The sequence below is a fragment of the Oncorhynchus clarkii genome, unplaced genomic scaffold (genome assembly GCF_045791955.1).
Source record: "Oncorhynchus clarkii lewisi isolate Uvic-CL-2024 unplaced genomic scaffold, UVic_Ocla_1.0 unplaced_contig_12719_pilon_pilon, whole genome shotgun sequence".
NCBI lineage: Eukaryota > Metazoa > Chordata > Actinopteri > Salmoniformes > Salmonidae > Oncorhynchus > Oncorhynchus clarkii.
In genome coordinates this window covers 221,035-293,123 of record NW_027261034.1, presented here as the reverse complement: position 1 = coordinate 293,123, position 72,089 = coordinate 221,035, and the positions used below count along the sequence as shown (strand labels likewise).

Below are 72,089 nucleotides of genomic sequence, written 5' to 3'. Positions count from 1 at the left end.
ACGTATTATATACGTAGTATATACATATTATATACATATTATATACGTAGTATATACATATTATATACATATTATATACGTAGTATATACATATTATATACATATTACATACTGTACATATTTTTACCGATGGTAGATGTGGTCAAAAAAGTGATTTTTTACACCTGAATACCAAAACATATTTTATTTTGAAGTTAATTTTTTGCATATGTTGTAGCTTTGACTCTATTTTACATCATCTGATGTGTTTGTGTTGTGTCCTCCATCAGATGAGATAATCTGATGTGTTTGTGTTGTGTCCTCCATCAATCGAGATAATCTGAGGTGTTTGTATTGTGTCCTCCATCAGATGAGATAATCTGATGTGTTTGTGTTGTGTCCTCCATCAATCGAGATAATCTGAGGTGTTTGTATTGTGTCCTCCATCAATTGAGATAATCTGAGGTGTTTGTGTTGTGTCCTCCATCAATTGAGATAATCTGAGGTGTTTGTGTTGTGTCCTCCATCAATTGAGATAATCTGAGGTGTTTGTGTTGTGTCCTCCATCAGATGAGATAATCTGAGGTGTTTGTGTTGTGTCCTCCATCAATTGAGATAATCAGAGGTGTTTTTGTTGTGTCCTCCATCAATTGAGATAATCTGAGGTGTTTGTGTTGTGTCCTCCATCAGATGAGATAATCTGAGGTGTTTGTGTTGTGTCCTCCATCAGATGAGATAATCTGAGGTGTTTGTGTTGTGTCCTCCATCAGATGAGATAATCTGAGGTGTTTGTGTTGTGTCCTCCATCAGATGAGACCCAGAATGCTCTAGAATACAGGCCAGGTGTCATGTCAGTCATAGAAATATAATTCATAATTCATTTTTTTTCTTCCTTAAGAGCCCTTCCCAGTTAAAGAGTTAAAGAAATTACAATAAAAATAAAAACAGTAACAAAACAGGAAAAGAATAGTCAAGAATGGAGCTACAGTATATACAGGAAGTACCAGTACCAGATCAATGTGGAGCTATATACAGGAAGTACCAGTACCAGATCAATGTGGAGCTATATACAGGGAGTACCAGTACCAGATCAATGTGGAGTTATATATAGGAAGTACCAGTACCAGATCAATGTGGAGCTATATACAGGAAGTACCAGTACCAGATCAATGTGGATCTATATACAGGGAGTACCAGTACCAGATCAATGTGGAGCTATATACAGGGAGTACCAATACCAGATCAATGTGGAGCTATATACAGGAAGTACTGGAGCTATATATAGGAAGTACCGGTACCAGATCAATGTGGAGCTATATACAGGAAGTACCAGTACCAGATCAATGTGGAGCTATATACAGGAAGTACCAGTACCAGATCAATGTGGAGCTATATACAGGGAGTACCAGTACCAGATCAATGTGGAGCTATATACAGGAAGTACTGGAGCTATAAATAGGAAGTACCGGTACCAGATCAATGTGGAGCTATATACAGGAAGTACCAGTACCAGATCAATGTGGAGCTGTATACAGGAAGTACCAGTACCAGATCAATGTGGAGCTATATACAGGGAGTACCAGTACCAGATCAATGTGGAGCTATATACAGGGAGTACCAGTACCAGATCAATGTGAAACTATATACAGGGAGTACCAGTACCAGATCAATGTGGAGCTATATACAGAAAGTACCAGTACCAGATCAATGTGGAGCCATTTACAGGAAGTACCAGTACCAGATCAATGTGGAGCCATTTACAGGAAGTACCAGTACCAGATCAATGTGCAGCCATTCACAGGAAGTACCAGTACCAGATCAATGTGGAGCAATTTACAGGAAGTACCAGCACCAGATCAATGTGGAGCTATATACAGGAAGTACCAGTACCAGATCAATGTGAAGCTATATACAGGGAGTACCAGTACCAGATCAATGTGGAGCTATATACAGGGAGTACCAGTACCAGATCAATGTGGAGCTATATACAGGAAGTACTGGAGCTATATATAGGAAGTACCGGTACCAGATCAATGTGGAGCTATATACAGGAAGTACCAGTACCAGATCAATGTGGAGCTATATACAGGAAGTACCAGTACCAGATCAATGTGGAGCTATATACAGGGAGTACCAGTACCAGATCAATGTGGAGCTATATACAGGAAGTACTGGAGCTATATATAGGAAGTACCGGTACCAGATCAATGTGGAGCTATATACAGGGAGTACCAGTACCAGATCAATGTGGAGCTATATACAGGGAGTACCAGTACCATATCAATGTGGAGCTATATACAGGAAGTACTGGAGCTATATATATAGGAAGTACCGGTACCAGATCAATGTGGAGCTATATACAGGAAGTACCAGTATCAGATCAATGTGGAGTTATATACTGGAAGTACTGGAGTATTATATAGGAAGTACCGGTACCAGATCAATGTGGAGCTATATACAGGAAGTACCAGTACCAGATCAATGTGGAGTTATATACAGGGAGTACCATTACCAGATCAATGTGAAACTATATACAGGGAGTACCAGTACCAGATCAATGTGGAGCTATATACAGAAAGTACCAGTACCAGATCAATGTGGAGCCATTTACAGGAAGTACCAGTACCAGATCAATGTGGAGCCATTTACAGGAAGTACCAGTACCAGATCAATGTGGAGCCATTTACAGGAAGTACCAGTACCAGATCAATGTGGAGCCATTTACAGGAAGTACCAGTACTAGATCAATGTGGAGCTATATACAGGGAGTACCAGTACCAGATCAATGTGGAGCCATTTACAGGAAGTACCAGTACCAGATCAATGTGGAGCCATTTACAGGAAGTACCAGTACCAGATCAATGTGGAGCTATATACAGGAAGTACCAGTACCAGATCAATGTGGAGCAATATACAGGAAGTACTGGAGCTATATATAGGAAGTACCGGTACCAGATCAATGTGGAGCTATATACAGGGAGTACCAGTACCAGATCAATGTGGAGCAATATACAGGAAGTACTGGAGCTATATATAGGAAGTACCGGTACCAGATCAATGTGGAGCTATACAGGAAGTACCAGTACCAGATCAATGTGGAGCTATATACAGGAAGTACCAGTACCAGATCAATGTGGAGCTATATACAGGGAGTACCAGTACCAGATCCATGTGGAGCTATATACAGGAAGTACTGGAGCTATATATAGGAAGTACCGGTACCAGATCAATGTGGAGCTATATACAGGGAGTACCAGTACCAGATCAATGTGGAGCTATATACAGGGAGTACCAGTACCAGATCAATGTGGAGCTATATACAGGGAGTACCAGTACCAGATCAATGTGGAGCTATATACAGGAAGTACTGGAGCTATATATAGGAAGTACCGGTACCAGATCAATGTGGAGCTATATACAGGAAGTACCAGTACCAGATCAATGTGGAGCTATATACAGGGAGTACCAGTACCAGATCAATGTGGAGCTATATACAGGAAGTACTGGAGCAATATATAGGAAGTACCGGTACCAGATCAATGTGGAGCTATATACAGGGAGTACCAGTACCAGATCAATGTGGAGCTATATACAGGGAGTACCAGTACCAGATCAATGTGGAGCTATATACACGGAGTACCAGTACCAGATCAATGTGGAGCTATATACAGGAAGTACTGGAGCTATATATAGGAAGTACCGGTACCAGATCAATGTGGAGCTATATACAGGAAGTACCAGTACCAGATCAATGTGGAGCTGTATACAGGAAGTACCAGTACCAGATCAATGTGGAGCTATATACAGGGAGTACCAGTACCAGATCAATGTGGAGCTATATACAGGGAGTACCAGTACCAGATCAATGTGAAACTATATACAGGGAGTACCAGTACCAGATCAATGTGGAGCTATATACAGAAAGTACCAGTACCAGATCAATGTGGAGCCATTTACAGGAAGTACCAGTACCAGATCAATGTGGAGCCATTTACAGGAAGTACCAGTACCAGATCAATGTGCAGCCATTCACAGGAAGTACCAGTACCAGATCAATGTGGAGCAATTTACAGGAAGTACCAGCACCAGATCAATGTGGAGCTATATACAGGAAGTACCAGTACCAGATCAATGTGAAGCTATATACAGGGAGTACCAGTACCAGATCAATGTGGAGCTATATACAGGGAGTACCAGTACCAGATCAATGTGGAGCTATATACAGGAAGTACTGGAGCTATATATAGGAAGTACCGGTACCAGATCAATGTGGAGCTATATACAGGAAGTACCAGTACCAGATCAATGTGGAGCTATATACAGGAAGTACCAGTACCAGATCAATGTGGAGCTATATACAGGGAGTACCAGTACCAGATCAATGTGGAGCTATATACAGGAAGTACTGGAGCTATATATAGGAAGTACCGGTACCAGATCAATGTGGAGCTATATACAGGGAGTACCAGTACCAGATCAATGTGGAGCTATATACAGGGAGTACCAGTACCAGATCAATGTGGAGCTATATACAGGGAGTACCAGTACCATATCAATGTGGAGCTATATACAGGAAGTACTGGAGCTATATATAGGAAGTACCGGTACCAGATCAATGTGGAGCTATATACAGGAAGTACCAGTATCAGATCAATGTGGAGTTATATACTGGAAGTACTGGAGTATTATATAGGAAGTACCGGTACCAGATCAATGTGGAGCTATATACAGGAAGTACCAGTACCAGATCAATGTGGAGTTATATACAGGGAGTACCATTACCAGATCAATGTGAAACTATATACAGGGAGTACCAGTACCAGATCAATGTGGAGCTATATACAGAAAGTACCAGTACCAGATCAATGTGGAGCCATTTACAGGAAGTACCAGTACCAGATCAATGTGGAGCCATTTACAGGAAGTACCAGTACCAGATCAATGTGCAGCCATTCACAGGAAGTACCAGTACCAGATCAATGTGGAGCAATTTACAGGAAGTACCAGCACCAGATCAATGTGGAGCTATATACAGGAAGTACCAGTACCAGATCAATGTGAAGCTATATACAGGGAGTACCAGTACCAGATCAATGTGGAGCTATATACAGGGAGTACCAGTACCAGATCAATGTGGAGCTATATACAGGAAGTACTGGAGCTATATATAGGAAGTACCGGTACCAGATCAATGTGGAGCTATATACAGGAAGTACCAGTACCAGATCAATGTGGAGCTATATACAGGAAGTACCAGTACCAGATCAATGTGGAGCTATATACAGGGAGTACCAGTACCAGATCAATGTGGAGCTATATACAGGAAGTACTGGAGCTATATATAGGAAGTACCGGTACCAGATCAATGTGGAGCTATATACAGGGAGTACCAGTACCAGATCAATGTGGAGCTATATACAGGGAGTACCAGTACCAGATCAATGTGGAGCTATATACAGGGAGTACCAGTACCATATCAATGTGGAGCTATATACAGGAAGTACTGGAGCTATATATAGGAAGTACCGGTACCAGATCAATGTGGAGCTATATACAGGAAGTACCAGTATCAGATCAATGTGGAGTTATATACTGGAAGTACTGGAGTATTATATAGGAAGTACCGGTACCAGATCAATGTGGAGCTATATACAGGAAGTACCAGTACCAGATCAATGTGGAGTTATATACAGGGAGTACCATTACCAGATCAATGTGAAACTATATACAGGGAGTACCAGTACCAGATCAATGTGGAGCTATATACAGAAAGTACCAGTACCAGATCAATGTGGAGCCATTTACAGGAAGTACCAGTACCAGATCAATGTGGAGCCATTTACAGGAAGTACCAGTACCAGATCAATGTGGAGCCATTTACAGGAAGTACCAGTACCAGATCAATGTGGAGCCATTTACAGGAAGTACCAGTACCAGATCAATGTGGAGCTATATACAGGGAGTACCAGTACCAGATCAATGTGGAGCCATTTACAGGAAGTACCAGTACCAGATCAATGTGGAGCCATTTACAGGAAGTACCAGTACCAGATCAATGTGGAGCTATATACAGGAAGTACCAGTACCAGATCAATGTGAAGCTATATACAGGGAGTACCAGTACCAGATCAATGTGGAGCTATATACAGGGAGTACCAGTACCAGATCAATGTGGAGCAATATACAGGAAGTACTGGAGCTATATATAGGAAGTACCGGTACCAGATCAATGTGGAGCTATACAGGAAGTACCAGTACCAGATCAATGTGGAGCTATATACAGGAAGTACCAGTACCAGATCAATGTGGAGCTATATACAGGGAGTACCAGTACCAGATCCATGTGGAGCTATATACAGGAAGTACTGGAGCTATATATAGGAAGTACCTGTACCAGATCAATGTGGAGCTATATACAGGGAGTACCAGTACCAGATCAATGTGGAGCTATATACAGGGAGTACAAGTACCAGATCAATGTGGAGCTATATACAGGGAGTACCAGTACCAGATCAATGTGGAGCTATATACAGGAAGTACTGGAGCTATATATAGGAAGTACCGGTACCAGATCAATGTGGAGCTATATACAGGAAGTACCAGTACCAGATCAATGTGGAGCTATATACAGGGAGTACCAGTACCAGATCAATGTGGAGCTATATACAGGAAGTACTGGAGCAATATATAGGAAGTACCGGTACCAGATCAATGTGGAGCTATATACAGGGAGTACCAGTACCAGATCAATGTGGAGCTATATACAGGGAGTACCAGTACCAGATCAATGTGGAGCTATATACACGGAGTACCAGTACCAGATCAATGTGGAGCTATATACAGGAAGTACTGGAGCTATATATAGGAAGTACCGGTACCAGATCAATGTGGAGCTATATACAGGAAGTACCAGTATCAGATCAATGTGGAGTTATATACAGGAAGTACTGGAGTATTATATAGGAAGTACCGGTACCAGATCAATGTGGAGCTATATACAGGAAGTACCAGTACCAGATCAATGTGGAGCCATATACAGGGGGTACCAGTACCAGATCAATGTGGAGCTATATACAGGGAGTACCAGTTCCAGATCAATGTGAAACTATATACAGGGAGTACCAGTACCAGATCAATGTGGAGCTATTTACAGAAAGTACCAGTACCAGATCAATGTGGAGCCATTTACAGGAAGTACCAGTACCAGATCAATGTGGAGCCATTTACAGGAAGTACCAGTACCAGATCAATGTGGAGCCATTTACAGGAAGTACCAGTACCAGATCAATGTGGAGCCATTTAGAGGGAGTACCAGTACCAGATCAATGTGGAGCTATATACAGGGAGTACCAGTACCAGATCAATGTGGAGCCATTTACAGGAAGTACCAGTACCAGATCAATGTGGAGCCATTTACAGGAAGTACCAGTACCAGATCAATGTGGAGCTGTATACAGGAAGTACCAGTACCAGATCAATGTGGAGCTATATACAGGGAGTACCAGTACCAGATCAATGTGGAGCCATTTACAGGAAGTACCAGTACCAGATCAATGTGGAGCTATATACAGGGAGTACCAGTACCAGATCAATGTGGAGCCATTTACAGGAAGTACCAGTACCAGATCAATGTGGAGCCATTTACAGGAAGTACCAGTACCAGATCAATGTGGAGCTGTATACAGGAAGTACCAGTACCAGATCAATGTGGAGCTATATACAGGGAGTACCAGTACCAGATCAATGTGGAGCTATATACAGGGAGTACCAGTACCAGATCAATGTGAAACTATATACAGGGAGTACCAGTACCAGATCAATGTGGAGCTATATACAGAAAGTACCAGTACCAGATCAATGTGGAGCCATTTACAGGAAGTACCAGTACCAGATCAATGTGGAGCCATTTACAGGAAGTACCAGTACCAGATCAATGTGGAGCCATTTACAGGAAGTACCAGTACCAGATCAATGTGGAGCCATTTACAGGAAGTACCAGTACCAGATCAATGTGGAGCTATATACAGGGAGTACCAATACCAGATCAATGTGGAGCCATTTACAGGAAGTACCAGTACCAGATCAATGTGGAGCCATTTACAGGAAGTACCAGCACCAGATCAATGTGGAGCTATATACAGGGAGTTCCAGTACCAGATCAATGTGGAGCCATTTACAGGAAGTACCAGTACCAGATCAATGTGGAGCCATTTACAGGAAGTACCAGTACCAGATCAATGTGGAGCCATTTACAGGAAGTACCAGTACCAGATCAATGTGGAGCTATATACAGGGAGTACCAGTACCAGATCAATGTGGAGCCATTTACAGGAAGTACCAGTACCAGATCAATGTGTAGCCATTTACAGGAAGTACCAGTACCAGATCAATGTGGAGCTGTATACAGGAAGTACCAGTACCAGATCAATGTGGAGCTATATACAGGGAGTACCAGTACCAGATCAATGTGGAGCTATATACAGGGAGTACCAGTACCAGATCAATGTGAAACTATATACAGGGAGTACCAGTACCAGATCAATGTGGAGCTATATACAGAAAGTACCAGTACCAGATCAATGTGGAGCCATTTACAGGAAGTACCAGTACCAGATCAATGTGGAGCCATTTACAGGAAGTACCAGTACCAGATCAATGTGGAGCCATTTACAGGGAGTACCAGTACCAGATCAATGTGAAACTATATACAGGGAGTACCAGTACCAGATCAATGTGGAGCTATATACAGGGAGTACCAGTACCAGATCAATGTGGAGCCATTTACAGGAAGTACCAGTACCAGATCAATGTGGAGCCATTTACAGGAAGTACCAGTACCAGATCAATGTGGAGCTATATACAGGGAGTTCCAGTACCAGATCAATGTGGAGCCATTTACAGGAAGTACCAGTACCAGATCAATGTGGAGCTATATACAGGGAGTACCAGTACCAGATCAATGTGGAGCTATATACAGGGAGTACCAGTACCAGATCAATGTGGAGCTATATACAGAAAGTACCAGTACCAGATCAATGTGGAGCCATTTACAGGAAGTACCAGTACCAGATCAATGTGGAGCCATTTACAGGAAGTACCAGTACCAGATCAATGTGGAGCCATTTACAGGAAGTACCAGTACCAGATCAATGTGGAGCTATATACAGGGAGTTCCAGTACCAGATCAATGTGGAGCCATTTACAGGAAGTTCCAGTACCAGATCAATGTGGAGCCATTTACAGGAAGTACCAGTACCAGATCAATGTGGAGCTATATACAGGGAGTTCCAGTACCAGATCAATGTGGAGCCATTTACAGGAAGTTCCAGTACCAGATCAATGTGGAGCCATTTACAGGAAGTACCAGTACCAGATCAATGTGGAGCCATTTACAGGAAGTACCAGTACCAGATCAATGTGGAGCTATATACAGGGAGTTCCAGTACAAGATCAATGTGGAGCCATTTACAGGAAGTACCAGTACCAGATCAATGTGGAGCCATTTACAGGAAGTACCAGTACCAGATCAATGTAGAGCCATTTACAGGAAGTACCAGTACCAGATCAATGTGGAGCCATTTACAGGAAGTACCAGTACCAGATCAATGTGGAGCTATATACAGGGAGTTCCAGTACCAGATCAATGTGGAGCCATTTACAGGAAGTTCCAGTACCAGATCAATGTGGAGCCATATACTGGAAATACAGTGCATTCGGAAAGTATTCAGACCTCTTGACTTTTTCCACATTTTGTTACGTTACAGCCTTATTCTAAAATGTATTAAATGTTTTTCCCCCTCATCAGTCTACACAGAATACCCCATAATGACAAAGCAAAAACAGGTTTTTAGAAATGGAAATATCACATTTACATAAGTATTCAGACCCTTCACTCAGTACTTTGTTGTAGCACCTTTGGCAGCGATTACAGCCTTGTGTCTTCTTCAGTATGATGCTACAAGCTTAGCACACCTGTAAATGGGGAGTTTCTCCCATTCTCCTTTGGAGATCCTCTCAAGCTCTGTCAGGTTGGATGGGGAGCCTTCCTGCACAGCCATTTTCAGGTCTCTCCAGAGATGTTCGATCGGGTTCAAGTCCGGGCTCTGGCTGGGTCACTCAAGGACGTTCAGAGACTTGTCCCAAAGCCACTCCTGGGTTGCAGTGGTTGTGTGCTTAGGGTCATTGTCCTGTTGGAAGGTAAGCTCTTCTTGCCATAAAATGGACTTGGTCTTTTACCAAATCGGGCTTTCTTCTGTATACCACCCCTACCTTGTCACAACACAATTGATTGGCTCAAGGAAAGAAGGAAAAGAAGGAAGGAAAGAAATTCCACAAATGAACTTTTAAGAAGACACGCCTGTTAATTGAAATGCTTTCCAGGTGACTACCTTATGAAGCTGGTCGAGAGAATGCCAAGAGTGTGTAAAGCTGTCATCAAGGCAAAGGGTGGCTACTTTGAAGAATCTCAAATATAAAATGTAATCACTTTTTTGGTTAGTACATGATTCCATATGTGTTATTTCATAGTTTTGATGTCTTCAATATTATTCTACAATGTAGAAAATAATACAAATAAAGAAAAACCCTAGAATGAGTAGATGTGTCCAAACTTTTGACTGTTGGAAGGTGAGTTGTTCTTGCCATAATATGGACTTGGTCTTTTACCAAATTGGGCTCCTACCTTGTCACAACACAACTGATTGGCTCAAACGCATTAAGAAGCAAAGAAATTCCACAAATGAACTTTTAGATGTGTAGACGTGTCCAAACTTTTGACTGGTACTGTACATGAAGGCAGGGTAAAGTGACTAGGCATCAGGATAGATAATAATAAGGTATTTGAGGTAGATATGTACATGAAGGCAGGGTAAATTGACTAGACATCAGGATAGATAATAATAAGGTATTTGAGGTAGATATGTACATGAAGGCGGGGTAAAGTGACTAGACATCAGGATAGATAATAATAATAAGGTATTTGAGGTAGATATGTACATGAAGGCAGGGTAAAGTGACTAGGCATCAGGATAGATAATAATAAGGTATTTGAGGTAGATATGTACATGAAGGCGGGGTAAAGCGACTTGGCATCAGGATAGATAATAATAATAAGGTATTTGAGGTAAATATGTACATGAAGGCAGGGTAAAGTGACTAGACATCAGGATAGATAATAATAAGGTATTTGAGGTAGATATGTACATGAAGGCGGGGTAAAGCGACTTGGCATCAGGATAGATAATAATAATAAGGTATTTGAGGTAAATATGTACATGAAGGCAGGGTAAAGCGACTTGGCATCAGGATAGATAATAATAATAAGGTATTTGAGGTAGATATGTACATGAAGGCAGGGTAAAGTGACTAGGCATCAGGATAGATAATAATAATAAGGTATTTGAGGTAGATATGTACATGAAGGCAGGGTAAAGTGACTAGGCATCAGGATAGATAATAATAATAAGGTATTTGAGGTAGATATGTACATGAAGGCAGGGTAAAGTGACTAGGCATCAGGATAGATAATAATAATAAGGTATTTGAGGTAGATATGTACATGAAGGCAGGGTAAAGTGACTTGGCATCAGGATAGATAATAATAATAAGGTATTTGAGGTAGATATGTACATGAAGGCAGGGTAAAGTGACTAGGCATCAGGATAGATAATAATAAGGTATTTGAGGTAGATATGTACATGAAGGCAGGGTAAAGTGACTAGGCATCAGGATAGATAATAATAAGGTATTTGAGGTAGATATGTACATGAAGGCAGGGTAAAGTGACTAGACATCAGGATAGATAATAATAAGGTATTTGAGGTAGATATGTACATGAAGGCAGGGTAAAGTGACCAGGCATCAGGATAGATAATAATAAGGTATTTGAGGTAGATATGTACATGAAGGCAGGGTAAAGTGACTAGGCATCAGGATAGATAATAATAAGGTATTTGAGGTAGATATGTACATGAAGGCAGGGTAAAGTGACTAGGCATCAGGATAGATAATAATAAGGTATTTGAGGTAGATATGTACATGAAGGCAGGGTAAAGTGACTAGGCATCAGGATAGATAATAATAAGGTATTTGAGGTAGATATGTACATGAAGGCAGGGTAAAGTGACTAGGCATCAGGATAGATAATAATAAGGTATTTGAGGTAGATATGTACATGAAGGCAGGGTAAAGTGACTAGGCATCAGGATAGATAATAATAAGGTATTTGAGGTAGATATGTACATGAAGGCAGGGTAAAGTGACCAGGCATCAGGATAGATAATAATAAGGTATTTGAGGTAGATATGTACATGAAGGCAGGGTAAAGTGACTAGGCATCAGGATAGATAATAATAAGGTATTTGAGGTAGATATGTACATGAAGGCAGGGTAAAGTGACCAGGCATCAGGATAGATAATAATAAGAGAAAACTAAAGAACAGAGTAGCAGCAGCATATGATGAGTGTAAAGGTGTGTGTGTGTGTTTGTTGTGTCGTGTGAGTGTGTGTGTGTGTAAGTGTAGTGTGTGTGAGTGGGTGATTGTGTATGTATAGTGTCGACACTGATTTTACAAAACATGCTCTTTCCATGACATAGACTGACCAGGTGAATCCAGGTGAAAGATATGATCCTTTATGGATGTAACTTGTTAAATCCACTTCAATGAGTGTAGATGAAGGGGAGGAGACGGGTTAAAGAAGGATTTTTAGGCCTTGAGACAATTGGGACATGGATTGTGTATGTGTGCCATGCAGAGGGTGACTGGGAAAGACAAAATATTGAAGTGCCTTTGAACAGTGTAGGGCAGTTGGTGCCAGGCGCACCGTTTTAAAGGTGTCATGAACTGCAACGCTGCTGGGTTTTTCACACTCAACAGTTTCCCTTGTGTTCCACTACCCAAAGGACATCCAGCCAACGTGACACAACTGTGGGAAGCATTGGAGTCAACATGGGCCAGCATCCCTGTGGAATCCCATTTGACCCCTAATAGAGTCCAAGTCTCGACGAATTGAGGCTGTTCTGAGGGGAAAGGGGGGTGCAACTCAATATTAGGAAGGTGTTCCTAATGTTTTGTACACTCAGTGTATAGTCTTATGTGTGTTCATAGAGTCAGTGCAAGATGGGGTAGCTGCAGATAGTCCGTAATCGTTTAAGGAACAATTTAGCAGTCTTATGGCTATTTCGCAGTCTTATGGCTTGGGGCTTGAAGCTGTCTGGGAGCCTGTTGGTCTGGGAGCCGATGCTCCAAGACCTGTTAGTCGGATGGTAGCAGAGTGAACAGTCTTATGGCTTGGAGCTTGAAGCTGTCTCACAGCCTGTTGGTCTGGGAGCCGATGCTCCAGGACCTGTTAGTCGGATGGTAGCAGAGTGAACAGTCTATGGCTTGGGGCTTGAAGCTGTCTCGGAGCCTGTTGGTCTGGGAGCCGATGCTCCAGGATCTGTTAGTCGGATGGTAGCAGAGTGAACAGTCTATGGCTTGGGTGGCTGGAGTCGTTGGCAATTTTTCAGGCCTTCCTCTGACCCCGCCCGTTATAGAGGTCCTGGATGGCAGGGAGCTTGCCCCCAGTGATGTACTCGGCTGTCCGCACCACCATCTGTAGAGCTTTGCGGTCGAGGGCGGTGAATTTGCCATACCAAGCGGTGATGCAGCCAGACAAAATGCTCTCGAAGGTGCAGCTGTAGAGCTTTTTGAAAATCTGATGACCCATGACAAATCTTTTCAGCCCCTGAAGGGGAAAGAGGCGCTTTCGTGTCTTTCTTCACAACTGTGTGTGTGTGTGTGTGTGTGTGTGTGTGTGTGTGTGTGTGTGTGTGTGTGTGTGTGTGTGTGTGTGTGTGTGTGTGTGTGTGTGTGTGTGTGTGTGTGGGGGTGTGGGTGGACCATGTCCTTAGTGATGTGGACGCCAAGGAGCTTGATGCTCCCTTCAGACCACTTCAATTTAGCTGGTACATCATTGACATTTAAATTGAATTGACATTTTTACTTTCAATTACTACTACAAAGATGGCCGCCGGTCCACCCATCATCAAATGTCAACTTAAATAGGAATGTCTATTCTATTATCTACAGTTCCGATTTCAATAGGTTTCCAGTGGAAGATTGACAGTCTAATGTAAAACCAATATTAGAAAGGTATTGATATTGATATTCTTAGTCAAGTCAACATTCTCTGATGTGTGGACCTCCAACCATCTTCGTCCCACCATTTGAAAGTTGACATTTCAATTATACAGCTGTTTTAGTACATTTATCAGCCAAAACATGACACCCAGCCTGTATTCAAGAGTATGCTGTGTTTCAACTGATGGTGGGCACAACACAAACACCTCAAATGATGTCAAATAGGGTCAAAGCTACAACATATGTGGAGGAAAAAATGTAGTTTGCGTTTTAAAAAAAACTTTTTTTGTTAAAGGTAAAAAAAATTTTTTAAATACAATTTCCATTAAACTTTAAAATAAATATTGTTTGACAAACCTGTTTGTAAGGTTTTAAATGATATCAACCTCAACCGTTTATATTTTCTAGTGATGAAGACATGGATGTTTCATGGTGGGGTGCAGTATGCAAAATGGTCAACATTGAGCACCTCTATCTCCTAAATGTTTTGTCATTTATGTCCAAAAATATACTTTCTGATCACTTCTACCGCGGGCAAATACATATTGAACATTTGGTGGAAATCTAAAGGAGTGCAGTCAAAAAGTGATTGAAATCAATGGAATGACCCTGTAATAGTTGTGATTTCCGTGCAGCACTGTCTGTCTCTACACTGTAATTCCACTGCCGTTGTACCTGCCAGGTAAATACTAAAGTATTACGGACATTTGTTAGTTAAAGTGGGACTCCTCTATGTTTTAATAGTGAACAGCTAAGAGTTTCATCAGATCATGTTTCCCATCACTCCAAGCTGAGTAATGACTGTGAAGAGTACTGTCCATCAACCAGTACTCTGAACTCTATCTTTATTCATTGACTTCTGACTTAAAATGAAGGTAGCTTGAAATGTTGTCATTTAGTGGTGTTAAAAGGCCACTTCAATGAGAAATGAGTCATCATTGTTTACAATTATTCACCCAGAAGCTTTCATTAAAAAAATCCTGGAAGCGTGTAACAGCCAAACTGTGAAGCGTTCAACATCCAAACTGTGAAGCGTGCAACAGCCAAACTGTGAAGTGTTCAACAGCCAAACTGTGAAGTGTGCAACAGCCAAACTGAGAAGTGTTCAACAGCCAAACTGTGAAGTGTTCAACAGCCAAACTGTGAAGCGTTCAACAGCCAAACTGTGAAGCGTTCAACAGCCAAACTGTGAAGTGTGCAACAGCCAAACTGTGAAGTGTGCAACAGCCAAACTGTGAAGTGTGCAACAGCCAAACTGTGAAGTGTGCAACAGCCAAACTGTGAAGGGTGCAACAGCCAAACTGTGAAGTGTTCAACAGCCAAACTGTGAAGTGTGCAACAGCCAAACTGTGAAGTGTGCAACAGCCAAACTGTGAAGTGTGCAACAGCCAAACTGTGAAATGTTCAACAGCCAAACTGTGAAGTGTTCAACAGCCAAACTGTGAAGTGTGCAACAGCCAAACTGTGAAGTGTGCAACAGCCAAACTGTGAAGCGTTCAACAGCCAAACTGTGAAGCGTTCAACAGCCAAACTGTGAAGTGTTCAACAGCCAAACTGTGAAGTGTTCAACAGCCAAACTGTGAAAAGTGTGTCTGGACTGCTGCATATTTTTGGAGTGAGACAGTTTTTTTTGTCAGGTTCATAATTTGAACTTAAAGATGGAATTCGAGGAAACAGCAGCATGTTCGCCCCGGCGCCTTTGTTCGAGTTTTGGTTTTGATGATGTAACGGAGGAGAAACGGAGGAGAGGAACGTGATAAGCATGGTTACATATTCTGCTGTTCTATCGAGGGTGCAGTGATGTCTGAGGGGGAAACCGTTTGTTGTCCTGGTAACTTATTTGTTGTTGTAATATCCCAAACGGACGTGCGGCGGTTCCACCAAATAAGGATTGTAGCTGTAAGCAGCCAAAACAGCTATTATATGTAGTCAAATATGAACATGTTTTTGAAGTGGCCAGATCTATCTGCAGTAAGCTATTTATTTTACAGTAAGCAAACCCAGCAACAGCAGTTATAATTTATCTTCATGTGTCAAACAGAGGTTTTCTAACAAAGTCTTTAACACAGTCGACACAGCCCCTGACACTAGCCCTGACATTAGCCCACTAGCCCTGACATTAGCCCACTAGCCCTGACACTAGCCCTGACATTAGCCCACTAGCCCCGATACTAGCCCTGACATTAGCCCACTAGCCCTGACACTAGCCCACTATCCCTGACACTAGCCCTGGCACTAGTCCTGACATTAGCCCACTAGCCCTGACACTAGTCCTGACATTAGCCCACTAGCCCTGACACTAGCCCTGACATTAGCCCACTAGCCCTGACACTAGCCCACTATCCCTGACACTAGCTCTGACACTAGCCCTGGCACTAGCCCTGACATTAGCCCACTATCCCTGACACTAGCCCACTAGCCCTGACATTAGCCCACTAGCCCTGACATTAGCCCACTAGCCCTGACATTAGCCCTGACATTAGCCCACTAGCCCTGACACTAGCACTGACATTAGCCTACTAGCACTGACACTAGCCCTGACATTAGCCCACTATCCCTGACACTAGCCCACTAGCCCTGCCACTAACCCTGGCATTAGCCCACTAGCCCTGCCACTAGCTCTGACACTAGCCCTGGCACTAGCCCTGAAATTAGCCCACTAGCCCTGACATTAGTCCACTAGCCCTGGCACTAGCCCTGACATTAGCCCACTAGCCCTGACATTAGTCCACTAGCCCTGACATTAGTCCACTAGCCCCGGCACTAGCCCTGACATTAGTCCACTAGCCCTGGCACTAGCACTGACATTAGCCCACTTTCCCTGACATTAGCCCACTTTCCCTGACACTAGCTCTGACACTAGCCCTGGCACTTTCCCTGACATTAGCCCACTTTCCCTGACACTAGCTCTGACACTAGCCCTGGCACTAGCCCTGACATTAGCCCACTAGCCCTGACATTAGTCCACTAGCCCTGGCACTAGCCCTGACATTAGTCCACTAGCCCTGACATTAGTCCACTAGCCCTGGCACTAGCCCTGACATTAGCCCACTAGCCCTGACATTAGTCCACTAGCCCTGGCACTAGCCCTGACATTAGCTCACTAGCCTTGACTCTCCAAACCGTTTGCATGAATTTAGTTGAATTCATTTTCTACTTCTATTTAGCCAGGGAGTCTTACCCATCAGCTAACTGAATAATATGAGCTCCACCTTTCCAGCTTGCAAATTTACTTCATTAACATAAGAGCCAAGCGAGTGGCATCCGTCCATTTTGGGCATTAGTGGCATCAGTCCATATAACAAGATAATGGTATGGGTGGAGATGTGAGGTATGAAGCCAAATATATGATCTCTCTGCAAATAGGCAGCAATGAATGGATGATAGTCTAGGTATTGAAACTACAGCTTTATAACACAAGTTGCATTGTTCCCTGGAGTATTTGTGAACAGTTGTGTTCCTCTGCAAGAATCTATTGGAATCAATAAGACCAGATTCAAGGTCAAATGCTTAAAACTGTATCTAAAAATACAGTCATGGAGAGAAAGCCAACTGTGTGAACGGTGTTGGTTATTAACACCAACTGTTTCAGTGTGCTGTTTGTGCTACACCAACTATAAGACTTCACATCCCTCTAGTGCTTCAGTGCCGGCCTTCTTGTTGATTTCCTGATTTTGTGCTGATCCGCGTATTGATTGGCTGGTCCCGGGAGCAGCAGAGGCAGGCAGGTTGGTGGGCGCGTGGGCGTTTTATGATCTGTCCTCATCCTCTTTCCATCCTGTAAAGTGCTTAACAACAATCAATCTTTACTCCGCTCTTCAGAGATAGTGTTGGCTGTGAGGGCTGGTATTGATCAGCAAAGTCTCCAGGTAATCTTTACTCAAAATACAAACTTCACCTTTTTCCTGACTGAGGAGAAAGCAATGTAAAAAGAGCTGTATAACAGTCCGGTGTAATGATATATACAAGACCTCCATATTCTACCACCATCTCTGGTTAGGTCCTCTTAGTGGAGTATCAGACCTCAACCACCTGTAAGAGTCAAGGCCTGAATCATCACTCTACCAGCAATAAGAAACGCTATCAACTGAGGTAGGCCTTCTAGGTGAAACGCTGATTTCAGTTCAGTAGTGAGATGACCTTTCTTTGTTCCCTACTTTTGTTTTCCTCTCCTCTGTGTTGAATAAAGGTCAAAGTTCAGTTCAGTAGTGAGATGACCTTTCTTTGTTCCCTACTTTTGTTTTCCACTCCTCTGCGTTGAAGGGAAGTCAAAGTTCAGTTCAGTAGTGAGATGACCTTTCTTTGTTCCCTGCCTTTGTTTTCCTCTCCTCTGTGTTGAATAAAGGTCAAAGTTCAGTTCAGTAGTGAGATGACCTTTCTTTGTTCCCTCCCTTTGTTTTCCTCTCCTCTGTGTTGAATAAAGGTCAAAGTTCAGTTCAGTAGTGCGATGACCTTTCTTTGTTCCCTACCTTTGTTTTCCACTCCTCTGTGTTGAAGGGAGGTCAAAGTTCAGTTCAGTAGTGAGATGACCTTTCTTTGTTCCCTCCCTTTGTTTTCCTCTCCTCTGTGTTGAATAAAGGTCAAAGTTCAGTTCAGTAGTGAGATGACCTTTCTTTGTTCCCTCCCTTTGTTTTCCTCTCCTCTGTGTTGAATAAAGGTCAAAGTTCAGTTCAGTAGTGAGATGACCTTTCTTTGTTCCCTCCCTTTGTTTTCCACTCCTCTGCGTTGAAGGGAAGTCAAAGTTCAGTTCAGTAGTGAGATGACCTTTCTTTGTTCCCTGCCTTTGTTTTCCTCTCCTCTGTGTTGAATAAAGGTCAAAGTTCAGTTCAGTAGTGCGATGACCTTTCTTTGTTCCCTACCTTTGTTTTCCACTCCTCTGTGTTGAAGGGAGGTCAAAGAACAGAGATCGTTGCTAGATGAAACCTGAGAGACAGAACGAGTCCATTCCGTGTTCAGGAAGGCCTTGGGGTGACCGTCACTGACAGACGTCGGGATAAGTGTCAGGTCTAACGGAGACCTGCTTTTCTTCTGTTTGACATCTTCCACCAAACTGACAGGAACGCTGAGGTCATCCTATAACTTGTCATCCTCCACCAAACTGACAGGAACGCTGAGGTCATCCTATAACCTGTCATCCTCCACCAAACTGACAGGAACGCTGAGGTCATCCTATAACTTGTCATCCTCCACCAAACTGACAGGAACGCTGAGGTCATCCTATAACTTCCCTCCTCTGTCATCCCGGCCCTAAAGCATGATCACTCATCTTCACCACTCTCTTGTTTGATTTTGCGTGCAGTAAGTTCAAGTAGGATGGCAATGGAATGAAACTGGAGGAACTTAGCCAGAGGTGGGCGAAACATGCCAACCCAAATCACAGAAGTAGTACAACTCATAGTGTACAACAGGGAGAGCCTCTCTTCTTCTTCTCTCTCTTCATGTTTATGCTAATGAGCCTCATTACCATGCTTTGTAGAAATCTGGGGCTGTAGTGGAAGTCATGTGATCGGCACTCAGTACAGTTTTTGGAGGTCATTCAAATCCAATGGGGATCCAGTGCAATTAATCAAAATAATGTATTCGGGAAAAACAACGCAGTAGGACAGCAAAGTTCACCGTCGATGGGAGGTGGAGTGTATTTGACGGCGCGCCAGGTATCCATATTGGCATGGAGACCGAGGGAGTTTTGGATAATTCTTCATGTTCATTGTTTGACTTCTCCTTGCCTATCCCAGAGAGGCCAAGAGAAGAGTAAAATAATTCAGATGCTGGAATACTTCATTTTAAAGAGTATTTTCATGTTGTCTGGATATTGCCTGTGTGTTGAAGAGTGAAGTGATTGAGTGGAAAATATGTAGAAAGCACAGGATGTTGGGTCATTGAATGAGGGCCTGGTGTGTCTTTGTGAGTTACAGCGGCTGTCATGTAGTCTGGCTGACACAAGCTCTCAAAGTCTTCTTGCTGTGTGGTCACGTGGGGAGGGCGTCAGTCAGGCTAGATGTCATGAAGCTTAGTGCAAATAATGATAAGGATTCTGTTTAAGAATGACAAGTAAATGATGATAAGGATTCGGTTTAGGTATAACAAGCAAATGAGGAGAAGGATTCTGTGTAGGAATAACAAGTAAATGATGATAAGGATTCTGTTTAGGAATAACAAGCAAATGAGGATAAAGATTCTGTGTAGGAATAACAAGTAAATGAGGAGAAAGATTCTGTGTAGGAATAACAAGCAAATGAGGAGAAGGATTCTGTTTATGAATAACAAGCAAATGATGATAAGGATTCTGTTGACAAATAACAAGCAAATGATGATAAGGATTCTGTTTATGAATGACAAACAAATTGTAAGGATTCTGTTTAAGAATGACAAGTAAATGATGATAAGGATTCTGTTGAGGAATAACAAGTAAATGATGATAAGGATTCTGTTGAGGAATAACAAGTAAATGATAATAAGGATTCTGTTGAGGAATAACAAGCAAATGAGAAAATTGATTTACTCATATGCTCAAGAAAGATGCAAGCTCAAGGATGACACATGCTCAATGATGACAAGGTGCTTTCCATACAATGTGTGAGTTTTGTATAGGACAAGGGCCTCACACCCTGAAGTATCGGTGTGTTCAGTGGAATAGGAAAAAAGGAGAGTAAATAAGTGTCTACCCATCAAGTCAGTTCAATTCCTACTTAATTACCAATAAGTAATGTTTGATTTAAAAATATACATATATCCTCTAGTAAGGCCACAGCTGAAATGGTAAAGTAAATGAAAGGGTAAATATGCTATTATGTTTCTACCTTTATACTAAGGCTGTAAAACGACTAAAACATATTGAATTAATTGCATGATTTGCTCTGATTATCGGGACTAATCTCAAATTCAGAATTTGCTCGAATTGAGCTGTAATTTTAAGATTTTTTTTTTATACAGAAAAAGCATTATAAGAATATTGATGACTTGATTTTGTCCAAAACTCAAGAAACGGTTTGCAAAATCTGGTAAATTAATAAAGCCCCCCTTTCTTTAACTTCAATGTCAACTTGTGGCATTGTTTTCATAATGTTGTTTTTACCTGTAATGAGTATGTACTGTATTTTGGATGTTTTGATAATGTTGTTTTTACTGTAATGAGTATGTACTGTATTTTGGATGTTTTGATAATGTTGTTTTTACTGTAATGAGTATGTACTGTATTTTGGATGTTTTGATAATGTTGTTTTTACCTGTAATGAGTATGTACTGTATTTTGGATGTTTTCAGTGTATTCTGAATGCTTTCAGACAATGTGACGAATCACGATAAAGAAAAAAATGGTGCACTAAAATGACAAAAAGTGAATTTGAATTGACTGATGATGTCAGGGCTGTTGAAGGAGGAGGACCAAGGTGCAGTGGTGGTGAGGGTACATATTCTTTATTTAAGATGACGCCGACAAAAACAACAAACACTACAAAAACAAACCGTGAAGCTAAAGGCTGTGTGCCCTAAACAAAGCCAACTTCCCACAAAGAAAGGAGAGAAAAAGGGCTACCTAAGTATGGTTCCCAATCAGAGACAACGATAGACAGCTGTCCCTGATTGAGAACCATACCCGGCCAAAACATAGAAATACAAAATCATAGATAACAAAACATAGAATGCCCACCCCAAATCACACCTTGACCAAACCAAATAGAGACATTTAAAGGCTCTCTAAGGTCAGAGCGTGACAGATGAACTCTTGACAGCTCTACGTTATACACTACTGGTCAGTGGATTCAACTGCTTTGTCCTGTAGACTCATAGACTACACTTAAGAGTTTTTTCTGTTATCTTTCTGGGTTTTGCATCCTTTCAAACCACTAAATAGTTTAAAACCACCACAAACTCAGACAGAAATAGGCATCGCCCTACTTCGGGGACATGGAGGCGCAGACACTCTCCACATTACCTGGGACATGGTAATAGCGCCGCATCGCTCCTCCCTCCTAAGAGAATTTAGCCCAGATGTGACAGGCATACTCTGCAGTTGCGTTGAAAGGCTTGGGTTCGTCTTCTGCTGGGACTCAGGGAGAGGAGTTGATGCCGACTCAGCCTTTAGTCTCTGCATGGGCCTCATCTTATGGATCTCTTATGTTGGGGGTGGCCACTTAATATTCAATCAAGGCTGGGAGAACAAGTGCATTGGGGGTAGCCATCTTAATAATTGAAGGACAGCCTTGGTACAGTAGCTATGGAAAATCCTTGGAAGTTTTTTTTTTCTGGCTCTTGAAGTTTGTCCCAGAAAGCTGTGAGACTTGTTTTTTCAAGACAGCTGATCCCAAACTCCCTATAGGCAGATATAGAAAGAGATGAATGAGGAAGAAACAGACAATGCATTGGCCAACATCAAATGCAGTGTGACAGTGCAGGGGCTGTGGGCCAAACTGAAGGAGATTAACCAATGGAAGGCCTTGTTCCTCAGGGATTTGTTAACACTGTAACTGGTCGCTTTCCTCCGTGTCCTTCAATTTATTTGGCAGTTTACTGCTTCAGGTATTTAAAGGTTCTGAAAATTACATTTGGCTACCTTCCAGGAAGTTGGAAAAGACAGGCTGAGTGGGTGGGGAGCTTATATTCATGAGTTCGCCTTGACTGACAGCTCTTTTGAAACGCCTATTTCAAGCAACTTGGATGCAGTGAGCAGTGTTACAGTTAAATCATCTCAAGCTAATTTGGTGAAACACAAAGCAACTCAAACAACATTGAAATTGCATCAATGATATCCATTTTTTGTTTTATTAATCTCCCGTTTGGCATGTCTCTTGTGATGCGGTTCACAGCACCACTGACTGATGTGTTGACTTGACAACTGCGTCTGTGTTTTGAATGACCCATCGCTTCCTTTTGTTTCATGCTGGCTGAAGACCTAGCTAGCCAGCAACATGCTAACACCAGACGCAGAGGAAAGGGGTGACATATAAATATATTTGCCATAGATTAATAGGGTAAACTTTGAATTATATTTGCTGACACTCTACAGTAAAATTTGGGAACCAGTAGAGTTGCTATCTATCCATATATACCACGCTCCTCTGCAGGCATGCCTTCTCCGATATTGGTTACAAGGCAGTACTTATTTAAATTAGGTAAGAGAATCGCGTTACCATTGGTGTATTAAAATGAGCGTTAAGGTGATGTCACCTTGTCCCCTTAATAACGAATCCAAGTGTTTGACATGGGGGAGGGGACCAGTAACTTTATGATCAAACTTTATCAATGTAGAAGCAACAGTCATTTTTCATACTTTAGTCATCATACTTCGATCTGTTTTCATCAAAATATCATCAATTTCCTGAAAAACCTGATTTTGACTGTTCATGACCTTTTAACATGGTCATGATGCAACAGGCTTGTCATTAGCGTCGCATGAACCACAGTTAAGGATGAACTGACGAAGCAATTCCCCCAAATAAAAAGGTTAGGTGCTTGATGCCACGATGTGACCTAGAACACATTCCCATTCGGGTCCCAAACTAACGAAAAACGTATTACATCTTTATAGAGCGTTCATAAAGTCTTCATAAGCACTACACAGATTATTTATAAATACTTTAGAAGCAGTCACTGCCACTTGATAAAGTACATAGAAGATCCATTAAAGTGGGTTCTTTGGCACCCTAGCATGGATTTTGCCAAGACCCGTAAAGCCTCATTAATTAAAACCTTATTAAAAGTTTTTTTGGTTTAAAGTAGGAGCCAAATAGTTAATGTTGGCTGTCATGTCAGGTGGAATTTCTATGACGTTTAATGACCAAGTAACTAAATCAATGGAAGTATTCGGAGCAAAACAGTTGACATGGAAGTAGCTTGTAGTTTGTATTACAGTGTTCTACTACAGTACTTAGATGTATTCAGAAGAATACTTGCTGCCGCTAATCACTTTTACAACGTCACATTTCATCCATCCCTCCCTTCAACCATCCCACTGATATAGTTTTAGATTTATTTTCGGCTCTCAAAGACATCTCTCCGAATTTAAATTCATGTTTCATCAAAGCCTGCATAAAATGCTGATTACAGAAAATATATCAAAATGAATCCGCCGTGTCTGAAGATGAAAGTGTTCTAATCTTTCATGGTTATGTGACCATTACGTCATTAATGTGACTTCCTTTATTAAAAAAAATACGTTTTACATTAAAGGAAAGTATATACAATTATTACCACCTTAACATTGTTCTAAACACTTCTCTCCCGGCACGTGTTGATAAATCCAATTTACAGTATATTTATGACGCGTAGTGTAATCTAATGTAACACAATACTTGGTGAAATTAAATAGTGTTGGTTGGTGTGCTAGTTTTCAGCTTTTCCTTGTACGCCACAACTGAATCTAACCATTTAAACCGGTTGTGTGGACTCTTTGAAAAATGACATTGATCAGTAAGGCTAAGAAGAAAACATAACAATACACTGGGTGCTTTAAGACTTTCCCTCTGTGTTGCTGTTACTCCCATAACTAGGCCTTCTGTAAGATTGCCAGCCCTTTCCTGTATTTCCATCTAACCACGCTGAGATCACGATCTCTTTCGCAGATGAGCCCTGCATCAACACATCAATAAACAATTAGTACACTATACATACCTATGTAGACATAAATTACACAAAACACTAAAAGCAAAGCACAAGCATATATAACATCAGGCTTCTAGGCTCAGTCCCTGTCCACAGTCTTGCGGTGCTCAAAATTCAGATTCCGTCGCTGTCCTTTTCAGTCGGTGCTGAATCGCCTGAACGCGTGTGCGTGTGCCCGCGCCTGCGCCTGTTTCTCTATGTGTTTATGTCAGGTTACGATGATACATTTTCACTGCAACGATGAGCACCAAATGGTTTCTAGTAACAATGTAGAGCTGTTTTATATGTTGAATTGCATGTGGCCTAGACCAGAGCAATACATGTGTTGTAAGTATGGCTCTGGCCTCTACTCGATCCATTCAACTCTACACAATACATTCAGCCAAACAGCCTACAGTCATTGCCGTCTCATTTCTATGAAGCTTCTCACAAAGTGCCACTTGTCTGAGGTCACACCGGAATCGGACGTCCTGTTACATGCTCAGACATCCTTGTAAGTCACTGAAAATTCAACTACCTATAATGTAAAAGGTTCAGATGCAGGTGATTTAAAGACTACTGAAGTGTATCATTTTGATTAGGCAGGAGACCCTGTGAAATGACTGATTATTGTCAATATTTGAATTGAGAGGGGCAAACGCCTGTAGGTGGCAACCCTGCCTCATCAAGTAAACACACACACACACACACACACACACACACACACACACACACACACACACACACACACACACACACACACACACCATTCCCTCTGGCCTTTATGTGTTAATGCTATTGATCAGTCAATAATTAATGAGTTCAGAGAGATGTAACCCAAATGGTCGGTAGAATGAGACGATGGATTGTAGGCGAATACTAGAGAGGTTGCAGTCTATAGCCTACCACACACACGGCAGTGGTATTTTTTACATCGCTGAGCTCGGACCATGCAGTCTAATGAATTCCATGTGCTCCCTCCCTATTCGAGCCATGGACTGCAGCAAGCGCAAGAGCGATTAGAACACAGTGGCTCCCCGGTGGATATGGTACACACGGAATATTGATGGTGCTGATATTACACGGATCCCACAAATCCCCCTGACAACGCAAAAAAAATTGTTATCAATAGTTACGCTTATGTTAAATAGGTGGTCTACCGGACTGCATCGAAAACCAGCTTCTGGTGGATATTTAGTAAATACCGAGCGCATATAGGCTACATTCCGCGCGCTCATATGCCATTGGTTTGCGTATTAGGCTCTGCGTTATTTCCCAGGGAATCAAGTTGATGGATTGGCTATGGATGCATTGGGTGGTTGTTTGACGAATCTGGATCAGAACATTCGAATAAGAATGGCTGCGTCCTTTTGAGACATGTATGTACACTCCTCGACTGCATCCGTGCATATACTTCTATATTTTGTTTGATTCTACGCTTGCTACATCGATCATGTTCGGGAATATTGCCTGGACATGTGACCCTTTATGGTAACTGACATTATACCTCTGCAAATCCTCCAGTAGGCTATCAGAGAACTGCACCAATAAGGGATGAACATCAATCGAAATGTGGATAGTCCATTTCAATCTCGGTTTATGGCATTAACTGTGTGCGCTCAATAATAATTTCACTGAGAAATCCTATATAGGGCACCACGTTCAGTTCCACAGGAAAGGGCTATATGAAGAAATAGCCACAGACTTATCGCTCTCTCACAAACTCGGCAGCATTTCCCCCCATCGGAATACAAAGTCAAAAGCTACCGGCACCCCGCGGGTTTTCTCCACTGTGGCCACAGGAATGGTGGATTCATCCCCATTTCATGCACCTCTTTTTCATCATTTGTATTTTTTCTTATTGCGTTCGAGGTTCGTTTTCTTACGTTTTTGATTCTGCTGCTGTCGATGTAGACTACGTGTGGTGGCCTCGAATCCTTTCACATGGGTGAGAATTGTGCATCGGTCTTACAGCCAATCCAATCGGATACCTTGGCCCTGGTGTGTTTGATTTTTTTTTGCTTCATTCTGAGCACAATCCCATATCTTCGAGAAAATGCGTAAGTATCTTTTATTTGATTTATTCACCTCTTATATCTACATTAAGTTAGGCACTTTAATCTTTCTTATCCATCTCGGCTACTCTTCACGACAGAGTGGTCATTCGGGTGTTCAACACGACACCGTTTTCCGCTATAGACTAATGTCGCTATAATGTCGCTTTAGGCTACATGTGCAATAGTTGATGTTAATTCAAATTTTTTAAAGACATAATTAAACCATGTGAAGCTCTCTCTCTCTCGCGCGCGCTTGCATGTGTGTATATGTGCATGTGTGTTTAAGAGAGAGAGCGAGAGAGAGAGAGAGAGAGAGAGAGAGAGAGAGAGAGAGAGAGAGAGAGAGAGAGAGAGAGAGAGAGAGAGAGAGTCCGAAAGAGACATAGTAAGTGGTTCGATAAATATATATGTAATAATAGGCTTTATTTATTTAATGATGGGGTATGGCCTAAACCGTTTGGTGAGACAGTGTGTTTAGGTAGATTCGGGATTCTGTAAATCCCTGTATAGCCATTATACCAATGTTGCTAGAATACGTCATATGGTCATTCATATTCAGCTCAGGTGTGGTTCGTCATGCCGCTTAGTAATGACACATTTGCAGCACGGGGGCCACCAGATTGACCCACCAAATTCTTCAGGTGAGTTCTACAATAGGGTTTCTTAGATTTTGGATGTTTTGAGTAATATTTCTCAACTGACTCGGCCCCCCAATTAGCTTATAACCACTAACTCTGTATCCGTGCATGTTAAATCCACCGTGATATTTATGACGTTCAAAGCAATTGACTCGAGCGGAGTGTCAGCCCACATGAGACTGCTTGTGTCTCAACCCCAGTGGTCTTCCGGTGGCACAGCTGCTAATGGAATGTGATGGAGGTGCATTAGTGTTGATTTCCCCCAATCGGATTCCCGAGCACTGTTGACCAGAAGGAGCATGATGTCTAACCAGGAGTTATGTAATTTGGTGCTGATTCAGATTCTAAATAGTGGGTGTTATATTATAGCTGCGGTGCCTCAACGGGGCGTCACGCTTGGGTGAGTTACGTGTTGATGTGAGCTGTCCATTGGAAGGTGGTGCTGAAAATACTACCCGCGTTAGGATACTGGAGGGCGATACCTTATTAGGCCTCCTATATAGATTTACTCGAGCATGAAAGCATATTCCCCAGAACATGAAAGCACATTTCTTTAGATAGTAATACTGTGTTCATGTAAGTTTCTCCATTATAAATAACCATTAACCTGTATGCCATGTATGTCATTAGCAGGTTTTAAGGCAACTGTGCATTGAGAAAACATGAATGTTTCAATTGGCATGGACTTTAATTTCAATGGTTTCTCACTGTAAACATTGTTTCTTCAGAACATTCATTCAAATATGCATGAAGTATATTATCTCTTCACGTGTTGTTGCATATTCACCATTTGCCAAAAGACCAGCAGCTCAAGAAGAATGATATTTAGTTTTTGTCTCATGCTGGTAATAGGAAACCCCTGTCATGTTTTGCCAAAGGCACACATTACCTTAAATCCCATTTATATTTCTTTCAATAATGGCATGTCTGCTATATGCGTAATATACCACTTTAAATTAGTCATGTTTAACTAATCACTATGATGGAAGCTGTTTGGTCTTCTTCTTGAATTACTTCAACCTGAAACTGACTGTTACTATTCCATAGCACTGAATATGTTTAGCAGTGCAAATCATGGAAGCAGATTGCACTCATGGTGTGAAGTGACACGTCTGTTGGGTCCTGTGAGGATGGAATCAATACAATGTTACATTTCACAGTCTAATGCCTTGATTTATCGACTTAAATCACAGTCTGAGTTTCTCACTGACTTCTGGCCTTAAGCATCTTCAAATATATGAAGTATCAAGGTCTGGCTTGAATGAGTTGCCAAGAGTTTGGTTTTGAATGACATAGAAATTCATATAAATGTTGTGTGATGTTCTCATTTCTCAAAAGCGTTCCCGGGTCGAGCTGAGTTGGTATTCCACACCTTCTGTGGTCTAGATCACATGATATTCATTTAGAGAAATGTCCACGCCTCAATCCTAAATGAGTCAGAAAGATTGATACCATCTAATAATGTGGTGCCAATCTTCCCCAGTCATTTGTTATTGAGAGGATGAACTTTCTTTTAAAGGTCATTCATTAACATTGGGCTATCAGTGTCCTCCAGTGGAGGCTTGTGAAGATCTTGGTCAGCATTGTTCAGTGATAATACTGTAGATTACATGGGGGCTACATTCACACTGGGGGGGCTAAATTCACCCCGGGCAGCCTAAATTCACACTGGGGGGGGGGGGGGGGGGGGGGGGGGGGGCTGTGTCACAGAATTGAATTATTACCTACAGTTTACTGAAGGTATTTTTACAGTATTGTACTAACAATACTGCATGCTGTTTAGAAAAATATATGCACTAATTACAATATGACCATGCTATGTCTCATTCATACTGAGGAGTTGAACTAAGAGGAAGTAGACACATGGGCCTCCACTGCCTCATACTTCTACTGTAGTCGATACACTGCCTCATACTTCGAATGTAGTTGATACACTGCCTCATACTTCGAATGTAGTCCATACACTGCTTCATACTTCTACTGTAGTCGATATACTGCCTCATACTTCGAATGTAGTTGATACAGTGCCTCATACTTCGAATGTAGTCAATACACTATTTCATACTTATACTGTAGTCCATACACTACCTCATATTCTACTGTAGTTGATATACTACCTCATACTTCTACTGTAGTTGATACACTGCCTCATACTTTGACTGTAGTTGATACACTGCCTCATATTCTACAATAGTCAATACACTGCCTCATACTGATACTGTAGTCCATACACTACCTCATACTTCTACTGTAGTTGATTCACTGCCTCATACTTCTACTGTCATCAATACACTACCTCATACTTCTACTGTAGTCCATACACTGCCTCATACCTCTACTGTAGTTGATACACTGCCTCATATTCTAAAGTAGTTGATATATTGACTCTTACTTCTACTGTAGTACATACACTGCCTCATACTTTTACTGTAGTTGATACATTGCCTCTTACTTTTACTGTAGTCGATGCATTGCCTCATGCTTCTACTATAGTTGATATACTGCCTCGTACTTCTACCTTAGTCAATATACTGTCTCATACTTATACTGTAGTCAATATACTGTCTCATACTTCTACTGTAGTCAATAAACTGTCTCATACTTATACTGTGGTCAATATACTGCCTCATACTTCTACTGTAGTCAATATACTGTCTCATACTTCTACTATAGTCAATATACTGTCTCATACTTCTACTGTAGTCAATATACTGTCTCATACTTCTACTGTAGTCAATATACTGTCTCATACTTCTACTGTAGTCAATATACTGCCTCATACTTCTACTATAGTCGATATACTGTCTCATACTTCTACTATAGTCAATATACTGTCTCATACTTCTACTGTAGTCAATATACTGTCTCATACTTCTACTGTAGTCGGTATACTGTCTCATACTTCTACTGTAGTCAATATACTGTCTCATACTTCTACTGTAGTCAATATACTGTCTCATACTTCTACTGTAGTCAATATACTGCCTCATACGTCTACTGTAGTCAATATACTGCCTCATACTTCTACTATAGTCGATATACTGTCTCATACTTCTACTATAGTCAATATACTGTCTCATACTTCTACTGTAGTCAATATACTGTCTCATACTTCTACTGTAGTCGGTATACTGTCTCGTACTTCTACTGTAGTCAATATACTGTCTCATACTTCTACTGTAGTCAATATACTGTCTCATACTTCTACTGTAGTCAATATACTGCCTCATACTTCTACTGTAGTCAATATACTGTCTCATACTTCTACTGTAGTCAATATACTGGCTCATACTTCTACTGTAGTCAATATACTGTCTCATACTTCTACTGTAGTCAATATACTGTCTCATACTTCTACTGTAGTCAATATACTGCCTCATACTTCTACTGTAGTCAATATACTGCCTCATACTTCTACTGTAGTCAATATACTGCCTCATACTTCTACTGTAGTCAATATACTGCCTCATACTTCTACTGTAGTCAATATACTGTCTCATACTTATACTGTAGTCGGTATACTGTCTCATACTTCTACTGTAGTCAATATACTGGCTCATACTTCTACCGTAGTCAATATACTGTCTCATACTTCTACTGTAGTCAATATACTGTCTCATACTTCTACTGTAGTCAATATACTGTCTCATACTTCTACTGTAGTCAATATACTGCCTCATACTTCTACTGTAGTCAATATACTGCCTCATACTTCTACTGTAGTCAATATACTGTCTCATACTTATACTGTAGTCAATATACTGTCTCATACTTCTACTGTAGTCAATATACTGCCTCATACTTCTACTGTGGTCCATGCCTTTAAGATTATTTATTTAGTTTTGTTTTCACCTCATTTTAACATTCTGTCATAAAAAATGTAATTCATTCTGTCGTTAACTTCTTCGGGATCGGTATCCCTTCCACAGGACGGTTGAGCTAACGTAGGCTAATGGGATTAGCATGAGGTTGTAAGTAACAAGAACGTTTCCTAGGACGTAGACATACAGTGCCTTGCGAAAGTATTCGGCCCCCTTGAACTTTGCGACCTTTTGCCACATTTCAGGCTTCAAACATAAAGATATAAAACTGTATTTTTTTGTGAAGAATCAACAACAAGTGGGACACAATCATGAAGTGGAACGACATTTATTGGATATTTCAAACTTTTTTAACAAATCAAAAACTGAAAAATTGGGCGTGCAAAATTATTCAGCCCCCTTCAGTTAATACTTTGTAGCGCCACCTTTTGCTGCGATTACAGCTGTAAGTCGCTTGGGGTATGTCTCTATCAGTTTTGCACATCGAGAGACTGAATTTTTTTCCCATTCCTCCTTGCAAAACAGCTCGAGCTCAGTGAGGTTGGATGGAGAGCATTTGTGAACAGCAGTTTTCAGTTCTTTCCACAGATTCTCGATTGGATTCAGGTCTGGACTTTGACTTGGCCATTCTAACACCTGGATATGTTTATTTTTGAACCATTCCATTGTAGATTTTGCTTTATGTTTTGGATCATTGTCTTGTTGGAAGACAAATCTCTGTCCCAGTCTCAGGTCTTTTGCAGACTCCATCAGGTTTTCTTCCAGAATGGTCCTGTATTTGGCTCCATCCATCTTCCCATCAATTTTAACCATCTTCCCTGTCCCTGCTGAAGAAAAGCAGGCCCAAACCATGATGCTGCCACCACCATGTTTGACAGTGGGGATGGTGTGTTCAGCTGTGTTACTTTTACGCCAAACATAACGTTTTGCATTGTAGCCAAAAAGTTCAATTTTGGTTTCATCTGACCAGAGCACCTTCTTCCACATGTTTGGTGTATCTCCCAGTTGGCTTGTGGCAAACTTTAAACAACACTTTTTATAGATATCTTTAAGAAATTGCTTTCTTCTTGCCACTCTTCCATAAAGGCCAGATTTGTGCAATATACGACTGATTGTTGTCCTATGGACAGAGTCTCCCACCTCAGCTGTAGATCTCTGCAGTTCATCCAGAGTGATCATGGGCCTCTTGGCTGCATCTCTGATCAGTCTTCTCCTTGTATGAGCTGAAAGTTTAGAGGGATGGCCAGGTCTTGGTAGATTTGCAGTGGTCTGATACTCCTTCCATTTCAATATTATCGCTTGCACAGTGCTCCTTGGGATGTTTAAAGCTTGGGAAATCGTTTTGTATCCAAAACCGGCTTTAAACTTCTTCACAACAGTATCTCGGACCTGCCTGGTGTGTTCCTTGTTCTTCATGATGCTCTCTGCGCTTTTAACGGACCTCTGAGACTATCACAGTGCAGGTGCATTTATACGGAGACTTGATTACACACAGGTGGATTGTATTTATCATCATTAGTCATTTAGGTCAACATTGGATCATTCAGAGATCCTCACTGAACTTCTGGAGAGAGTTTGCTGCACTGAAAGTAAAGGGGCTGAATAATTTTGCACGCCCAATTTTTCAGTTTTTGATTTGTTAAAAAAGTTTGAAATATCCAATAAATGTCGTTCCACTTCATGATTGTGTCCCACTTGTTGTTGATTCTTCACAAAAAAATACAGTTTTATATCTTTATGTTTGAAGCCTGAAATGTGGCAAAAGGTCGCAAAGTTCAAGGTGGCCGAATACTTTCGCAAGGCACTGTATATGATATTGGCAGAAAGCTTCAATTCTTGTTAATCTAACTGCACTGTCCAATTTACAGTAGTATTACAGTGAAAGAATACCATGTTATTGTTTGAGGAGAGCGCATCATTTTCAACATGAAGAATTATTAATAAACAAACTAGGCACATTTGGGCAGTCTTTATACAACATTTTGAACAGAGTTAAATTTGGTCCCTCGGATCAGTCTAACAAGTTGCACATAGACTGCTGCCATCTAGTGGCCAAAATCTAAATTGCACCTGGGCTGGAATAATACATTATGGCCTTTCTCTTGAATTTCAAAGATGATGGTACAACAAAAAAATATAAAAGAACGTTGTTTTTTTCTTTGTATTATCTTTTACCAGATCTAATGTGTTACATTCTCCAACATCTCTTTCACATTTCCACAAACTTCAAAGTGTTTCCTTTCAAATGGTACCAAGAATATGCATATTCTTGCTTCAGGGCCTGAGCTACAGGCAGTTAGAGTTGGGTATGTAATTTTAGGTGAAAATTGAAAAAAGTATCAATTTTTTATGTTAAAAAACTAGTTTCCCTATCTCAAGAGGTTAAATAAAAATGACTATATTAAGTGTCTATTATGTGCCAAATAAAGTAACAGGGTTGACCGTAACAGAGTTGACGATTTCATCTTTAATCAGCCATAAATCCCCTTGTGACAGGATGAATGGAAGCTTGTAACAAAAAAAGAAATAAATTGTTGTTGTTTTTTAGCCTGTCTGTCTACGAGTAACAGGGTTGCTGTGTTATGCTCGACCCATTCAGTTTTCCACCAGAAAATGGTGCTCACCAGGTTTTACACTATTAGATGTTCAATATTTATCTTGAAAAAAAACATTCAAAAATAAATAGTTTCACCATATTAAAACGAGAGTTCAGTTTACAGAACAGGGTTGACCTTAAAACGAGGGCCGGGTTGTTGTTTTTTACCCTAAAATGACACATTTGTTGTTGATTTGGCTTTCTACTCCACCACTTTGGATGATACAATATGATACAATATATGCTAACCTCCCCTGTAATTGTAATGGTAAGAGGATAGCATGTCTTGGGGGTATGATTTAAAATGATAACCTCCCCTGTAATTGTAATGGTAAGAGGATAGCATTTCTTGGGGGTATGATTTAAAATGATAACCTCCCCTGTAATTGTAATGGTGAGAGGTTAGCATGTCTTGGGGGTATGATTTAAAATTATAACCTCCCCTGTAATTGTAATGGTGAGAGGATAGCATGTCTTGGAGGCATGATATTTGTGCCTCTAACTTTCTCACTCATCACTATTCACGATTCATTCAGGACTATCCGTAATCATAGTAGCATCCACATTCATGTAGAAGTGTTTAGAAACATGTTATATTCTTATTCACAATAAATGTGACTCCAAAATGACACAATACATTATTTACCATTCATTTCTATTGGGCACAACATCATCTGAAACACAACCAAAACTTAACAGTAAATGCATCCAACAAGTTTGTGGAGTCACAAGCTGGATGTAGTCAATGCATGCTAGGAATAAGGGAACAAATTCAACATTTTTGACTACTTAAATACACATATGTGAATTTGTCCCAATACTTTTAGTCCCCTAAAATGGGGGAACTATGTACATAAAGTGCTGTAATTTCACAACGGTTCCCCTGATATGGATGAAAATACCCTCAAATTAAAGCTGACAGTCTGCACTTTAACCTCGTAGTCATTGTATCACTTCAAATCCAAAGTGCTGGAGTACAGAGACAAAACAACAACAACAACATGTCACGGTCCCAATACTTTTGGAGGTCACTGTAAATAATCATATTGGGGAAAGGACTTTATCAAAGCAACAAAATAACTAGGCTTTACAACGATGGTGAAAACCTGGAGAGATGTTATGGTTCAGTAGGTTACAGTCTTTACTGGAGGTTACAGAGGGTGCATGGAGGGACATTTCAAAATTGCTGAATTACCAAGTCTTTATTCATATAAAAAAAGTCATATTTATTAAATTCTCCATGTGGTGTTTATTAAAGGGCATTTAATTGAATATAACAGGCTTTTCAAATCCAATATTGGTGCACAATTTCTACTTAAAATATCAAAGGGATGCAAAGGGCACTCATTTAGTGGAACGACCCAGTAGAGAAAGTGCCTTTGGTTCCATCTTGCTCGATTAAAAGATGATACATTTTTTGAGCGTGTCAATCCTGCAACAATCAGCCCACTTACAGTGTCCATCCAGTGCATGTCCGGAATACAAGGTATCTTATCTGCCCCCTACAATTTGACCAGGCATATATATATATTGACAATCTTTCTCAATTAATAATGTATATTCATCTTATAAAAATGGTGCATATGTTGATATAGCCATGGATGGTTACAGTATATGAGCCTTGCTGTCAGACAGCCACTGTTAGGGTCCTTTAATGTGAAAACAATCACTGTTGATTTTCATTGTTCCCCTCTAATCAGGAACAGATTTAGACCTGGGACACCAGGACACTAGGCGAGTGCAATTAATTATCAGGTAGATAAGACAACCAGCAGTACATCGGACTTCCAGGCTCGGATTTAAACCCCTTTGACTTAGATAAACCTTTGGTGACTCTATTGACTAGCCTGTTTAAACCACACTGGAATGCTGCAGTGTTCAGTGGTGTAACCAGGCTAGTCAATTGACATGCATCACTTAAATGTCTCCCAGCTCTTCTTCCAGTAGGCATCTGCTGCCTGCTTCCATTGAGTGTTATACGACTGCAAGCCAAGGAAATAAAATGTTCAGGAATGTTCATTTCTGACTGTCTTGGACGTTTGTCAACGGCAAACATGCTGATCCATTTGTTCAGATCATCATCTTTCCTGTTGTACTCGTACTGTACAGGATTGATGTTCAATAGTGTTTCAGTTGAGGGATCTACTGAAGAGAAATTCCACAGGGAGACAAATTCCACAGTATGTGTGTGCGTGAGTGTCTGTCTGTGCATGTTTATGAGTGTCTGTGTATCTGTGTGTGTCTGTTTGTCTGTGACCCTCCTTTCTAGTAAACAACGATCTCCCTCACCTTGTGTCTCCTGCTCAAACCCTAATCAGCTGTTCTGTCCTTCTGAAGTGGGGCTTCCCCAACATCACAGAGCACTGACCCTGATTTAGCCCCTATCTTCCTGCCCATCCAGTCTTGGTGGATGGTTACTGAACCACCCTCCCCCTGATGAAACATATGTTTGTGTCAGGTCTGGAGACAGCTAGCCATATCTCGATGAAGTTGACTGCTTGTGAATGAGTTCGACCAACGTATCAGCCTGGCCAGACCGATGGAACTCTTCTCAGTATTCCAGCCACTGTGGCAGTCAGGATCGTCATGGTTCCGTGCTCCTGAAAGAGGATTATTCAGCCTGTTCCGCAGCCTGTCACTCTGCAATCCTGACATTTAAATCAAAGTTAGCATGCTAAATGTGAAGAAGCCAGGCCTGTCCCGTTGTCTGTGATGTTGGCTTTCTGTCTAATGTGGTTTAAACTTTACAGATGGCTTCTTATCCCAGAGAGGGACACAGTTCAGAGGGTTGTTGACAAGGACCGGAAAATACTATGCTAACACTTTACGTAGAACCAGCAGGTAGATTGTTTGTCATAATGCATTAAGACTTTTCACAGGAACGTAGAATATGAACCAGGATATAGAATGAGACTTTTCACAGGAACGTAGTATATGAACCAGGATATAGAATGAGACTTTTCACAGGAACGTAGTATATGAACCAGGATATAGAATGAGACTTTTCATAGGAACGTAGAATATGAACCAGGATATAGAATGAGACTTTTCACAGGAACGTAGTATATGAACCAGGATATAGAATGAGACTTTTCACAGGAACGTAGAATATGAACCAGGATATAGAATGAGACTTTTCATAGGAACGTAGTATATGAACCAGGATATAGAATGCAAGCGCGTTTTGCGTCAGAACTGCCCCACGCCTCCAACCATTGATGTTTATTTTTGAGACTCTGGGAAAGTCTAGGTCAGAGAAACACTTAACTTCCTCCTCTCTCTCACTGATTCCGTGGATGGAATCTCAAGGGCTCATCTAATGAGTTCGTTCCAAAAACACAGAGTCTACAGTATGCAGGCCTGAGGAGTTTAGAAGATCATCATATCATATTGATGTGCTTCCTGATACTTCAAACATTTCTCTAATTACTGCAAACGTCTGATGACCTGCGCAGACCTGCGCAGAATGTGTGCATCTGAAACACACCCATTCACTGAGTCACTGCAGGTATAGAATCTTCCTCTGTATGGCAGAGCTTTGACCAATAGAGCGTAGCTACAGTGTAAACCAACCACCCACCAACAAGCCCTGGTTGGCACCTTTCTGCCTACCTAATCACACTCCTACACATGACAGAATCCAACAGTGCTCCAGATAAAATACAGCTATTTCAGTAGAAGGTGCCTCTGATAAAATACAGCTATTTCAGTAGAAGATGCCTCTGATAAAATACAGCTATTTCAGTAGAAGATGCCTCTGATAAAATACAGCTATTTCAGTAGAAGATGCCTCTGATAAAATACAGCTATTTCAGTAGAAGGTGAATCTCATATAAAATACAGCTATTTCAGTAGAAGATGCCTCTGATAAAATACAGCTATTTCAGTAGAAGATGCCTCTGATAAAATACAGCTATTTCAGTAGAAGATGCCTCTGATAAAATACAGCTATTTTAGTAGAAGATGCCTCTGATAAAATAAAGCTATTTCAGTAGAAGATGCCTCTGATAAAATACAGCTATTTCAGTAGAAGATGCCTCTGATAAAATACAGCTATTTCAGTAGAAGGTGCCTCTGATAAAATACAGCTATTTCAGTAGAAGATGCCTCTGATAAAATACAGCTATTTCAGTAGAAGATGCCTCTGATAAAATACAGCTATTTCAGTAGAAGATGCCTCTGATAAAATACAGGCCTCTGCTTAAAAACTGCTAATGCTAAAGAGCTCCAAAGGGCTTTGCCACGAAGCGTCTGCATATCTCATCTGGTAATATCCGTAGGAAGCCTTTGAGCACACTCCTTCTTACCAGGAAAACCCTTTAGAAATTCTTAGTAATAACTAAAGCGATGATAGATTGTCATGTGGATGGAGGAAGCTGATCTTTGTTCACTCACTCCTTTTATTTCTCAAATCCCACCCTGCTTTCTTTACCTCTACTCTACTCTCTCCATCTCCTTTTCTCTCTCTCGTTTTATTGTCTGTTTACCTAACTCTTAAAGAGATGGTCGTGATAACTCCACTCCAGTGAACATGCAGATATTCCCTCACAGTCATTCATCATGAGGAAATGGAGTCAGTAATTTGTGGTCTATAGTGACCAATCAAATGTGGAGTGAATTACTAACTCAATTCATGTTTGTCCTCTGAACAGACCAATCCGACAGGTCTCACTGACATGCTTTGCATCTTCTGACTAAGGAAATGGGGCTACTGTATGCTGCTTGAGCTAGTCTTGTCCATGGAAGGTTACCTCATCAGTCATATGGTTCTGTTCAGCGTAGGTTGGTTAGAAACTGCAGCAGTCTTGTCCTTGGAAGGTTACCTCATCAGTCATATGGTTCTGTTCAGCGTAGGTTTGTTAGAAACTGCAGCAGTCTTGTCCTTGGAAGGTTACCTCATCAGTCGTATGGTTCTGTTCAGCGTAGGTTGGTTAGAAACTGCAGCAGTCTTGTCCTTGGAAGGTTACCTCATCAGTCATATGGTTCTGTTCAGCGTAGGTTGGTTAGAAACTGCAGCAGTCTTGTCCTTGGAAGGTTACCTCATCAGTCATATGGTTCTGTTCAGCGTAGGTTGGTTAGAAACTGCAGCAGTCTTGTCCTTGGAAGGTTACCTCATCAGTCGTATGGTTCTGTTCAGCATAGGTTGGTTAGAAACTGCAGCAGTCTTGTCCTTGGAAGGTTACCTCATCAGTCATATGGTTCTGTTCAGCATAGGTTGGTTAGAAACTGCAGCAGTCTTGTCCTTGGAAGGTTACCTCATCAGTCATATGGTTCTGTTCAGCGTAGGTTGGTTAGAAACTGCAGCAGTCTTGTCCTTGGAAGGTTACCTCCTCAGTCGTATGGTTCTGTTCAGCATAGGTTGGTTAGAAACTGCAGCAGTCTTGTCCTTGGAAGGTTACCTCATCAGTCATATGGTTCTGTTCAGCGTAGGCTGGTTAGAAACTGCAGCAGTCTTGTCCTTGGAAGGTTACCTCCTCAGTCGTATGGTTCTGTTCAGCGTAGGTTGGTTAGAAACTGCAGCAGTCTTGTCCTTGGAAGGTTACCTCATCAGTCGTATGGTTCTGTTCAGCGTAGGTTGGTTAGAAACTGCAGCAGTCTTGTCCTTGGAAGGTTACCTCATCAGTCGTATGGTTCTGTTCAGCGTAGGTTGGTTAGAAACTGCAGCAGTCTTGTCCTTGGAAGGTTACCTCCTCAGTCGTATGGTTCTGTTCAGCGTAGGTTGGTTAGAAACTGCAGCAGTCTTGCCTTATATTTCCTATTGCTGTTATATCTTGTGTGCTAATCTTACGTTGTAGAATAATTCACGGGCGGATAAATGTAATCTTTTAATACAATGTTTACCATGTTATTTGAAACCAAGCTTTAGTGCAGTGGGCAAAATGTTAGTCTTACCAGAAAACTTCCCAATGCCACTTTTGATTGAATTGTCCTGCAATCATATACATGCTGGTGTGTTTGCGTAGTATTTTGTTTGGCCAGGTATTCCTTTAGGACACACTTAGCCCTCCACTCTGTTGCTCTAGAGTAGCCATGCTACGGTACACATGGCAGGTTGGAGTTCTGCCATCGTTCGGCTTCAGGGCAGGGGTTGGGTGGAGAGCATCCTCCAATAAAACAGAGGTTTATTTGACACATAATCCGAATACAGCAGAGACCTTACTGTGAAATGCTGATGGACAAGCCCTTAACCAACAATTTCCTCCCAAAAAAGTCAGACAAATCTGCTAAATAAACTAAAGGAAAAATAGTAGCACAATAAAAATAACAGTAACGAGACTATATACAGGGAGTAACGGGACTGAGTCAATGTGCGGGGGTAACGGGACTGAGTCAATGTGCGGGGGTAACGGGACTGAGTCAATGTGCGGGGGTAACGGGACTGAGTCAATGTGCGGGGGTAACGGGACTGAGTCAATGTGCGGGGGTAACGGGACTGAGTCAATGTGCGGGGTAACGGGACTGAGTCAATGTGCGGGGGTAACGGGACTGAGTCAATGTGCGGGGGTAACGGGACTGAGTCAATGTGCGGGGGTAACGGGACTGAGTCAATGTGCGGGGGTAACGGGACTGAGTCAATGTGCGGGGTAACGGGACTGAGTCAATGTGCGGGGGTAACGGGACTGAGTCAATGTGCGGGGGTACAGGGTAGTCGAGGTAATTGAGGTAATATGTACTATACATGTAGGTAGGGGTAAAGTGACTACGGATAGATAATAAACAGAGAGTAACAGCTGTGTGTGTGTGTCACTGTAGTATGTGTGTGTGTGTGTGTGTGTGTCAATGTGTGTCAGTGTGGTGTGTGTGAGTGTGTGGTTAGAGTCCAGTGAGTGCACATCGAGCCTGTGTACGAGGCCTGGATGAGGAGTGCATAGTATTTTGGTACACATTTCTTAATTAGATCTTCAGCTAATTTAGATTTTAAATTCCAACCTTGCGAAGGGTTTAGAAATCAGTTTTTATGGGGGTTGTCACTAAAGCATAGAATCCTATTGCCATGATTGTGACAGATGGAATTCATGTAGTGTTTGAAAATAGTGTTTGAAAATTCATTTACCAGGTAGGCTACCTTGAGCTGTCGAATGTTTATTTATTTATTTCATTTCACCTTTATTTAACCAGGTAGGCTAGTTGAGAACACCTTTATTTAACCAGGTAGGCTAGTTGAGAACACCTTTATTTAACCAGGTAGGCTAGTTGAGAACACCTTTATTTAACCAGGTAGGCTAGTTGAGAACACCTTTATTTAACCAGGTAGGCTAGTTGAGAACACCTTTATTTAACCAGGTAGGCTAGTTGAGAACACCTTTATTTAACCAGGTAGGCTAGTTGAGAACACCTTTATTTAACCAGGTAGGCTAGTTGAGAACACCTTTATTTAACCAGGTAGGCTAGTTGAGAACACCTTTATTTAACCAGGTAGGCTAGTTGAGAACACCTTTATTTAACCAGGTAGGCTAGTTGAGAACACCTTTATTTAACCAGGTAGGCTAGTTGAGAACACCTTTATTTAACCAGGTAGGCTAGTTGAGAACACCTTTATTTAACCAGGTAGGCTAGTTGAGAACACCTTTATTTAACCAGGTAGGCTAGTTGAGAACACCTTTATTTAACCAGGTAGGCTAGTTGAGAACACCTTTATTTAACCAGGTAGGCTAGTTGAGAACACCTTTATTTAACCAGGTAGGCTAGTTGAGAACACCTTTATTTAACCAGGTAGGCTAGTTGAGAACACCTTTATTTAACCAGGTAGGCTAGTTGAGAACACCTTTATTTAACCAGGTAGGTTAGTTGAGAACACCTTTATTTAACCAGGTAGGCTAGTTGAGAACACCTTTATTTAACCAGGTAGGCTAGTTGAGAACACCTTTATTTAACCAGGTAGGCTAGTTGAGAACACCTTTATTTAACCAGGTAGGCTAGTTGAGAACACCTTTATTTAACCAGGTAGGCTAGTTGAGAACACCTTTATTTAACCAGGTAGGTTAGTTGAGAACACCTTTATTTAACCAGGTAGGTTAGTTGAGAACACCTTTATTTAACCAGGTAGGTTAGTTGAGAACACCTTTATTTAACCAGGTAGGCTAGTTGAGAACACCTTTATTTAACCAGGTAGGCTAGTTGAGAACACCTTTATTTAACCAGGTAGGCTAGTTGAGAACACCTTTATTTAACCAGGTAGGCTAGTTGAGAACACCTTTATTTAACCAGGTAGGCTAGTTGAGAACACCTTTATTTAACCAGGTAGGCTAGTTGAGAACACCTTTATTTAACCAGGTAGGCTAGTTGAGAACACCTTTATTTAACCAGGTAGGCTAGTTGAGAACACCTTTATTTAACCAGGTAGGCTAGTTGAGAACACCTTTATTTAACCAGGTAGGCTAGTTGAGAACAAGTTCTCATTTACAATTGCGACCTGGCCAAGATAAAGCAAAGCAGTTCGACACATACAACGACACAGAGTTACACATGGAGTAAATGAGAGTGTGTGTTCTATCAGCGCTAACACACCTGATTCAACTGGTCAACTCATTCTTCGAGCCCTTGATTAGCTAGATCATGTGTGTTCTATCAGCGCTAAAACACCTGATTCAACTGGTCAACTCATTCTTCAAGCCCTTGATTAGCTAGATCATGTGTGTTCTATCAGCGCTAACACACCTGATTCAACTGGTCAACTCATTCTTCGAGCCCTTGATTAGCTAGATCATGTGTGTTCTATCAGCGCTAAAACACCTGATTCAACTGGTCAACTCATTCTTCAAGCCCTTGATTAGCTAGATCATGTGTGTTCTATCAACGCTAAAACACCTGATTCAACTGGTCAACTCATTCTTCGAGCCCTTGATTAGCTAGATCATGTGTGTTCTATCAGCGCTAACACACCTGATTCAACTGGTCAACTCATTCTTCGAGCCCTTGATTAGCTAGATCATGTGTGTTCTATCAGCGCTAAAACACCTGATTCAACTGGTCAACTCATTCTTCAAGCCCTTGATTAGCTAGATCATGTGTGTTCTATCAGCGCTAAAACACCTGATTCAACTGGTCAACTCATTCTTCAAGCCCTTGATTAGCTAGATCATGTGTGTTCTATCAGCGCTAAAACACCTGATTCAACTGGTCAACTCATTCTTCGAGCCCTTGATTAGCTAGATCATGTGTGTTCTATCAGCGCTAAAACACCTGATTCAACTGGTCAACTCATTCTTCAAGCCCTTGATTAGCTAGATCATGTGTGTTCTATCAGCGCTAAAACACCTGATTCAACTGGTCAACTCATTCTTCGAGCCCTTGATTAGCTAGATCATGTGTGTTCTATCAGCGCTAACACACCTGATTCAACTGGTCAACTCATTCTTCAAGCCCTTGATTAGCTAGATCATGTGTGTTCTATCAACGCTAAAACACCTGATTCAACTGGTCAACTCATTCTTCGAGCCCTTGATTAGCTAGATCATGTGTGTTCTATCAGCGCTAACACACCTGATTCAACTGGTCAACTCATTCTTCGAGCCCTTGATTAGCTAGATCATGTGTGTTCTATCAGCGCTAAAACACCTGATTCAACTGGTCAACTCATTCTTCAAGCCCTTGATTAGCTAGATCATGTGTGTTCTATCAGCGCTAAAACACCTGATTCAACTGGTCAACTCATTCTTCAAGCCCTTGATTAGCTAGATCATGTGTGTTCTATCAGCGCTAAAACACCTGATTCAACTGGTCAACTCATTCTTCGAGCCCTTGATTAGCTAGATCATGTGTGTTCTATCAGCGCTAAAACACCTGATTCAACTGGTCAACTCATTCTTCAAGCCCTTGATTAGCTAGATCATGTGTGTTCTATCAGCGCTAAAACACCTGATTCAACTGGTCAACTCATTCTTCGAGCCCTTGATTAGCTAGATCATGTGTGTTCTATCAGCGCTAACACACCTGATTCAACTGGTCAACTCATTCTTCAAGCCCTTGATTAGCTAGATCATGTGTGTTCTATCAGCGCTAACACACCTGATTCAACTGGTCAACTCATTCTTCAAGCCCTTGATTAGCTAGATCATGTGTGTTCTATCAGCGCTAACACACCTGATTCAACTGGTCAACTCATTCTTCGAGCCCTTGATTAGCTAGATCATGTGTGTTCTATCAGCGCTAAAACACCTGATTCAACTGGTCAACTCATTCTTCAAGCCCTTGATTAGCTAGATCATGTGTGTTCTATCAGCGCTAACACACCTGATTCAACTGGTCAACTCATTCTTCGAGCCCTTGATTAGCTAGATCATGTGTGTTCTATCAGCGCTAAAACACCTGATTCAACTGGTCAACTCAATCTTCAAGCCCTTGATTAGCTAGATCATGTGTGTTCTATCAACGCTAAAACACCTGATTCAACTGGTCAACTCATTCTTCGAGCCCTTGATTAGCTAGATCATGTGTGTTCTATCAGCGCTAACACACCTGATTCAACTGGTCAACTCATTCTTCGAGCCCTTGATTAGCTAGATCATGTGTGTTCTATCAGCGCTAAAACACCTGATTCAACTGGTCAACTCATTCTTCAAGCCCTTGATTAGCTAGATCATGTGTGTTCTATCAGCGCTAAAACACCTGATTCAACTGGTCAACTCATTCTTCAAGCCCTTGATTAGCTAGATCATGTGTGTTCTATCAGCGCTAAAACACCTGATTCAACTGGTCAACTCATTCTTCGAGCCCTTGATTAGCTAGATCATGTGTGTTCTATCAGCGCTAAAACACCTGATTCAACTGGTCAACTCATTCTTCAAGCCCTTGATTAGCTAGATCATGTGTGTTCTATCAGCGCTAAAACACCTGATTCAACTGGTCAACTCATTCTTCGAGCCCTTGATTAGCTAGATCATGTGTGTTCTATCAGCGCTAACACACCTGATTCAACTGGTCAACTCATTCTTCAAGCCCTTGATTAGCTAGATCATGTGTGTTCTATCAGCGCTAACACACCTGATTCAACTGGTCAACTCATTCTTCAAGCCCTTGATTAGCTAGATCATGTGTGTTCTATCAGCGCTAACACACCTGATTCAACTGGTCAACTCATTCTTCGAGCCCTTGATTAGCTAGATCATGTGTGTTCTATCAGCGCTAAAACACCTGATTCAACTGGTCAACTCATTCTTCAAGCCCTTGATTAGCTAGATCATGTGTGTTCTATCAGCGCTAACACACCTGATTCAACTGGTCAACTCATTCTTCAAGCCCTTGATTAGCTAGATCATGTGTGTTCTATCAGCGCTAACACACCTGATTCAACTGGTCAACTCATTCTTCAAGCCCTTGATTAGCTAGATAAGGTGTGCTAGTGCTGGGATTTAACAAGGAGTGGATTGGTCAATACTCCTGAGGAGTGGATTGGTCAATACTAATCTAGCACGGTAGGTTTGAGAGACATGGATTGGTCAAGACTGATCTAGCACGGTAGGTTTGGGACACATGGATTGGTCAAGACTGATCTAGCACGGTAGGTTTGGGAGACATGGATTGGTCAAGACTGATCTAGCACAGTAGATATGGGAGACATGGATTGGTCAATACTGATCTAGCACGGTAGGTTTGGGAGACATGGATTGGTCAAGACTGACCTAGCACGGTAGGTATGGGAGACATGGATTGGTCAATACTGATCTAGCACAGTAGGTATGGGAGACATGGATTGGTCAAGACTGATCTAGCACAGTAGGTGTTGGAGACATGGATTGGTCAAGACTGATCTAGCACAGTAGGTATGGGAGACATGGATTGGTCAAGACTGATCTAGCACAGTAGGTATGGGAGACATGGATTGGTCAAGACTGATCTAGCACGGTAGGTATGGGAGACATGGATTGGTCAATACTGATCTAGCACAGTAGATATGGGAGACATGGATTGGTCAACACTGATCTAGCACAGTAGGTATGGGAGACATGGATTGGTCAATACTGATCTAGTACAGTAGGTATGGGAGACATGGATTGGTTAAGACTGATCTAGTACAGTAGGTATGGGAGACATGGATTGGTCAATACTGATCTAGTACAGTAGGTATGGGAGACATGGATTGGGCAAGACTGATCTAGCACAGTAAGTATGGGAGACATGGATTGGTCAAGCCTGATCTAGCACGGTAGGTATGGGAGACATGGATTGGTTAACACTGATCTAGTACAGTAGGTATGGGAGACTCATTCTGGTCATGAAAGGTCATTATTATCATTAGATGACAGATAAACATGAATGTAGACATGAAAAGGCACGGATTACAATGCATGTATACATACATATTGGCTCTACCATAGCAATAGCAAGTCAACAACAATGGTTGTGATCAGACTAATACACAGGAGAGAGAGAGAGAGAGAACCGGGCCTCATATCTAGAAATCCACTAGCAGACGTTGACTTAATTGTTGATTACGGGGACTCCCAGTCCCGGCGATATCATATTCATGAGCCAAATGGTGCATGTTGTAATATGCATGAGCAAATTAGATGTGTGAAGAACAAGAGGAGGCTGCTCCAAATGCACCGGGATTCAAAAACACTACTTTGATTCTTTTTTTCTGCCATAATAAATTGATGAAAATGTTGTTTTCTTGTATCATTGATCCAGTTACTATGTTTCCTGCAGCAATGCAGTCACTTTCTCATTTATGGGGATTCATCAGAGAAAAGGAAATGGAGGGTGTCTTTGTGGGGCCATATTATCTGAGTCTTATTCATTGGGGAACACGTAGCAAAACTTTTACAACAGAGAACAAACACTAGCGTCTCTCATTGGACTGCCTCTGCTATTCGCCTCCTGTTTCATTCCGTTTTCTTCCATTCGGTGCCAAATGAATACAACCCTGTTAGCCTGGGCTGGAGAACATAAGGGTGTCTAATTAAACAGAGCTGTGTTTAAAGGTCCCTCTTCAGATGAGGCTGTGTTCATGACCCAGGATCAAGGAGACAGGCCTTTTCTGCAACATGGAGCCAGTCAGTGCCGGACAAGGGGACGAGCAGCTCCGAGGGCCACGAGGGACGTGCGCAGGAGAAAAGATGACTGTATCTTATAAAGATAACACTTGTGGATGATGTCAGAGGAGAGAATACTTTTACACACATTTTATTGTAGGGTTTGTCGCTGTGATACGTAGGAATCTGCTTATGAAATTCTAATAAGTTGCAAATCAGGCATTGTTGAGCGCTTGTCAAATATGACTGTAGCTAATACTTAATTCTTGCAATGCAACAAGCTTAAGCTGCAATGCCGAATAAGGCACCTATAACCTCTGCAAATAGCATATAAGACGCATAGAAGTACATAAGTCATGTGGACGCTGAAAACTAAGGTGTTACATAAACAAAGGCTCATTTCACACTTCATAGGCCAGGGGGCTTGGCTGCTGGGGCGCTCCAGCTTACAGAGCCTTCAGAAACCATTACACACCCATTGAAATATTCCACATGTTGTTGTTACAGCCTGAATTGAAAAATGTATGAAATAAAAAAAAATCTCACCTATCCTCAAACAATACCCCATAATGACATCACAATACCCCATAATGACATCACAATACCCCATAATGACATCACAATACCCCATAATGACATCACAATACCCCATAATGACATCATAATACCCCATAATGACATCACAATACCCCATAATGACATCACAATACCCCATAATGACATCACAATACCCCATAATGACATCACAATACCCCATAATGACATCACAATACCCCATAATGACATCACAATACCCCATAATGACATCACAATACCCCATAATGACATCACAATACCCCATAATGACATCACAATACCCCATAATGACAAAAGTGAAAACGTGTTTTTAGAAATCTTAGTAAATGTATTGAAAAATATATACAGAAATCTAATTGACATAAGTATTCACACCCCTGAGTCAATACTTAGTAGAATCACCTTTGGTGGCTATTACAGCTTTGAGTTGTCTTGGTTTTGTCTGTATCAGCTTTGAGTCGTCTAGGGGATGTTTGGATCAGCTTTGAGTCGTCTTGGGGATGTCTGGATCAGCTTTGAGTCGTCTAGGGTATGTCTGGATCAGCTTTGAGTCGTCTTGGGGATGTCTGGATCAGCTTTGAGTCATCTAGGGTATGTCTGGATCAGCTTTGAGTTGTCTTGGGGATGTCTGGATCAGCTTTGAGTCATCTAGGGTATGTCTGTATCAGCTTTGAGTCATCTTGGGGATGTCTGGATCAGCTTTGCACATCTGGATTTGGGGATTTTATCAAGCTCTGTTCAGTTAGATGGAGAGAGGCAGTGAACAGCAATCTTGAAGTCTTTCCACAGATTTTGGGATTTGGCTGGGCCACTCAAGGACTTTCACATTCTTGATCTGAAGCCATTCCAGCGTTGCTTTGGCTGTATGCATTGTCCTGTTGGAACGTAAATCCTCTCCCCAGTCTAAGGCCATTTGCACTCTGAAGCAGGTTCTCATCAAGGGTTTGCCTATGTGTGGCACCATTCATTGTTCCCTCTATCCTTACCAGTCCAGGCCACTGAAAAGCATCAACATTTCACGATGCTGCCACCACCATGCTTCACAGTAGGGATGGTGTTAGATGGGTGATGTGCTGTGCCTGTCTTTTCCAGACATAGCGCTTTGCATTCTGGCCAAATAGTTCATTTTTGGTCTCATCACACCACAATATTTTGTCTTATGCTCTGAGTCCTTCACGGGCCTTTTTGCAAACTCCAGGCATCCTGTAATGTGCATTTTTCTCAGAAGTGGCTTCCGTCTGGCCACTCTCCCATAAAACCCCGATTGGTGAAGTGCTGTAGAGACTGTTGTCCTTCTGGCAGGATCTCCCATCTCAGCCAAGGAGCTTCGTAGTTCTGTCAGAGTGGTCATTGGGTTCTTGGTCACTTTCCTGACCAACGTCTTTCTTGCCAGGTTGCTCAGTTTGGTAGGACTGCCAGCTCTAGGCAGATTCTGGGTATTTCCCCCCCCAAAAAAAACAATCCCCAATGATTGAGACCACTGTGCTCTTGGAAACGTTCAACACTCGAGAAATTACACCCTTCCCCAGATATCTGCCTATCATCACAATTCTATTTCGGAGATGGTATAGCTTCTGCTCTGACATGCACTGTCAGCTGTGATTTCTTATAGTGGGACCATATATAGACAGGTGTGTTTATTTCTAAATCATGTCTAAACAATTGAATTTATCACAGGTGGACTTCAATCAAGTTGTGGTGACAGCTCAAGGATAATCAAAAGAAATTGGATGCACCTGAGCTCAATTTGAAGTGGCATAGCAAAGGGGTGTGAATAATTATGTAAATTAAATTTCTGTATTTCATTTTCAACAAATGTGCAAACATTTGTAAAAACATGTTTTTATGGGGTATTGTGTGTAGATGGGTGAGAGAGAAAAATCAATGTAACCCATGTTGAATTCAGGCTGTAACAACAACAAAATGTAGAATAAGTCAAGTGGTATGAATACTTTCTGATGGCACTGTAGGGGCTTGGCATGGCAAGGCATTGGAGCTGGACTCTGGCTCTCTGGCCGTTCCAGCCACCAGCACGTCAGTGCATCTCAGCTCTTTACAAGATTGCTTGTGTAATGCCATCTGTATTCAGGGGATGAGTGCCTACATTTTGCACCCAGGCAAAGAGAAAGAGAGAGAGAGGGAGAGAGGGAGGGAGAGAGACAGACGCAGAGAGAGAGAGAGAGAGAGAGAGAGCTCCTGTCCAGCAGCCATAACTCCACATTGCTTTTTCTCTGCTCTCACTCTACCTCTTGTCCTTCTCGTAAAGGAAAACAAATGCCCCAATGTGATGTTACAGTACAGATATGTGAATTGGGTGAAGATTCAAAAAAGAGAATCAATTCAACACCACGGAGATCTCTTACTATGGTGGATTTTTTCTTTTTACATTTTCACACAAAATTGTCAATCCTTCCATTTACAAGTGTTCACATTTATGAGTATTCATCTGGAAGTGCTGCTATATGCTAAATTAATCACAAAGTCTGAGGCTTGATTGCACTGATTGAAACAGCAATCTCTTTAGAATGATGTGGGAAAAATCCATTGTTACCTATAATAGCACTTTCCATTTTGGACCGAGCTGTGTTTTTAATTACTATACATGGTGAATTAGCTAATGAATAATGAATGGTATTCCACACGCTAAGTGCTCCGACTGCTAATGTACTGAACCTTTATTTTTCTCTCCATCTCTCCTCCTCTCTCTCTGTCTCTCTCCCTCACTCTCCCTCGCTCTCAGTTGATTAGGTTTCCCTCTGTAAGGCATTATCTAGTGTGTTGAAGAGATAGTTCCAGTCCCCCTTCTCTATCTCTGTACCTTGTTTGTATTGAACAGTAATTTATGACTGCTGGCTGGGCGGGCAGCAGCATAGACGCAGCATGAGGTCCATCAGTATTGTGTAGATAGATGGCATGTCAAAAGACAACATATGTAATCCTCCACCACTACAGAGATGACAACGTCTCTATGAGAAGGGTTTTGTACACACACACACACACACACACACACACACACACACACACACACACACACACACACACACACACACACACACACACACACACACACACACACACACACACACACACACACACACACAGAGAGAGACACATGCTTTGAAGCGCAGACTCACACAACACACACATGGTGTCACCCTCAAAGAGGTTTAATCTCTCTCCCGCTCTCCCGGTCCCCCTGGACTTCCAGACCTCAATCTTCTTGCTTTAAGACCCCCCACCCCCCCCCACCCCCTCCCCCCCACTGAGCTTCATGTGTTTCCGGCAGAAATATCAAAGCAGATTACTATGAAGAAAGGAGAATAGAAAACCACAAATTCACACCGCTGAGACGTTCCTAATTCTTTATTCATTCAGCCCAAATATATTTGATGATTTAGTTTTTTTACTGATTCTTTAATCCTCTGTTCACCCTTCATAATAGTGAAGATAATTATAGTTGTCTGCTTGAGGTGAATTGAATTTCTTTGCTGAAAGTGACTGTAGTTCGTAGGTTGAGGTGTGCTGGAAGACGATGAGGCTCGTGTCTGGGGTGGAGTGGAGATGTGCTGAGCTATAGTTTATAGCTAACAACGTCGTAGCCGCGGTGCTGACTGGTAATTTATGCATTGGAACATGGTGCACTAAGTTCAGCAAGGATTTTTTAATCACCTCATAATTACTTTTCGGTTTCTCAGGGAATCATTGTAACAAGTACTATGTGCCATTTGGTAACAAGCTGTTGTGATGAGTTATTCCTCTCTGGTTGACTACAGGACCAAGAGGTGGTTTTGATATCTCTACTCCAATCTGATATTCAGTGTCCACATGGGGCCAACAACAGGGGCTATACATTTGATGTGATAATGCTATGTAGGTGGATATGTTTTCTCTCAGATATTGTATGAATGGAATCAACCTCCCCGGTATGCTTGGTAAGGATCCGATGTGTAATGGCAGACACACTGTATCAGGCATTAACAAAAAATCCTACAGCAAATAGCATCTGTTTTCATTATCCTGCAGTCTAATGTTGGTTCGTCACAGCACAGAGACAGAATGCTCCTGTCCTTTTCATCTCCCTGCACACCGATGGTCTGAATGCATAGCCAAACAGCTGTGACAGGGCAGAAGACAGGATACACCCTAGTGAACTAATCCCTCTCTCAAAATGTGCATTTTACATGCTGTAGTCAGTGGTATCCTGCCAAGATGGCCGCCGAGGCGCTAGCATTGTGCTGTTTGACTTTAATTTAGAATCTCCTTCAACACCCTCTGACTGATTGACTGACTGACCGAACCTCTGACTTATTGACTGACCGACTGACTGACGAACCGACTGGCCGACCCTCTGACTGACTGACTGACTGACTGACTAACTGACGAACCGACTGGTCGACCCTCTGACTGATTGACTGACAAACTGACTGACGAACCGACTGGCCGACCCTCTGACTGACTGACTGACTGGCCGACCCTCTGACTGACTGACTGACCGACTGACTGACGAACCGACTGGCCGACCCTCTGACTGACTGACTGACCGACTAACTGACGAACCGACTGGCCGACCCTCTGACTGATTGACTGACCGACTGACGAACCGACTGGCCGACCCTCTGACTGACTGACGAACCGACTGGCCGACCCTCTGACTGACTGACTGACTTGCCGACCCTCTGACTGACTGACGAACCGACTGGCCGACCCTCTGACTGACTGACGAACCGACTGGCCGACCCTCTGACTGACTGATGAACCGACTGGCCGACCCTCTGACTGACTGACGAACCGACTGGCCGACCCTCTGACTGACTGACGAACCGACTGGCCGACCCTCTGACTGACTGATGAACCGACTGGCCGACCCTCTGACTGACTGACGAACCGACTGGCCGACCCTCTGACTGACTGATGAACCGACTGGCCGACCCTCTGACTGACTGATGAACCGACTGGCCGACCCTCTGACTGACTGACGAACCGACTGGCCGACCCTCTGACTGACTGACGAACCGACCGGCCGACATGGTGCTTGGGAAACGTGGGTTTATTGTGGTGAAGTCAGATTCTCAATTGTTTAATTGATTAATTAAAGGTGCTTTTCATTACCAGTCTTTTAAATGTTAACAAGTCCCTCCTCTCTGACGTCCTCAAGCTTTCTGTCTTGGCAGATGTGTTGGTCTTCAAACCAATTTCTGTCTTGGCAGATGTGTTGGTCTTCAAACCAATTTCTGTCTTGGCAGATGTGTTGGTCTTCAAACCAATTTCTGTCTTGGCAGATGTGTTGGTCTTCAAACCAATTTCTGTCAAGACAGATGTGTTGGTCTTCAAACCAATTTCTGTCTTGGCAGATGTGTTGGTCTTCAAACCAATTTCTGTCTTGGCAGATGTGTTGGTCTTCAAACCAATTTCTGTCAAGGCAGATGTGTTGGTCTTCAAACCAATTTCTGTCTTGGCAGATGTGTTGGTCTTCAAACCAATTTCTGTCTTGGCAGATGTGTTGGTCTTCAAACCAATTTCTGTCTTGGCAGATGTGTTGGTCTTCAAACCAATTTCTGTCTTGGCAGATGTGTTGGTCTTCAAACCAATTGCAGGTCAGAAAGTTTGCATAAAGCATTTGTAAATCCTTCACAGGGATGATGTGTCGGATATGTAAAAGTCCTTCATATTGTCTTCCCGAAGATACACTTAGCAAGAGATCATCATAAACAATCTGCCGTCATCATCATTGGCTCATCCCAGAGTGGGTGTGGGAATAGCCAATCATGTCAGTCCTAGAAGATTTGCATATTGCTGATGTGGCTGTCTGGAAGTGGAAGGTTGACCTGTTGTTTATGAGGATGTCACCTTGCTGAATGTATATATATGTTTTATAGCCAGATGAGACTGCATTATGTAAGACTCTATTCTAACCATTGTGTTCCACCACAAGGTATTTATCTGGTCATTCGATGTCATTTACACACACTTTACTATTCTATAGTAAAATACCAGGAGCTAATGAATCGTTTAGCCTAGAATGCTAATAGGTTGCATCCTTAGATACACAGATGATTCATGCAGTGCTTCATCATGCCCTACTCTTGGTTTCAAGTGTGATCTGTTCAGTAGCAGTCATGTGGTGGGAGTAGATCTGTGTTGCTCTGACCTGTGACTAGAATACTAACGCTTCTCCAACATTCAGACACAGAAACAGCCAATCCAGCCCGCCCCTCCCCGCCACCCAGGGCGTACTGTCTGATCCCACTACACTCTCTCTCTCTCACACACACACACACACACACACACACACACACACACACACACACACACACACACACACACACACACACACACACACACACACACACACACACACACACACACACATGCCCCCACAGGGACAGAGACAGCCCCCCAAACACAGAGAGATCTCAGCAGATTATTTATCCCTGCAATTATCCTAATGGAGCAGCGGCATTAGGTCATATGTGGCCAGATTGAATTATCACTGTGAGCTGTGAGTCTCCCTTTATCTCAGTCTTATTCAACACTAGAACACAGAGAGAACCGACTTCCACACAGAACAATAAACCAAACACCGTAGTGCCCGTATATCTCTGTCCTTGTTCTTGTCTATTCATGTTCTGTGTTATGTCATGTTTCATGTTTTGATTGGATCCCAGGAAGAGTAGCTGCTGCGTGAGAAGCAGCTAATGGGGATCCTAATAAAGAAATATCAGCCTGTATCACAGTACAACACCAGCATACAGTGGGAGTCTCCTTTATGCAGCAACACACGCACAACATGAGCTAATGCAGTGTGGCTGTGAACGTGCCACTTCCCAGACATTATCTTGCCATTGATGAGGTCTGGCTGGGATGAACTTAAAGGGAAACTCCTAGTGAAGGCTACAGTGGGAAGTTGAGCTCGCTTCGTTGTGACCTTTACAGGGTTTTACCCGTTGTCTGAGTTTCTGCTGTGACCTATATCAAATGACGGCTGTTGGATTTTGCCCTCGTTGCCGTCCTCTATTTCAACGTGATTACAGATTCTGGTTTGATTGCCCTTCGTTTTAATTTCCAAAGCTAATACGCTTATGCCATCTGGGATTGGTTTAGTCTGCTTTAGGATGGGTACATGCCAGGTCTGGTCAGAGAATCAATCCGTACATTACCATCCAGTAATAAACTGATGATGTTTACCATGTGACCACCGATGGATCTCACTGCTGAGGGTGAGCCTAGTTCATGATAAGGAGCCTTATTAACCCGGTTCACAAAATAACAAACAGATCAAAATGACTCTCATCTTACTGAGGGAATGACAATGCTTCACTGACTGTCTGGAAAAGAATGAGAGTCTTACAGTACATTTTTCATAGGTTTTTTCAGCATTTTCCTTTCCTCAGAATGATCACTTGAATACAGAAAAAATAGCTAATGTTCAAATGTGCAAACGCTTCAGTCTGCTGAGCTTCAGCACGACATGTGTGGCAAAGATTTCACATTCATCTTGTTCAGTTATAAATGCTTTGCAGATCCTTCCTCCTGAACAGGTCACTGGACTAAAACGGTAGCATGCAAGCAAGGTTTTTTTGTTTCTGCCTGAGGTTAATAACTGTCTAACAGTGATGCAAACCTTTAGTTGATGTATTTCTTATTCATATTTATTTTTTTAGACTATATTTTCCATCTTTATAATTTTCCACTAACCCTACTACCCCTCCCCTAATTGGAATAAACTGATTAAATATATTTTCCTTCTTTATAATTTACCCCTAACCATACTACCCCTCCCCTAATAGGAGTAAACTAATGGACAACAATACGTAGGCTTCCACTTCCAGCTTCTACATACTACAGTATATACATTTACAGGACACGGTGACCCAAGCACCGTGTTCACATTGATTTAACTAGCACACTGGTCTACACTCTGATCCTGGAGAGTTGCTGGGTGATTTAACTAGCACACTGGTCTACACTCTGATCCTGGAGAGTTGCTGGGTGATTTAACTAGCACACTGGTCTACACTCTGGTCCTGGAGAGTTGCTGGGTGATTTAACTAGCACACTGGTCTACACTCTGATCCTGGAGAGTTGCTGGGTGATTTAACTAGCACACTGGTCTACACTCTGATCCTGGAGAGTTGCTGGGTGATTTAACTAGCACACTGGTCTACACTCTGGTCCTGGAGAGTTGCTGGGTGTGAACCCTGTGTTTTTGTTGGTGAACATCAAGTTGAAGATTGGATATACTGTAGTTTGTTTATGATTAATCATAAAATGTGTTATAAAGTGAATGATCCTCCAATATCCTAAATTTGCTGTTGTTGTTGTGCCGTAAACATCCAGATTGATTGAGACACTCTCTTGTTCAGCGTTATAGTATGGCTCCTACATGTGTTGAACCATATTTTTTGGGGGGTCACTTCATTTCACAGACGTCCTTGGCAACCACCAGGCTCATTGTAATGGCTGGAATGGAATCAATGGAACGATATCAGACACATCAAACATATGGAAACCACGTTTGACTTCCATTCCATTCCAGCTATTACAATGAGCCCATCCTCCTATAGCTCCTCCCACCAGCCTCCCCCTGAACCCCAGAGAAGTGTTTTCTATTATCCACTTGTCCTGATACCCATGTCTGTCCCTGGCTGAGAGAGTGCTACTCCGACATAGCCCAGATAATGTGTTTCCCACTTCTTATAGAACAGGTTTCACACACTAAACCCCCCACAAAGATTACGTTACTCACTGTGATATTGATTTTAAAAAAAATGGTTTGTCGGGTGTTTTAAGGAATATTCTATAAAATGTCAATCTTGAAACAGATTACACGGTAATCCAATCCAGTTCATCCTCTTACGCGTTTAGAGAACCCACACTCTTAGTTAACCCATTAAGTTGCAATCGGCTGCAACGTTCTTGGTTGCCATCTTCGCTAGAGGGTCCCTTTTGACAGAGATCCAGGATGTCAACCCTAGCCTCAGGCCCCAACCTTATCTGTTCTTCTACAAATGGAAAAATAGGTGCTTTTATGATGTGGATACAACACCACTGGAAGCAACAGCAAACAAAAACGCTTAACCTAGTTCTGTAATATACAACATGTGAAAATTATGTCCTTTATGATGTGAATCGACAAGCATCCACAAACAGCACTCTTGACCTAGTTCTATGAAGCAGTGAGAAGCACATAAAGGTACATTATTTGTAATTTTAATCTGTAATGTTTTAGACTGCAAGGGGAACGCGTACGGTATTTGAATCTAAAAAATGTCCCTAACAGATGCTCACGTAGTTCTCTTTAGTGAATATTCAAGACGTTCGAATGTATTTTGAAATTGCAAGTTTAAAGCACCGATCCACCCTCTTACTGATGTCTATATTTAGGAGACTGGTGGGTCAGAGAGAATAAAACAGGACCAAAATGGGTATTGTAGTGCGGAGAACACAGTAACCCTGAGGCCCCTATCACAACACTGCGTGACATAAGAGCACTGCATCACTCTGAATACTACTCACTCACCGGTCCAGTTACCATGACACATCCCACACTTCCCTCCATGTCTGAGCCCATTTGAGCTTCTCCTTCATTCCTTGTGAAATGAAATGCAAAACAGGATTGATTTGGCACATTAGCTTTTGTATTAGCAGACCGGGTCTTGCTACATGGTAGAAACAGGGATGGTATTGTCTGATAAAGCGTGTATGTCTATCATTAGCATCGAGACAAGAGGACTGGGTGTGTAGTGTACTTACACCTGAATGAAGATTAGACCATATTATACACTGAGTGGACAAAACATTAGGAGCACCTGCTTTTTCCATGACAGACAGGTGAAAGCTCTTATTGATGTCACTTGTTAAATCCACTTCAATCAGTGTAGATGAAGGGGAGGAGATGGATTAAAGAAGGATTTTCAAGCCTTGAGACAATTGAGCCATGGATTGTTTATGTGTGCCATTCAGAGGGTGAATGGGCAAGACAAAATATTTAAGTGCCTTTGAACAGGATATGGTAGTAGGTGCCAGGTGCACCGGTTTGTGTCAAGAACTGCAAAACAGCTGAGGTTTTCACGCTCAACAGTTTCCTGTGTGTATCAAGAATAGTCCACCACCCAAAGGACATCCAGCCAACTTGACACAACCGTAGAAAGAGTCAACATGGGCCAGCATCCCTGTGGAACGCTTGGTAGAGTCCATGTCCTGACGAATTCAGGCTGTTCTGAGGGCAGAAGGGGGCCAACTAATGTTCTGTACACTCAGTGTATACACACTATGATACATGAAACTTATCTGCCTTCAAGTTGGTATAAATGAGGCTAATTTGGATGTAGATTCTACTGAAGTTAGTTGGTGGTACTGAAAAGTCAGGCGATAACTGTAAGCTTTTCTGAGTGACAGACACAGTGATATTTTCACAGACTCCCACCACACATACATAATCAGATTTCCCTCATCTAGGGTGTTGTGTACTACCCAATCCATCTAGAGTCCTGTGTTCTACCCAATCCATCTAGAGTCCTGTGTTCTACCCAATCCATCTAGAGTCCTGTGTTCTACCCAATCCACCTAGTGTCCTGTGTTCTACCCAATCCATCTAGAGTCCTGTGTTCTACCCAATCCATCTAGAGTCCTGTGTTTTACCCAATCCATCTAGAGTCCTGTGTTCTACCCAATCCACCTAGTGTCCTGTGTTCTACCCAATCCATCTAGTGTCCTGTGCTCTACCCAATCCATCTAGAGTCCTGTGCTCTACCCAATCCATCTAGAGTCCTGTGTTCTACCCAATCCATCTAGAGTCCTGTGTTCTACCCAATCCATCTAGAGTCCTGTGTTCTACCCAATCCATCTAGAGTCCTGTGTTTTACCCGTTCCATCTAGAGACCTGTGTTTTACCCAATCCATCTAGAGTCCTGTGTTCTACCCAATCCACCTAGTGTCCTGTGTTCTACCCAATCCATCTAGAGTCCTGTGTTCTACCCAATCCATCTAGAGTCCTGTGTTTTACCCAATCCATCTAGAGTCCTGTGTTCTACCCAATCCACCTAGAGTCCTGTGTTCTACCCAATCCACCTAGTGTCCTGTGTTCTACCCAATCCATCTAGTGTCCTGTGTTCTACCCAATCCATCTAGAGTCCTGTGTTTTACCCAATCCATCTAGAGTCCTGTGTGTTACCCAATCCGTCTAGTGTCCTGTGTGTTACCCAATCCATCTAGTGTCCTGTGTTCTACCCAATCCATCTAGTGTCCTGTGTTCTACCCAATCCATCTAGTGTCCTGTGTTCTACCCAATCCATCTAGAGACCTGTGTGTTACCCAATCCGTCTAGTGTCCTGTGTGTTACCCAATCCGTCTAGTGTCCTGTGTTCTACCCAATCCATCTAGAGTCCTGTGTTCTACCCAATCCATCTAGAGACCTGTGTTCTACCCAATCCATCTAGTGTCCTGTGTTCTACCCAATCCATCTAGATTCCTGTGTTCTACCCAATCCATCTAGAGACCTGTGTGTTACCCAATCCATCTAGAGTCCTGTGTTCTACCCAATCCATCTAGATTCCTGTGTTCTACCCAATCCACCTAGTGTCCTGTGTTCTACCCAATCCATCTAGTGTCCTGTGTTCTACCCAATCCATCTAGAGTCCTGTGTTTTACCCAATCCATCTAGAGTCCTGTGTGTTACCCAATCCGTCTAGTGTCCTGTGTGTTACCCAATCCATCTAGTGTCCTGTGTTCTACCCAATCCATCTAGTGTCCTGTGTTCTACCCAATCCATCTAGTGTCCTGTGTTCTACCCAATCCATCTAGAGACCTGTGTGTTACCCAATCCGTCTAGTGTCCTGTGTGTTACCCAATCCGTCTAGTGTCCTGTGTTCTACCCAATCCATCTAGAGTCCTGTGTTCTACCCAATCCATCTAGAGACCTGTGTTCTACCCAATCCATCTAGTGTCCTGTGTTCTACCCAATCCATCTAGATTCCTGTGTTCTACCCAATCCATCTAGAGACCTGTGTGTTACCCAATCCATCTAGAGTCCTGTGTGTTACCCAATCCGTCTAGTGTCCTGTGTTTATTTTAGCAAGATGTTATCCTGTATTTTAAGCCTAATCCAGAATGAGAATTACACCAAAAATGAAATCCATTGTCTGAGGATTGTGTTGCACTATCTGACATAAACCAAAAAGGGGACAGTTTGATGAAAAAGCCTCAAATAAAGGTTCAAAACACATGATTACGCAAAACACGTCATTATTTCAATCATTGTTGGCATTGTGTACGGTCTCTAATGTGGCACATTGCTTATCTTGTTTCATGCGTCATATCAGTTTCAATCAGACATTATATTATATTATTCACGCATATGAGAGCTGATTGCTCCTTTTTTATGCTCTTGTGATCACAGCATCTTAAAATAGATATCTTCTATACATGTCATGATCATGAGTACATTCCGCTACTTGTCTACAGCAGGGTTCGCTAACTGAATCTAGTTGATCCCTGGTCTACAGTCTGAGATCATGTACTGACGGCCCTCGGGCTGAATCTAGTTGATCCCTGGTCTACGGTCTGAGATCATGTACTGACGGCCCTCGGGCTGAATCTAGTTGATCCCTGGTCTACGGTCTGAGATCATGTACTGACGGCCCTCGGGCTGAATCTAGTTGATCCCTGGTCTACGGTCTGAGATCATGTACTGACGGCCCTCGGGCTGAATCTAGTTGATCCCTGGTCTACGGTCTGAGATCATGTACTGTATGGTCCCTCAGTAATGTTTTGGTTTTCACATTGATTACATTGCTGAACTTTTGACCTTGCTTGCTGTGCCAAACAAATACTGTATGTTGGTCTGTACACAGATGTACAGTCTCAATTTATCCAGTTTCTCAGAGCAGGAAAATAATCCTGCATCAACAGGAAATAGAAGTTGTTATGTGGATTATAATTCAGGGATACTTTTGAAAAAGGTTGATACATTTTTAGTTAGGATAGATGAAGTCTGATACTTCAAAGTGGAAATTACAAACTTTAGAAGCCCTTCTTAAATCTGGAATTTGCATTTCCTGTTGCCCAGGAAAATGATCTGTGACAACACAGTGATCAAATGAAGAGAGCACCTCTCTATTAGACCATGTAACTTTCAGCATCTTAAAATAGATCACCTTACCTCCCGGCCCGACAAGCATTAAAAAAACACCTGTTCCTAGCTAAATGTTCAGTGTTTTCCAATTCATTATTAGAAAAATTGTAAAAACCTATCATAGTGAGCGTGAGAGATTTGTTTTCATGTACGAAAATATACATTGGATTCCAAAATGATTGGATCCCTTGGATAAAGATGATAAAAATAGACTGTATGAAATAAATTATACAAATACTGAGCTACACTACATGGCCAAAAGTATGTGGATTCAACTACACCTGTTGCTGACGGTGTATAAAATCGAGCACACAGCCATGCAATCTCCATAGACAAAAAAAAATGGAAGTTGAATGGCCTGTGCTGAAGAGCTCAGTGACTTTCAACGTGACACAGTCATAGGATGCCACCTTTCCAATAAGTCAGTTCAAATTTATGCCCTGCTAGAACTACCCTGGTCAACTGTAAGTGCTGTTATTATGAAGTGGAAATGTATAGGAGCAACAACGGCTCAGCTGTGAAGTGGTAGGCCACACAAGCTCACAGAACGGGACCGCCGAGTGCTGACGCGCGTAGTGCGTAAGAATCGTCTGTCCTGGGTTGCAACACTCACTACCGATTTCCAAACTATCTCTGGAAGCAACTTCAGCACAATAACTGTTTGTCGGGAGCAATGTTCCCTCTGATTCTTTCCAGCACTGAGCAATTTCAGGTCTGCTGAGTGCAAACTTCTAGCTAGCATTTACTGTGAACACTGAGGCTGTCCCCGCTTTATGTTACAGTAGCCATGTAGCCATGTAGCCATGTAGCCATGTAGGCATGTAGCCATGTAGCCATGTAGCCATGTAGCCATGTAGGCTACTGTGGATACTTGATCATAATGTAGGCCTACCAGAATGGCCTACCATCAAAAACAATGGAGAAAATGAATCCCATAACGTTTTAACATGGACATAGCTGTTCTATCATTCAGCCTACAGTAGCACCCAATGTGTTGTGTTCAATGTAGACCTACGTTCCATGAGACTTTAAAAAAAAATCCGCAGGGCTTGACATGAACCTGTTTATCAACTTGTCCTTCAGTAGCAGCAGCTTGTATGTGAGTGGGTGTGTGTAGAGTCAGTGTAAATGTATGTGCATATTATGTGTGAGTGAGAAAATGATGGAGTGAGTGTTTGTGTGTGTGTTGGAGTGACAGTGTGTGTGTGAGTGTGCATAGAGTCAGTGCAAATACTGAAATAAAATGTCAATAAAGATATAAGGTAAACTTCTGCTGTTCGATGCCAGAACCCCCTTCACAAAATAAAATACATTATTATTCTCATACCATTATTACAGAGAATCAGACAAATGATGCTACCCTCTGCCTATTGGCCACTTAGCTTATTCGAGCCTGTCTCAAAATGCAACAATGCTCCTTTAAGACAAAAAAAGCTCTATACCTGACTCACTTTTCAAATACGTCTAGAAATGTATACATTTTGTGCTCTTGTAGGAAGCAATCACTCCCCTATTGCTGACTACAAATGATCTATAACTGGGCTAATAACTCACTAACTAGCAAAGGATATCAACGAAGTGTGCAGTTGTGGCTACATTCAGCTCTCGTGTTGATCGGGGAAAAAAAGAGCATCTACTCACGACTGCTCATGCTGTAAACACAGTCCAGTTCAAAGTAAATGGCACAGATTCATATATGGCAATGGTCTATTTGCATATAGGCCTACTGCAGGTCTGATTGTTTATGCCGCGCTGGTCTGTGAAGAGTACGGGCTGAGTAGTGCGTGTCAATGTAATAGAATCCTACTCCGATACGTTCTGCCTACAACAAAATCTCTTGCATAGTTTGTTTTGTTTTGGTATGTTGCATTGAAAGTGGCTAATATTGCGTTGATTCGATCACAATTGCCACAGTAAAGGGAAATGTTGATAGTGTTAACAGGGAAAGCTCTAGAACAGTGGTCACCAACCTTTTCCGAGTCAAGGTCACTTTCTGAGTCAAAATGCAAGCCGAGAACTACCGCTCAGATTTTTTTTTGACATGACTTAAAAAACGCAAGCCTCCCAAGTGGTGCAGTGGTCTAAGGCACTGCATCGCAGTGCTTCAGGCGTCACTACAAACCCAGGTTCGATCCCAGGCTGTGTCAACCAGGAGATCCATGAGGTGGCGCACAATTGGCCCAGCGTTGTCAGGGTTAGGGGAGGGTTTGGTTGGCTGGGATTTCCTTGTCCCATTGTGCTCTAGCGACTCCTTGTGGTGGGCTGGGCTGATGGTGCCTGCATCTGATGGTCAGTCTCAGTGGAGAGAAAGAGCAGCAGACTGAGGGTCAGTCTCAGTGGAGAGGAAGAGCAGCAGACTGATGGTCAGTCTCAGTGGAGAGGAAGAGCAGCAGACTGAGGGTCAGTCTCAGTGGAGAGAAAGAGCAGCAGACTGAGGGTCAGTCTCAGTGGAGAGAAAGAGCAGCAGACTGAGGGTCAGTCTCAGTGGAGGGAGAGAGCAGCAGACTGAGGGTCCGTCTCAGTGGAGAGAAAGAGCAGCAGACTGAGGGTCAGTCTCAGTGGAGAGAAAGAGCAGCAGACTGAGGGTCCGTCTCAGTGGAGAGAAAGAGCAGCAGACTGAGGGTCAGTCTCAGTGGAGAGAAAGAGCAGCAGACTGAGGGTCAGTCTCAGTGGAGAGAAAGAGCAGCAGACTGAGGGTCCGTCTCAGTGGAGAGAAAGAGCAGCAGACTGAGGGTCTGTCTCAGTGGAGAGAAAGAGCAGCAGACTGAGGGTCAGTCTCAGTGGAGAGAAAGAGCAGCAGACTGAGGGTCAGTCTCAGTGGAGAGAAAGAGCAGCTGACTGAGGGTCAGTCTCAATGGAGAAAAAGAGCAGCAGACTGAGGGTCCGTCTCAGTGGAGAGAAAGAGCAGCAGACTGAGGGTCAGTCTCAGTGGAGGGAGAGAGCAGCAGACTGAGGGTCCGTCTCAGTGGAGGGAGAGAGCAGCAGACTGAGGGTCAGTCTCAGTGGAGAGAAAGAGCAGCAGACTGATGGTCAGTCTCAGTGGAGAGAAAGAGCAGCAGACTGAGGGTCCGTCTCAGTGGAGAGAAAGAGCAGCAGACTGAGGGTCCGTCTCAGTGGAGGGAGAGAGCAGCAGACTGATGGTCAGTCTCAGTGGAGAGAAAGAGCAGCACACTGAGGGTCAGTCTCAGTGGAGAGAAAGAGCAGCAGACTGATGGTCAGTCTCAACTTAGGGTCGTCTCTCAACATCCCTCTGCTCTCCCTTTCCTCCACTGACACCGACCACAAAGAGACACCATGTTTCAGCTGATGGCCAAACTGGAGTCGCACCGCATTATTTCTGCCTCATGTACAAATTCATGTTGTTCCTCTTATGAACAGAGAAAGTGAAATATTCCTTGGTGTAAAAAAATACCCAAACTGCTAAAAAAATAACAAGAAGGCAAGCCTATAGACTTTCCTAGTCATTCATTACTGCTGCAGTGTTTGTTGTAGCGCTGAGTGGAAATAGGAAGATCTCGCATTTCATGGCTTATAAAAGTGTTGAATTCAAAGTGTTGACAGTGCTGAGTAAGAACTTAAACATCAACTCAGTCATAAAAACAGCATCTCTTTGCTGTTCTCATTGAGTCTCTCTCATGGTTTTAAACATTTTGGAATCTCACAGTATCAACTTTGCTGTAGCTTTATTTTATGCCTGCTACGTTACTGCAGACATGGTAATCTGAGCCATCCGATTGGCCAGCGGTAGGACTATAGTGCACTTGATTTGCTCTCTGAGCCCCTCCCGGAAGACAGAGTTTGTACCTTCAGCCCGAGACAAATAAAAAATATTGGAACACAAGGCTTTATCGTTTAGTTTTCTACAGAAATGTTTGTCAATCAACTAGGAATGCCTTGGTGGCCACTGCTCTAGAATGTCTAGAGTGTAGTTCAATCTTGTGCTTCTCTCTGTGGGCTGATATTTCTGTGTCTTTTAGAGGGAACTTTGGTCAGGAGCTTCATGAAATTGGTATCCATGGCTGGAGTGGTATAAAGCTCGCTGGAGCAGTGGAAACGCCTTCTCTGGAGTGATGAATCACGCCTCACCATCTGGCAGTCCGATGGACAAATCTGTGTTTGGCGGATGCCAGAAGAACACTACCTGCCCCAATGCATAGTGCCAACTGTAAAGTTTGGTGGAGGATGAATGCTGTTGGTGGAGCTGTTTTTCATGGATCAGGCTCCTCAGTTCCAGTGAAGGGAGGTCTTAACGCTACAGCATACAATGACTTTTTAGACTATTCTGTGCTTCCAACTTTGTGGCTACAGTTTGGGAAAGGCCCTTTCCTGTTTCAGCATGACAATACCCTCATGCATAACATGAGGTCCATACAGAAATTTACCAAGTACCAGGACATTTTAGCCAACAACCTGGTTGCCTCTGCCAGGAGGCTGAAACTTGGCCGCAAGTGGATCTTCCAGCAAGACAATAACCCCAAGCACACATCAACATTTTATTTTGGCACTTACCTGTATATTATTACCCAACAGAAACGATTCTGAGTCAATGCTTTTGTCACCAATAATGTTTTTCCATAGGCTTTCCTCCCTGCAATCAGCCATTTAAAGTGATGAGGCTGCTATGCAGAGTGGTTGTAGCGTAATGCCGGCTTGACAAAACGAACCCCTGCCTGATTCTTTCTGTCATGCAGTTAACCAAACACCACAGCATCAGCATAACAACCTACATTGTTACCCAACAGAAACGATTCTGCGTCAATGCTTTTGTCACTATTTGTGTTCTTCCATAGGCCTCCTTCCCTGCAATCAGCCATTAAAGCGACGAGGCTGCTATGCAGAGTGGTTGTAGCGTAATGCCGGCTTGACAAAACGAACCCCTGCTAGGCCGTGGCCTGATTCCGTCTGACGCCCCCAGTGGAAGTGTCTCTTGGCGGGCTTCTCACACCACTCTGGAGTGGCATCTCTGCTGGTGCTAACCACTTTCACAGGGGCATATTTAGAGATTCATTTCCCACTGATTAAATCACCCACTCGGCCACGCTGGAAAACGCATTTCCACATCGCTTCACAATTTTCACCGTTTAGAAAACACCTGTCAAAACAGAGTCGTTTTCTATGCCTCCGGGTCCCTCTGAAAGAGACGATTGCTGATATGACTTGAGTTAGAGAAGCTGAGGAGAGATGAGAATGTTAAAGGGCCTTGAAAAACCTTGTTCACTTTTATATTTGACATAACGAGCATCGCTCGTGTATTGTGAGTAGAAACATGTTTGGTATGTGCTAATATATTTTACTCTACATCTCTATCTATTATATTACACATTTTACTCTCTCATGGTAAATGATACTGTTATATCAGAAGAATATTATACATTTCTTATGGTGAACAACAGTGCATTCGGAAACTATTCAGACCCCTTGACTTTTTCCACATTTTGTTACCTTACAGACTTATTCTAAAATGGATTAAATATTTTTTCCCCTCATCAATCTAAATTCAATACCCATAATGACATAGCGAAAACAGTTTAGACATTTTTGCAAATTTAATTTAAAAAGAAAACCGAAATATTAAATTTACATAAGTATTCAGACCCTGTACGCAGTATGTTGTTGAAGCACCTTTGGCAGCGATTACAGCCTTTCTTCTTCTTGGTTATGATGTTACAAGCTTGGTACACCTGTATTAGGGGAGTTTCTCCCATTCTCTGCAGATCCTCTCATGCTCTGTCAGGTTGGATGGGGAGTGTTGCTGCACAGCTTTTTTCAGGTCTCTCCAGAGATGTTCAATCGGGTTCAAGTCTGGGCTCTGGCTGGGCCACTCAAGGACATTCAGAGACTCGTCCCTAAGCCACTCCTGTGTTGTCTTGACTGTGTGCTTAGGGTCGTTATCCCGTTGGAAGGTGAACCTTCGCCCATGTATGAGGTCCTGAGTGCTCTGGATCAGGTTTTCGTCAAGGGTCTCTATGTACTTTGCTCAGTTCATCTTTCCCTCGATCCTGAATACTCTCCCAGTCCCTGCCTCTGAAAAATATTCCCACAGCATGATGCTGCCACCACCGTGCTTCACCGTAGGGATGGTGCCAGGTTTCTTCCAGATGTGAGGCTTGGGATTCAGGGCAAAGAGTACAATCTTGGTTTCATCAGACCAGATCATCTTGTTTCTCAGAACTAAGCCATGAGGTCGAAGGAATTGTCCCTAGAGCTTCGAGACAGGATCGTGTCGAGGCACAGATCTGTAGAAGGGTACCAAAATATTTTTGCAGCATTGAAGGTTCCAAATAATACAGTGGCATCCATCATTCATAAATTATCAGAGTGACAGTTGGGTTTTTGGTCACCTCCCCGACTAAGGCCCCTCTTCCACGATTGCTCAGTTTGGCCAGGCGGCCAGACTCTTCTAGGAAGAGTCTTGGTGGTTCCAAACTTCTTCCATTTATGAATGATGGAGGCCACTGTATTATTTGGAACCTTCAATGCTGCAAAAATATTTTGGTACCCTTCTACAGATCTGTGCCTCGACACGATCCTGTCTCGAAACTCTAGGGACAATTCCTTCGACCTCATGGCTTAGTTCTTGCTCTGACGTGCACTGCCAACTATGGGACCTTATATAGACAGACGTGTGTGCCTTTCCAAATCATGTCCAATCAATTCAATTCAATTTCGCACAGATGGACTCCAATCAAGTTGTAAAAACATCTTAGGGATGATCAATGGAAACAGGATGCACTTGAGCTCGATTTTGAGTCTCATAGTTTGAATACTTATATTATATATGAATACTTATATTATATATGAATACTTATATGAATACTTATATGAATACTTATATTACTTATATTACATATGAATACATATATTATATATGAATACTTATATGAATACTTATATTATATATGAATACTTATATTATATATGAATACTTATATTATATATGAATACTTATATGAATACTTATATGAATACTTATATTACTTATATTATATATGAATACTTATATTATATATGAATACTTATATGAATACTTATATTATATATGAATACTTATATTATATATGAATACTTATATTATATATGAATACTTATATGAATACTTATATGAATACTTATATTATATATGAATACTTATATGAATACTTATATGAATACTTATATTACTTATATTACATATGAATACTTATATTACTTATATTATATATGAATACTTATATTATATATGAATACTTATATGAATACTATGAATACTAATATAAGGTTTGTTGTTCTATCAGAATAATATTAGACATTGTTTCAACACCAGTACCATCTCTGGTGTTGACTTATTTCTAAGCTGGTAGACACGTCCTCCTCTAAAAACACTTATTGTGAGAAGTGAAATTCATCAACGTTTTGAGACTGAAAAAACAGTCTGTTTTGTGACCAGTTTGTTACAGCACTTTGTGACAAATCAATTTATGAAATGAAGTATACAACAAGAGAAATCGACTGTCTGGTTTTATTGCAGATTGTTTCTGTTTTTTTTTACCTTTATTTAACTAGGCAAATCAGTTGAGAACAAATTCTTATTTTCAATGAGGGCCTAGGAACAGTGGGTTACCTGCCTGTTCAGGGGCAGAACGACAGATTTGTATCTTGTCAGCTCGTGGTTTGAACTTACAACCTTCCGGTTACTAGTCCAACGCTCTAACCACTAGGCTACCCTGCCACCCCAAATGTACAGATGAATAATTAACTTCCCGGGTTAGGACCTAAATGACAACGATTTGTATTTATTTATTGATGAGAGAGTAAAGTTCATATGGGGAGTCCTGTCCTGGGGAGTCCTGTCCTGGGGAGTCCTGTCCTGGGGAGTCCTGACATCCCTGACTGCTCTAATGCTCCACAGATGGACAGTGTTTATGATGACTATCTAGGATGAGTGAACATCCATCCATCCCCAATGATAAGGCAACTACATTTCACCACCTCTCTTCCTCATGTAGGTCATTATCCCAGGCATGTGCATTGAGCACAGACAGTATGGTGTCCCTTCAATAGATTTTATACACATAAAAAGAAGTGGCATTACCCATAATTACCTTCTGTTCTGCATCTAGTTTTCTTTGCTTGTCTTATATTGTTCCACTGCCTAATCTGTTGTACTTTTCTCTCTTCTCTTTACAATATTTCAGAGAGGACCACCAGCCACTGAACTATGAATGCTGATCACAATGATCTCCTCCCTCCAGCGCCAGACAATGAGAGATCCTAGGCTGAGGGGGGCTCGGTCCTATCCCCTCTTCGTGCTACTGTTGGCCCTCCAGATCCTGGCGGTGGCCGGCCTGGTGCGTGCCCAGACCTGCCCCTCTGTCTGCTCCTGCAGCAACCAGTTCAGCAAGGTGATCTGCACCCGCCGGAGCCTGCGCGATGTCCCCGACGGCATCTCAACCAACACACGTTACCTGAACCTGCAGGACAACCTCATCCAGGTGATCAAGGTGGACAGCTTCAAGCATCTACGGCACCTGGAAATCCTGCAGCTGAGCAAGAACCACATCCGCAACATCGAGATCGGCGCCTTCAACGGCCTGGCCAGTCTCAACACCCTGGAGCTGTTCGACAACCGTCTCACCACCATCCCCAATGGGGCCTTCGAGTACCTCTCCAAGCTCAAGGAGCTGTGGCTGAGGAACAACCCCATTGAGAGCATCCCGTCGTACGCCTTCAACCGGGTCCCCTCGCTGCGAAGACTGGACCTTGGAGAGCTCAAGCGGCTCTCCTACATCTCAGATGGAGCCTTCCAAGACCTCAGCAACCTGCGCTACCTGAACCTGGGCATGTGCAACCTCAAGGAGATCCCCAACATCCTACCCTTGGTCAGGCTGGAGGAGCTAGAGATGTCAGGGAACCAGATCTCTGTCATAGGGCCTGGCTCTTTCGCAGGGCTGGCGAACTTGCAGAAGTTGTGGATGATGCATGCTCAGATCCAGACCATCGAGAGGAACTCCTTTGACGACCTCCAGTCCCTGGTGGAGCTCAACCTGGCCCACAACAACCTCACCCTGCTGCCCCATGACCTCTTCACCCCCCTGCACCGCCTGGAGAGAGTCCATCTGCACCATAACCCCTGGAACTGTAACTGTGACATCCTGTGGCTTAGCTGGTGGCTGAAGGAGACAGTGCCTGCCAACACCAGCTGCTGTGCCCGCTGCCACACCCCAGCAAACTACAGGGGTCGCTACATCGGCGAGCTAGAGCACAGCTACTTCCAGTGCGATGTGCCTGTCATCGTGGAGCCGCCGGCGGACCGCAACGTCACAGAGGGCATGGCGGCTGAGCTCAAGTGCAGAACGAGCTCGTTGACCTCGGTCAGCTGGCTCACCCCCAACGGGTCTCTGGTGACCCACGGGGCGTACAAGGTGCGCCTGGCCGTCCTCAACGACGGGACGTTGAACTTCACCACCGTCACCATGCAGGACACGGGGACTTACACCTGCATGGTGAGCAACACGGCGGGCAACATCTCTGCCTCTGCCGTGCTCAACGTCACCTCGGTGGAGAACAGCGGCGTCACCTACTTCACCACAGTCACCGTGGAGACCACAGAGACAGTCGACGACAGCCAGACTCCTGCTCTTCCACCGATTGGCTGGGTATCATCTTCGACCACCAGGGGGCCTCCAGTCCAGACCAGGACCACAGAGCGGACCTACACCGTCTCTGTTCTGGACCTGGACGGGGAGGGGGACCGCGGCTTGGAGGAGGTGATGAAGACCACCAAGATCATCATCGGCTGCTTTGTGGCCATCACGCTCATGGCCGCCGTCTTGCTGGTCATTTTCTACAAGATGAGGAAGCAGAACCACCAGCAGGACCCCGATGGCCCCGCCTCCTCCATGGAGGTCATCACAGTGGAGGAGGAGCTCGCCGGTGTCGCTGCCATGGAGACCCACTTACACCTGCCCCCATTGGAGCATTACAACCATTACAACACTTACAGGAGCACCTACCACCACTCCCACACACAGGAACCTTTACTGATTCAAGCCAGCTCAAAAGACAATGTGCAAGAGACCCAAATTTGATTGAGATTCATTAGAGGAATCCGATATCAGCTATCTCATACAGGAAGTATCATGGACAGAATGGTAAGGATTAGTGTGGGAATGACTTGACACTGACTTGACTGATGATGTTAACGATCAAATGGATCAACATCTTTCAAAATGGGTGTTCTATTTGAAAAAGTGTCTTTACAAAACAGAAATTATTTATTTAAAAATATATGTCTAGTGGCTAAATCAAGAAAAACAAATCTGAATGAGCTTTTTAGCTCCAATTTTTATTTCACCTCTGTGTGATGTTGGGGGAAGAATGGTTCACTGCAAACTCATCTACTCAAATGAATTCTCTACATTCAAACCATGTTCGGACCGTTTCCAAATATGAGTGCAGCAACAGAATAGATTAACACAGCTTCCATTTGACGATAGGGCCATTTCAGATGAAAATATAATACTGCCTTGTTTGAGAATTTTTATCAAAATGTTTGAAGGTCATTATAATATCCCAGATGCCCTGGTGTTTCCTTATTCCTTTGGATATATTCACAGCCCTCGAATATTATCACAGCTACATTACATAAAACTGATGAAGAGGGAGGATCGTCGTATTACACTGTACCCTTCCTGTCACTCAAATTAGATGAGATACAGATGTCCCCATGACTTGGCGGTTAATGAAATGAGCAGTGAGGCCAACATGCCTCGGGAACCAGACGGCCAAATGACTGAACATGCATTTTCCCGGCTCCTAATCAACAACTATACATCCTTCACTTAAATTAAGATGAAGGTCTCCCTCCCTCCCTCCCTCCCTCCCTCCCTCCCTCCCTCCCTCCCTCCCTCCCTCCCTCCCTCCCTCCCTCCCTCCCTCCCTCCCTCCCTCCCTCACACTCTCGCTCTCTTCTCTCTCTCCCTCCTCTCACGCTGTATCTCTTTCACTCTATCTACACTCTATCACTCTCCCCCTCCTACCCCCCCTCTCTCTTTTCTCACCTCTCTCTCTCTCTCTCTCGCTCTCATTCTTCCAACCCCTCTCCTTCACCTCTCATCCTACTCTCCCTCCCCCTTTCTCCTTCCTCTCTTACATTCTCCTCTCTCTTCTCCTCTCTCTCTCTTTCTCTGGCACATTCGTCTCTCCTCTCGACATATCTCATTTGTCTCTCTTTAGACATGGGGGGAATGGCAGTGCAGCAGAAGATGTGGGAGAATGAAGGGGAGGCTCCACGGCCCTACAGTAATGTGTTAATGATCTAGATCAGCAGCACTGTCGCGTTACCTTGGTATCACCCTAGGGTCACAGACACTCGTGGGCTGATAGCCCGTCTGTTAGCGCAGATAAAGCTCGCATGTAATTCAGCGTGACCCTGGTCGGCCAACACAGGAGGCTAACCGTCTGTACTGTCAGTCTGTAGTAAACAGGGAGGTGTAATTGCTCATTGAACTGCATCAGCAGTCCATTGGTAGGCTTCTAGATGAGCTAGAGGAGAAGTTGATCCAGCAAGCAGCTTGAAAACTCCAACCCGTATCCCTTTACACAGCAGCTAATGGAGGAGCTAGTCTTCTGATTTCTGA

The 72,089-nt window shown here is 42.6% G+C and overlaps 1 protein-coding gene across 1 annotated transcript; it reads left to right on the top strand.

The window, feature by feature from the left end:
• The first annotated feature begins 26,439 nt into the window (after nt 1–26,439).
• Nucleotides 26,440–70,538, top strand: LOC139403883 (leucine-rich repeat-containing protein 4C-like). Its single transcript, XM_071147071.1, has 2 exons — nt 26,440–26,737; nt 68,646–70,538. The coding sequence occupies exon 2, from the start codon at nt 68,673–68,675 to the stop codon at nt 70,536–70,538; it is 1,866 nt and encodes a 621-aa protein (XP_071003172.1). The 5' UTR covers nt 26,440–26,737; nt 68,646–68,672.
• Nucleotides 70,539–72,089: the final 1,551 nt, after the last annotated feature.

Bases quoted from the DNA above. Each gene is read 5' to 3' on its own strand.
- LOC139403883 (XM_071147071.1), top strand. From the start codon at position 68,673: ATGCTGATCACAATGATCTCCTCCCTCCAGCGCCAGACAATGAGAGAT.